At 39.1% G+C, this 72,089-nt stretch overlaps 1 protein-coding gene across 1 annotated transcript; it reads right to left on the reverse strand.

Annotated features, from left to right (window-relative positions):
• Positions 1-22,109: 22,109 nt before the first annotated feature.
• Positions 22,110-25,475, reverse strand: SCGB3A2 (secretoglobin family 3A member 2). Its single transcript, XM_027081390.1, has 3 exons — positions 25,322-25,475; positions 22,642-22,844; positions 22,110-22,245 (listed from the first exon to the last, which is right to left on the reverse strand). The coding sequence occupies exons 1-3, from the start codon at positions 25,374-25,376 to the stop codon at positions 22,222-22,224; spliced, it is 282 nt and encodes a 93-aa protein (XP_026937191.1). The 5' UTR covers positions 25,377-25,475; the 3' UTR covers positions 22,110-22,221.
• Between the last annotated feature and the right edge of the window lie 46,614 nt (positions 25,476-72,089).

Consider the following 72,089-nt stretch of genomic DNA (forward strand, 5'->3'; position numbering starts at 1 on the left):
TTCTACTAGAGCCTCTAACAAATATATCTCACCTGGACAGGGAGGAGGGTTTCCTAAGACAGTGAGACCTGAGCTGTGATCTGGAAAAAAAAAAAAAAAAATGACAAGGAGGTAATGAGAAAAAATTCAGCAGAAGTAAATGAAGAGGAAGTACTTATGAGTGAACAGCCTTTGAAAAATCCCTGTATCAGGCATCCTCACGCCAGAAGGTCAAGTGGCTGTGAAACAAATGAGAGCAAGGGAGGAAAGCAAGTGGTAGGCCTACAGCACTCACAGGCTTAATCAGGATTTCATTCTTAACTCCAAGAACAATGGAAAGCCACCAAAGGGTTTTAGGCATTAGAATGAGAATGATCATTGTTCCATTTTGAAAAGATACTTGGCTGCTGTGAGGACCAGACTGAGGGGTCCAGAGTAGAAGAAGGAAACCTTCTAGGAAGCTCTTACAAGAGAAGAGAGGGACTTGGATGAGGGAGTATCAGTGCAGATGGAGCCATGTGGGAGGATTCAAGAGAATATTAGGAGGCGAGGTTGATAGAACAAGGTGATGAGTTGGATATGATGTGTCACGGTTTCAAAAATGACTCCCAGTTGTCTGACTAATATAATTGGACCTGTGGTGGTGCCATTGATGGAGATTGGGATACTGGACACAAAACTGCCCATGACTCTCAGGATATTTGCACATTCAGGAAACACAACCCAGAATATTCTTTGGCCAAGATGGGTTCTTCACAAGCTCAAGTCCCAACTTAAGTGACATTTCCAAAGGGGGACTTCCTTAGCCACTCAAAATAAAACAGGGAACCTCTTGTCACTGTTACCATTCTTAAAATCTTATTTTTTTTTATTGTTCTGATCATAATTTGTAATGATCTACTTACCTGTGTTTACTCACACAGTTTCTATGTCTTTCTTTAGACTGTAAAATCTGTGGAGCCATGTTCATTTTGTTTATCACTGTGTGCTCAATGTTTGGCACAGATACGGTAATTAATATTCAATCACCACTTGTTGAATTAAAAACATAGAGAGAACATATTTAATAACCAACTATTAGTCATATTAGTGGTTACTATTAGTCATATTAGTCTTATTAGTGGTTACCATTATTTAATCACGAAACAAGTTCTCATTAGAAAAAGACCCACCTAGCTAGTGGCAGAGCAAAGAATGCACCTTTTAAAGACGCTCAAAATAAAGCCAGAGGTAGGGGCTTCCCTAGTGGTGCAGTGGTTAAGAATCCGCCTACCAATGCAGAGGACACAGGTTCGAGTCCTGGTCTGGGAAAATCCCACATGACGTGGAGCAACTAAGCCCACGAGCCACAACTACTGAGCCCATGTGCCACAACTACTGAAGCCCGTGTACCTAGAGCCTGTGCTCCGCAACAAGAGAAGCCACTGCAATGAGAAGCCTGCGCACCTCAACGAAGAGTAGCCCCCGCTTGCCACAACTAGAGAAAGCCCACGCACAGCAACGAAGACCCAACACAGCCAAAAATAAATAAAATAAATAAATTTTTTAAACGTTAAAAAAAATAAAAGTAAAGCCAGAGGTAGTTACTAGAAAGGAGGAACATCAGATAATTTTCATTTAGTTGTGTTTCCCAGTGAAAAATTTAATAAATAGAAGGTGCTGATATTTCTTACTATATATCTTGAATAGATATATAAATAAAATGTCTCCTTTGATGTTGTTAACGACCTATGGGTATCTCCTGCTGTCTTTAATCTGCTTCAATAGCTTACAAGCTTTTAAGCTGGTTCCTTTCCAAAATTTAAAAAAAGGCAGCAAATAAGTTTTACTTTATCTGTTTGTTTGTATTACTTGACTTAAACATGGAGGCCAGAAATAATATGATTCAGGTATTGCATCTCCAGACCTTCCAACACATCAAGCCGAAAAGGGATTTATTTCTTTCTCAGGCAGAACAATCATACCCCAAGCATTGTCTTTGGTCCCTAATCCATCTTTGGTAATGGACCTTCTCTGACCTCAATAACCTCAGATCCCAACTGCTCTTTTACATGGAACTTTGTCAGTAGCTATCAAAATTTTAAACACTAAAGAATTCTAGGCATTGCATTTCAACTTCCAAGATTTTTCTGAAGAGATAAATAGAAAACTACATGCAAATATATGGATGTTTACTGTAGAACTCTTTATAATAACAAAAATATACTAGAAATGATTTAAATATTCACATAGATGTCAGTTTAAATACAGTGTGGCTTATTCATATAGGAATGCTTTTAAATGAGCAGAAAATGTTTTGAAAAATCACATAAAACTGTGAACGGGTTTCTTCTAGTTTGTTGAACTTATGAAAGAAAGGAATTAAAGTTACATATGTAATTATACACACATATAATTATACATATATGAAAATATATAAATATATATCATATACAGAAATATAACTTATATTAATTAAATTGCATATAATATATATTTCTATATTCTGATTATCTCCACAATACTTTTAACTAAACTTCGTATTTTTTGATAATCATAGAGTCACGTGCAGTTGCAAGAACTGCATGTTCTCTACTAAGTTTCTCCAAATGGCAACATCTTGCAAAACGATGCTACAATATCAAAACCAGTATATTGACATCAACACATACATGATACAAAGCATTCCCACTGCCATAAAAATTTCTCATGGGGCTCTTATATAGCACACTCACTTCCCTCCTACTCCCATCCCCTTCTTAGCCCCTGGAACTCACAAATTTGTTTTCCTTTTCTGTAGTTTTGTCATTTTGAGAATGTTTATGTTTATATAAATGGAATCATACAGTATTTAACTCTTGGGATTTGACTTTTTTCACTTAGCATAAGTCTCTGAAGATTCATCCAGGCTATTGTGTGTATCAATAGTTTACTCTCAGGTTATTGATGATAGTATTCCAATCCTATAGTACAGCAGTTTGTTTAACCATTCATCCATTGGAGGACAACTGAGTAGTTTCTAGGTTTTGACTATTACAAATAAAACTGATATGAACATTTGTGTATTGGGTTTTGCATAAATATAAATTTTATTTCTCTGGATAAATGTCTGGGAGTACAATTGCTGGGTTGTATGGTAGTTCCATGTTTAGTTTTTTAAGAAACTGTCAAAATATTTTTCCAGAGTAGCTGTACCATTTTACATTCACACCAGCAATGTACTAGTGATCCAATTTTTCTATATCTTTGCCAGCTTTTGGTGTTGTCACTTTCATAATAAATTGTATCAACTTCTGCCAAAATCATCAGGTTCTGCCTATGTTCCTAAACATAGTCTGTCTTCTAATTCCTTCTTAACTAAGTCATTCCCTTTGATACCCACCCAGAAAAAAAACCTCCAGACCCAACAGGCTGCTATATTACATTTATTATTCAAAACTTTGTGACACAGAACTCTTTCCTCAGACTTCTCCATTTAGCACCTTGAATGAAGGCATAATCATCCTCTCAAATATGCAAAACACAGCAAGCTAAGAGAAATAGTAATGAATAGCTTAATAATATGACTGATGGGAGAGAACAAAGGGTCAACCCAACAAGATAAAACTTAACAGAAAGACATCCATCTATTCAAAAACACAAACCCAATGCTGACTACCTACGAGCTCTGTGCTATGTGCTGAGAAAACAGACATAAATAAGTTTAAGTTCCTATTTTATTTCACAGTTGAGAAAGGAGATTTTGAAATAAGTATGAAAATAAGTATGTCTAAATCTGTGTTTTGAATATGTTTGTTGGTTTAAAATAGTGTCTGACTTTTTTTCAATCAGCACTAAAAAACTTTCAATGAGTTTGAAGCTAGGGAGTGACTCGTATTTTAAGAAATCACTTTTCCTTTTGTGCAGAAGACAGATTGGAAAAGATCAGCTTTGGGAATACAGAGGCCATTTGGGAGATTAACACAGTAGTCTGGTGAGGAATGACAAGGTTTTGGGAAAAGCAGTAGCTGTAGTGATAATGAAAATATGCATATGATAGATAAGGAAAAGGCTTATAATTAACAGGGCTTTCTTACCAATTAGAAAATAAGGCTGAGAAGAGGGAATACTTAGAATGATCCCCAAGTTTCTGACCCATGCAACAAGGAAAATAGTGCTGTATATTGAGATAGGAAATTAGAACATCAGAGTGTGTTTTGAAAGACAGAAAAGAAGTTCAGATAAATGTCTGTTGAGCTGAACTTTAAAAAACAGCATCTGTTGGAAGTGATTTATGGGTAATTGAATCTCTTCTCCTCAAAGGAAAAATACAGGTTGCAGCAATAGATTTTAGAGTACTTAACATGGAGATTATATTGACAGCTACAGGGACACATGAAAACCCCCAGTGAAGGCTATATGTAAAGTGAAAAGAGAAGAGGAATCAAGTTTAGAATTTTTGGAGGCATCAACATTCAGAGGAAGTCAGGATAATGAGGGCCATTTTAAAGAAACTGAAAAATAATGGTCAAATAGTAAGAAGGATACTAGAAGTGGGAGGAAAGAAAATCCAGCAGAGCAGAAAAGTACAAGTAGAGTGGAGATATGGCAGGTGGCAGTTACTTGGAAGTAGTCAAGTAATGTGGTAAATTACATTATGTTAACCCATATTTGGCACCCTTCCATTTGTAGAAATGTATATGCCCTTCCTAAATAAGTCAGGCATCGTCTTGTGACTTGCTTTGGTCAATGAAACAAGACAGGATCACTTCCAAGAAGAAGCTTTAAAAATTAGCCCATGGTTCACTAAGTTCTCTTTCCTCATGAGCCATGATGATCAGAAATGCTCCAGACAAAGACTGTTCCATCAGTTCTGGGTCACAGAATTCAGGCAACATGGGGAGAGCTATAGTCAACCCAAGATGGCCATAGTATGAGAAAAAAATTTAAATGTTGTGGATGTAAGCCCCTGAGATTTGGAGTTATATATTAATACAGCTGGGCAACCCAGTCTGTTCTTAGTAGACGCAGGCAAAGTGAGAAAGGAAACAGGAAGTTTCACAAGGTTCAACAATTTTAGCTGTAAAAAACACGGGGGTTAAGAAATGGCGGGAGGAGACAAGGTGGAGGGATAGGAGGTTGCAGAATTTGTCTCTCCTCACAAGTACATCAAGAATCCATCTACAGGGCTTCCCTGGTGGCGCAGTGGTTGAGAGTCCACCTGCCGATACAGGGGACACGGGTTCGTACCCTGGTCCAGGAAGACCCCACGTGCTGCGGAGTGGCTGGGCCCGTGAGCCATGGCCACTGAGCCTGCACGTCTGGAGCCTGTGCTCCGCAACGGGAGAGGCTACAACAGTGAGAGGCCCACATACAGCAAAAAAAAAAAAAAAAAAAAAAGAATCCATCTACACATGGAACAATTCTCACAGAACACCTGCTGAACATTAGCAGAAGATTTTGGACACCTGAAAGGACAAGAAAAATCCCCTCGCCAAGTAGGATGAAAGAAAAAAAGAAAAGAGGAATTAGAAAAGGGACCAGCAACCATGGCAGGAAACTGAAGGTGAGGATAGATTCCTGCACTCAGAAAAACCCCTGCACCGTGGGGAAATTAGCTGAGACAGAAAGAGACCTTTGGGGGATCAAAGGGGAACACAGCAGACAGTCTGTGGAAGGCAGGAGAAAGTAAGAACTGTGCACACGGTCTGTGTTACAGCTCTGCGCACCCCAGCCTGAGTCGTGTGTCTCCTGTTGCAGAGAGGGGCTGGGTGCTTGAAGGTGAGGTTTGAAGCATGGACCCAGGGAGGGGACAGCTGCTGGCTGTGAAAAGACAGCCTGAAGAGACAGGACTAAGGAGCTCTACAACCAGGAAAGTCTGTGGAGGGAGCCCAGGACACCATAGAAGCAAGGTGTCATTGTTGAGTGGCGCTCAAGAGGCAGGGCCACCACTGCAACCCCCTTCCCCACCTGCCGGCTTCAGTCTTCATGGGCACTGGGAGGGGCAGCCATCTGAGCAGGCTCACCCACCCCTCAAGCCAAGGCCTCCTCTGCCCATGTAGGCTCTGGGGTCCTGAGTGCTACCCATGCCAGAGCCTCCTTGAGATGGTAATCTGCCAGTGCTGGCAGGGGCTGAGTGATTAAGCATGGGATTAAGAGAGCAGATCCAGGGAGAGGACTGCTGTTGGCTGCACGGATACAAGAGAGGGAATGGGAGTGACTCTGCAGCCAGGAGTGCCCTAGAGGAAGAATGGTCTGCCTAGGAAACAAGTTGCCATTGTTGCACATAAGGGGCAGGGCCACCACTACCCTCACAAGCCAGCCCCTGACTCTGCAGGCACTGGAAGGGACTCCCACCAGAGTGAGCATGCCCCAGTCTGTTGCAACTGCCTGCTGGTCTCTGCCACTTCACACACACCCCAGTTGTCATCACCGTACCCCTCCCCAGCCTGAGTAAGTGTGCCCCAATCAGCTGCTGCTTTCGCTCTCTCTCTCGCCTGGGTGGGGAACAGATGCCTGAGGGTGGTACACATGCAGAGGTGGGACCAAAACCAAAGCTGAGCCCCAGGGACAGTGTGACTAAGTAAGAGGAAGAGAAATCTCTCCATGCAGCTGCACAAGCTGTGGATTAAGTCCCCATGATTGGATTGGTAAATCCTGCATCTGTGGAATATCTGAATAGACAATGAGTGTTCCCACAACTGAGAACAGTCTAGCTTTAGCAGCAGTGGACTCTGGGGCCAAGTACACATGGGAGATGGGCCAGGTCAGAGTCTGAGCTGGCCCCATAGTGCCCACAGCAGGTCCAGAGACCTAGCTAGAAGTACTGGGGGGCCTCTTGGAGAGGCAGGGGTTGGCTGTGGCTCACTGTGGGAGCAAGAACACTGAGAAAGAGTCCCCAGGAAAATATTCTTATTACTATTATTCTTTTCTTATTTGTTACATTTTGCTCTGTTGTTGTTCTTAATATTTTTACTTTTTTTAATATATATTTTTTCTATTTTTACTTTACTTTGCTGTTGTTTTGTGTGTTTTTTCTTGGTTTTGCTCTTTGGAGTTTTTTTGATCATTTTTATGTGTTTGTTTTATGTATTCTTTGCTTTTTTTTAGTTGCTCTCATTTTGTTTTGTTTTTCATTTTTTGTTTTTGTTAGTTTAGGCTTTATTGATTGTTTTCATCTTTGAGTTCTTTGTTTCTTGTTTTCTTTTTTCTTTTTTTGTCTGTTTCTTTGTTCCTGTTTGTTTGGTTTTGTTTTATCATTTGTCTTGGGTTTAGTTTGTCTGTTTATTTGTTTTCCTTCTTTTTTATGTGTTGTTATCATTGTTGCTGTTTGTTTTTGCTCTTTGCCTTGGGTTTTGTTTTTTGGATTTCTTTCTTTTTTTGTTTTTCTTTTTTCTCTGGCTGTGCTGTGTGGCTTGGTTCCCCAGCAAGGGGTCAGGCTTGGGCCTCCGCGGTGGGAGTGCTGAATCCAGGACGCTGGACCACCAGAGAATTCCCTGGCCTAGGGAATATTAATTGGCATGTGCTCTCTGGAGGTATCCGTCTTGACACCAAGACCCACCTCCACCCAACTGCCTGCAGGCTCCAGCGCTGGACACCTCACACTAAACAATCAGCATGACAGGAACACAGTACCACCCATCAGCAGACAGGCTGCCTAAAGATGTACTAAGCTCACAGACACCCCAAAACACACCACATGATGCACCCCTGCCCATCAGAGGGAAAAGACTCAGCTCCACCCACCAGAGCACAGGCACTAGTCCCTCCCACCAGGAAGCCTACACCAGCCCCTGGACCAACCTCACTTACCAGGGGACAGAAAACAGAAGCAAGAAGAGCTACAGCCCTGCAGCCTGCAGAAAGGAGACAACAAAAAAAGTAAGTTAGACAAAATGAGATGACACAGAAATATATTGCAGATGAAAAAGCAAGGTAAAACCCACAAGACCAAATAACTGAAAAGGAACTATGCAATCTACCTGGAAAAGAACTCAGAGTACTGATAATAAAGATGATCCAAGATGTCAGAAATAGAATGGAGGCAGGATCGAGAAGATACAAGAAATGTTTAACTAGGACCTAGAAGAAGTAAAGAATAAACAATCAGTGATGAAAAACACAATAACTGAAATGAAAAATACACGAGAAGGAATCAATAGCAGAATAACTGAGGCAGAAGAATGGATAAATGAGCTGGAAGATAGAATGGTGGAAATAACTGCCATAGAGAATAAAAAAAAAGAATAAAAAGAAATGAGGACAGACTCAAACAGCTCTGGAACATTAAACACAACAATATTTGAATTATAATGGTCCCAGAAGAAGAAGAGAAAGAGAAAGGGTCTGAGAAAATATTTGAAGAGATTATAGTTGAAAACTTCCCTAATATGGGAAAAAGAATACTCAGTCAAGTCCAGGAAGGGCAGAGAGTCCCATATAGGATAAATCCAAGGAGAAACACGCCAAGATACATATTAAGCAAACTATCAAAAAGTAAATACAAAAGAAATTTTAAAAGCAGCAAGGGAAAAATAACAAAAAACATACAAGGGAATCCCCATAAGGTTATCAGCTGATTTTTCAGCAGAAATTCTGCAGGCCAGAGGGAGGATATATTTAAAGTGATGAAAGGGAAAAACCTACAACCAAGATTACTCTACCCAGCAAGGATCTCATTCAGATTCGACAGAGAAATCAAAAGTTTTACAGACAAGCAAAAGATAAGAGAATTCAGCTCTACACCAAATGCTACAGGAACTTCTCTAGGCAAGAAACACAAGAGAAGGAAAAGACCTACAATAACAAACCCAAAACAATTAAGAAAATGGGAATAGGAACATACATATCGATAATTACCTTAAATGTAAATGGATTAAATGACCCAATCAAAAGACACAGACTGGCTGAATGGATACAAAAACAAGACCCCTATATAGGCTGTCTACAAGAGACCCACTTCAGACCTAGGAACACATACAGAATGAAAGTGAGGGGATGGAAAAAGATATTCCATGCAAATGCAAATCAAAAGAAAGCTGGAGTAGCAATACTCATATCAGACAAAATAGACTTTAAAATAAAGACTATTACAAGAGACAAAGAAGGTCACTACATAATGATCAAGGGATCATTCCAAGAAGAAGATATAACATTTGTAAATATTTACGCACCCAACACACACTCCAATACATAAGGCAAATACTAACAGCCATAAAAGGGGAAACTGACAGTAACACCATAACACTGGGGGACTATAACACTCCACTTACACCAATGGATAGATCATTTAGACAGAAAATTAATAAGAAAACACAAGCTTTAAATGACACATTAGACAAGATACACTTAATTGATATTTATAGGACAGTCCATCTGAAAACAGCAGAATATACTTTCTTTTCAAGTGTACACAGAACATTCTCCAGGATAGATCACATCTTGGGTCACAAAAAAAGCCTCAGTAAATTTAAGGAAATTGAAATTGTATCAAGCATCTTTTCTGACTATAACGTATGAGATTAGAAATCAATTACAGGAAAAAAAACCCATAAAAACACAAGCACTTGGAGGCTAAACAATATGCTACTAAATAACCAAGAAATCAAAGACAATATCAAAAAATAACTAGGAACAAATGATAAGGAAAACACAAGGACCCAAAACCTATGGGATGCAGCAAAAGCAGCTCTAAGAGGGAAGTTTACAGCAATATAATCTTACCTCAAGAAACAAGAAAAAACTCAAATAAGCAACCTAATCTTACACCTAAAGCAACTAGAGAAATAAGCACAACAACAACAACAAAAACCCCAAAGTTAGTAGAAGGAAAGAAATCATGAAGATCAGAGGAGAAATAAGTAAAATAGAAAAGAAGAAGACAATAGCAAAGATCAATGAAACTAAAAGCTGGTTCTCTGAGAAGATAAACAAAATTGATAAACTTTTAGCCAGACTCATCAAGAAAATAAGGGAGAGGACTGAAATCAATAAAATTAGAAATGAAAAAGGAGAAGTAACAACTGACACTGAAGAAATACAAAGGATCATAAGAGATTACTACAAGCAACAATATGCCAAAATAATGACAACTTGGAAGAAATGGACAGATTCTTAGAAAAGTACAACCTTCCAATACTGAATCAGGAAGAAATAGAAAATATGAACAGACCAATCACAAGTAATGAAATTGAAACTGCAATTAAAAATCTTCCAACAAATAAAAGTCCAGACCCAGATGGCTTCACTGGTGAACTCTATTAAACATTTAGGGAAGAGCTAACACCTATCCTTCTCAAACTCTTCCAAAAATTACAGAAGGAGGAACCTCCCAAGTTTATTCTACAAGGCCAATATCACTCTGATACCAAAACCAGACAAAGATATCACAAAAAAAGAAAATTACAGGCCAATATCACTGATGAACATAGATGCAAAAATCCTCAGCAAAATACTAGCCAACCAAATCCAACAACACATTAATGGGATCATACACCTTGATAAAGTGGGATTTATCCCAGGAATGCAAGGATTCTTCAATATATGCAAATCAATCAATGTGATATGCTGTATTAACACATTGAAGAATAAAAGCCATGTGAACATCTCAGTAGATGCAGAAACAGCTTTTGACAAAATTCAACACCCATTTATGATAGAAACTCTCCGAAAATGGGCATAGAGGGAAACTACCTCAACATAATAAAGGCCATATATGACAAACCCACAGCAAACATAATTCTCAATGGTAAAAAACTGAAAGCACTTCCTCTAAGATCAGGAACAAGACAAGGGCGTCCACTCTTATTCAACATAGTTTTGGAAGTCCTAGCCACAGCAATCAGAGAAGAAAATGAAATAAAAGGAATCCAAATTGGAAAATAAGAAGTAAAACTGTCACTGTTTGCAGATGACATGACACTATACATAGAAAATCCTAAAGATGCCACCAGAAAACTACTAAATATCATCAATGGATTGAGTAAAGTTGCAGGATACAAAATTAATACACAGGAATCTCTTGCATTCCTATACACTAACAAAGAAAAATCAGAAAGAGAAATTAAGGAAACAATCCCATTCACCATTGCAACAAAGAGAATAAAATACCTAGGACTAAACCTATCTAAGGAAGCGAAAGAACTGTACGCAGAAAACTATAAGATACTGACGAAAGAAATCAAAGATGACACAAACAGATGGAGAGATATACCATGTTCTTGGATAGGAAGAATCAATATTGTAAAAATGACTATACTACCCAAGGCAATTACAGATTCAGTGCAATCCATATCAAATTACCAATGGCATTTTTTCACAGAATTAGAACAAAAAAATTTTACCATTTGCACAGAAACACAAAAAACCCCAAATAGCCAAAGCAATCTCAAGAAAGAAAAACAGAGTTGGAGGAATTAGACTCCCTGACTTCAAACTATACTACAAAGCTACAGTAATCAAGACAGTATGGTACTAGCACAAAAACAGAAATATAGATCAATGGAACAGGATGGAAAGCCCAGAGATAAACCCACACACTGATGGTCACCTAATCCATGACAAAGCAGGCAAGAATATACAATAGAGAAAAGACAGGCTCTTCGATAAGTGGTGCTGGGAAAACTGGACAGCTACATGTAAAAGAATGAAGTTAGAATACTCTTTAACAACATACACAAAAATAAACTCAAAATGGATTAAAGACCTAAATATAAGGACAGATGCTATAAAATTCTTAGAGGAAAACATAGGCAGAACACTCTTTGACATAAATCTCAGCAAGATCTTTTTTGATCCACCTCCTAGAGTAATGAAGATATAAACAAAAATAAAGAAATGGGACTGAATGAAACTTAAAAGATTTTGCACAGCAAAGGAAACAAGACAAAATGACAATCCTCAGAATGGGAGAAAATATTTGCAAACGAAGCAACTGACAAAGGATTAATCTCCAAAATATACAAACAGCTCATGCAGCTCAATATCAAAAAAAACCAAATAACCCAATCAAAAAATTTGCAGAAGACCTAAATAGACATTTCTGCAAAGAAGACATACAGATGGCCAACAAACAAATGAAAAGATCAACATTACTAATTATCAGAGAAATGCAACTCAGAACTACAATGAGGTATCACCTCACACCTGTCAGAATGTCCATCCTCACAAAATCTACAAACAACAAATGCTGGAGAGGGTGTGAAGAAAAGGGAGCCCTCTTACACTGTTGGTGGGAATGTAAATAGATAGTCACTATGGAGAACAGTACAGGGGTTCCTTAAAAAACTAAAAATAGAACTACCATACGACCCAGCAATCCCACTACTGGGCATATACCCTGAGAAAACCATAATTCAAAAAGACACATGCACCCCAATGTTCACTGCAGCACTATTTACAACAGCCAGGACATGGAAGCAACCTAAAAGTCCATCAACAGAGGAATGGATAAAGAAGATGTGGAATGTATATACAATGGAATATTACTCAGTCATAAAAAAGAGTGAAATTGTGTCATTTGCAGAGACATGGATGGGCCTAGAGAGTGTCATACAGAGTGAAGTAAGTCAGAAAGAGAAAAACTAATATCATATATTAATGCATACATGTGGAATCTAGAAAAATGGTATAGATGATCTTATTTGCACAGCAGAAATAGAGACACAGATGTAGAGAACAAACGTATGGATACCAAGGGGGAAAGGGGGTTCAGTGGGATGAACTAAGAGATTGGGACTGACATGTTTACACTATTATGTATAAAATAGATAACTAATGAGAACCTACTGTATAGCACTAGGAACTCTACTTGGTGCTCTGTGGTGACCTAAATGGGAAGGAAACCCAAAGTAGAGGGGATATATGTGTATGTATGGTGGATTCACTTTGCTCTACAGCAGAAACTGACACAGCAGTGTAAAGCAACTATACTCTAATAAAAATAAATAAATAAATAAAAAGAAATAGCAGCAATCAAGGTAATCTTCACAGAGGAGATGAAGTTAACAATATATTAGTCAGGAACCAACCAGGAAACAGAAACTATTTGTATGCTTAGAACAGAGGAAATGTAATGCACAGAATTGACTCAATAGATGATAGAAGACCTAAAAAAATCAAATAGGTGATGGTGAGGCAGCTTAGAAACTGATAACAGCAGGAAGCCACTATGAACTTCAGCTGGAGAGAAAAAGAAGAGATGGTGTAACAAGAGTCCAGGGACTGGAGCCACCAGCCAAAAGCTGAAACAAATATAAACTTATCCAGCAGGACCTGGTGGCTCAGACATAGTGCAGGCACTTCCAGAGACTTCTCCTAAATAGAGAGAGAGAGAGAGAGGGGAGGCCACACTCTGGGCTTTCCCCTTTTCCCACCTCCCATCTCCTGCCTGGGCCTCCTGGGGCAGAACGCAGCCCAAATGTCAACTGACATGGGAACCTGAGAAACTGACCTGGGAACCACCTGCAGGGGTCAGCATCATGTCCCCTCCCTCCCCCTAATATGGAGCAGAGCATGGAAAGCACGGGGAATGGATCTAAGAGCAAATAGCCCCAAGACTGGCACAAGCCCAAGTCTGGAGGCAGACCACAGCAGACATCGTAGGTGGGAAGAAGCTTGAGTTTTTTCATTAAGGCATAAAAGTGTTAGCAGCAGGGTTTCCCTGGTGGCGCAGTGGTTGAGAGTCCGCCTGCTGATGCAGGGGACATGGGTTCGTGCCCCAGTCCAGGAAAATCCCACATGCCGTGGAGTGGCTGGGCCCATGAGCCATGGCTGCTGAGCCTGCGCGTCCGGAGCCTGTGCTCCACAACGGGAGAGGCCACAACAACGCAGGAGAGGCCTGCGTACCGCAAAAACAAAACAAAACATACAAACAAACAAAAAAGTGTTAGCAGCAAAGAGATTTAGTTATCTCTTCAGCATGGCTGGGGCTGGAGCACATGTGAAGAAAGGAATATTGATGAGACTAGACATGTAAAGTAAGGCCAGATCATGAAAGACCTTGTATGCCATGCTAAGGAGCTTGGAATCTATTTTATAGGTGGTCGTATAGAGCCAGAATTATGTCTTGGAAAAGATGATTCTGTAATCATAGTACACGGTAGCATTGGGGAAAGGAAAGGATAGTTCAGAACCATTTGCCAGAGAATGACGTAGTAGAGGCCTAACTTGGTGGAAGGGTCTGTGAAGCTATGGAGTGGCACTAATGTAATTGCTAACTTAATCAAACCTCACATTCTGGTGACGTAAACTCCAAACAAATGAAGCTTGTAAAACTTCCCTTTTCTTCACACCCTCTCCAGCATTTATTGTTTGTAGATTGTGTGATCATGGTCATTCTGACCAGTGTGAGGTGATATGTCATTGCAGCTGTGATTTGCATTTCTCTAATAATTGGTAATGGTTGAGCATCTTTTCATTTTTTGGAGCATCTACTCCATCTAAACTATCAGAGTGTCACCAGGTAACACCAGTGGAAAAGCTATCCAGGTGAACCCAAGGCAAATTGCAGAATTATAATCAAATAAAGTGCTTTTATTTTAAGGTTTTTTTTAAAAAAAAAATTCTGGACGAGGGGGAAGATGGCGGAAGAGTAAGACACGGAGATCACCTTCCCCCCCACAGATACATCAGAAATACATCTACACGTGGAACAACTCCTACAGAACACCCACTGAATGCTGGCAGAAGACCTCAGACCTCCCAAAAGGCAAGAAACTCCCCACATACCTGGTTAGGGCAAAAGAAAAAAGAATAAACACAGACAAAACAATAGTGACTGGACCTGCACCAGTGGGAGGGAGCTGTGAGGGAGGAAAGGTTTCCACACACTAGGAAGCCCCTTTGTGGGCGGAGACTGCGGGTGGTGGAGGGGGGGAGCTTCGGAGCCATGGAGGAGAGCACAGCAAGAGGGGTGCGGAGGGCAAAGCGGAGAGATTCCCGCACAGAGGATCGGTGCCGACCAGCACTCACCAGCCCGAGAGGCTTGTCTGCTCACCCGTCAGGACGGGTGGGGCTGGGAGCTGAGGCTCAGGCTTAGGTCAGAGACTAAGGGAGAGGACTGGGGTTGGCAGCGAGAACACAGCCTGCAGGGGGTTAGTGCACCACGGCTAGTCGGGAGTGAGTCTGGGGAAAAGTCTGGACCTGCCAAAGAGGCAAGAGACTTTTTCTTCCCTCTTTGTTTCCTGGTGCACGAGGAGAGGGGATTAAGAGTGCTGCTTAAAGGAGCTCAAGAGGCGTGCGAGCTGCAGCTAACAGCGCGGACCCCAGAGACGGGCATGAGACGTTAAGGCTGCTGCTTCCAACACCAAGAGGCCTGTGTGCGAGCACAGGTCACTATCCACACCCCCTTTCCGGGGAGACTGTGCAGCCCGCCACTGCCAGGGTCCCGTGATCCAGGGACAACTTCCCCGGCATGGCGGCCTCAGGTTGGTGCAACGTCCTGCCGGCCTCTGCCGCCGCAGGCTCACCTCGCATCCGCACCCCTCCCTCCCCTCGGCCTGAGTGAGCCAGAGCCCCAGAAGCAGCTGCTCCTTTAACCCCATCCTGTCAGCGCAGAACAGACGCCCTCAGGCGACCTACACGCAGAGGCGGGGCCAAATCCAAAGCTGAGCCCCAGGAGCTGTGAGAACAAAGAAGAGAAAGGGAAACGTTTCCATGCAGCCTGAGGAGCAGCGGATTAAAGCTCCACAATCAACATGACGTACCCTGCATAGGCGAAATACTTTAAAAGACAGCGGATCATCCCAAATTGAGGAGGTGGACTTTGAGAGCAAGATATATTATTTTTTCCCCTTTTCCTCTTTTTGTGAGTCTGTATGTGTATGCTCCTGTGTGAGATTTTGTCTGTACAGCTTTGCTTTCACCATTTGTCCTAGGGTTCTGTCCATACTTTTTTTTTTTGTATGTTTGTTTCTTAATTTCTTTAAAAAAATTTTTCTTAATAATTATTTTTTATTATTTATTTTAATAACATTATTTTATTTTATCATACTTTATTTTATTTTATCCTCTTTCTTTCACCCAACTTTTTCTCCCTTTTATTCTGAGCCGTGTGGATGAAAGGCTCTTGGTGCTCCAGCCAGGAGTCAGTGCTGTGCCGCTGACGTGGGAGAGCCAACTTCAGGACACTGGTCCACAAGAGACCTCCCAGCTCCATGTAATATCAAATGGCAAAAATCTCCCAGAGATCTCCATCTCAACACCAAGACCCAGCTTCACTCAATGACCAGCAAGCTACAGTGCTGGACAACCTATGCCAAACAACTAGCAAGACAGGAACACAACCCCACCCATTAGCAGAGAGGCTGCCTAAAATAATAATAAGTCCACAGACACCCCAAAACACACCACCAGATGTGGACCTGCCCACCAGAAAGACAAGATCCAGCCTCATCCACCAGAACACAGGCACTAGTCCCCTCCACCAGGAAGCCTACACAACCCACTGAACCAACTTTAGCCACTGGGGACAGACACCGAAAACAACGGGAACTACGAACCTGCAGCCTGCGAAAAGGAGACCCCAAACACAGTAAGATAAGAAAATGAGAAGACAGAAGAACACACAGCAGATGAAGGAGCAAGATAAAAACCCACCAGACGTAACAAATGAAGAGGAAATAGGCAGTCTACCTGAAAAAGAATTCAGAATGATAGTAAAGATGATCCAAAATCTTGGAAATAGAAAAGAGAAAATGCAAGAAATATTTAACAAGGACCTAGAAGAACTAAAGATGAAACAAGAAATGATGAACAACACAATGAGTGAAATTAAAAATACTCTAGAAGGGATTAATAGCAGAATAACTGAGGCAGAAGAACGGATAAGTGACCTGGAAGATAAAATAGTGGAAATAACTACTGCAGAGCAGAATAAAGAAAAAAGAATGAAGAGAGCTGAGGACAGTCTCAGAGACCTCTGGGACAACATTAAACACACCAACATTCGAATTATAGGGGTCCCAGAAGAAGAAGAGAAAAAGAAAGGGACTGATAAAATATCTGAAGAGATTATAGTTGAAAACTTCCCTAATATGGGAAAGGAAATAGTTAATCAAGTCCAGGAAGCACAGAGAGTCTCATACAGGATAAATCCAAGGATAAACACACCAAGACACATATTAATAAAACTATCAAAAATTAAATACAAAGAATACATATTAAAAGCAGCAAGAGAAAAACAACAAATAACACACAAGGGAATCCCCATAAGGTTAACAGCTGATCTTTCAGCAGAAACTATGCAAGCCAGAAGGGAGTGGCAGGACATATTTAAAGTGATGAAGGAGAAAAACCTACAACCAAGATTGCTCTACCCAGCAAGGATCTCATTCAGATTTGATGGAGAAATTAAAACCTTTACAGACAAGCAAAAGCTGAGAGAGTTCAGCACCACCAAACCAGCTTCACAACAAATGCTAAAGGAACTTCTCTAGGCAAGAAACACAAGAGAAGGAAAAGACCTACAATAACAAACCCAAAACAATTAAGAAAATGGGAATAGGAACATACATATCGATAATTACCTTAAATGTAAATGGATTAAATGCTCCCACCAAAAGACGCAGACTGGCTGAATGGATACAAAAACAAGACCCATAAATATGCTGTCTACAAGAGACCCACTTCAGACCTAGGGACACATACAGACTGAAAGTGAGGGGATGGAAAAAGATATTCCATGAAAATGGAAACCAAAAGAAAGCTGGAGTGGCAATTCTCATATCAGACAAAATAGACTTTAAAATAAAGACTAAAACAAGAGACAAAGAAGGACACTACATAATGATCAAGGGATCGATCCAAGAAGAAGATATAACAATGGTAAATATTTATGCACCCAACATAGGAGCACCTCAATACATAAGGCAAATACTAACAGCCATAAAAGCGGAAATCGATAGTAACACATTCATAGAAGGGGAGTTTAACACCCCACTTTCACCAATGGACAGATCATCCAAAATGAAAATAAATAAGGAAACACAAGCTTTAAATGATACATTAAACAAGATGGACTTAATTGATATTCATAGGACATTCCATCCCAAAACAACAGAACACACATTTTTCTCAAGTGCTCATGGAACATTCTCCAGGATAGATCATATCTTGGGTCACAAATCAAGCCTTGGTAAATTTAAGAAAATTGAAATTGTATCAAGTACCTTTTCAGACCACAACGTTATGAGACTAGATATCAATTACAGGAAAAGATCTATAAAAAATACAAACACATGGAGGCTAAACAATACACTACTTAATAACGAAGTGCTCACTGAAGAAATCAAAGAGGAAATCAAAAAATACCTAAAAACAAATGACAACGGAGACACGACGACCCAAAACCTATGGGATGCAGCAAAAGCAGTTCTAAGAAGGAAGTTTAGAGTAATACAATCCTACCTTAAGAAACAGGCAACATCTCGAATAAACAACCTAATCTTGCACCCAAAGCAATTAGAGAAAGAAGAACAAAAACACCCCAAAGTTAGCAGAAGGAAAGAAATCATAAAGATCAGATCAGAAATAAATGAAAAAGAAATGAAGGGAACAATACCAAAGATCAATAAAACTAAAAGCTGGTTCTTTGAGAAGATAAACAAAATTGATAAACCATTAGCCAGACTCACCAAGAAAAAAAGGGAGAAGACTCAAATCAATAGAATTAGAAATGAAAAACAAGAAGTAACAACTGACACTGCAGAAATACAAAAGATCCTGAGAGATTACTACAAGCAACTCTATGCCAATAAAATGGATAACCTGGAAGAAATGAACAAATTCTAAGAAACGCACAACTGCCAAGCCTGAATCAGGACGAAATAGAAAATATGAACAGACCAATCACAAGCACTGAAGTTGAAATTGTGATTAAAAATCTTCCAACAGAGGCTTCCCTGATGGCGCAGTGGTTGAGAGTCCACCTGCCAATGCAGGGGACATGGGTTCGTGCCCAGGTCCGGGAGGATCCCACGTGCCATGGAGCAGCTGGGCCCATGGGCCATGGCCGCTGAACCTGCGCGTCCAGAGCCTGTGCGTCCGGAGCTTGTGCTCCTCAACGGGAGAGGCCACAACAGTGAAAGGCCCGTGTACAGGAAAAAAAAAAAAAAAAAAAAAAAACTTCCAACAAACAAAAGCCCAGGACCAGATGTCGTCATAGGCAAATTCTATAAAGCATTTAGAGAAGAGCTAACACCTATCCTTCTCAAACTCTTCCAAAATATAGCAGAGGGAGGAACACTCCTAAACTCATTCTATGAGGCCACCATCACCCTGATACCAAAACCAGACAAGGATGTCACAAAGAAAGAAAACTACAGGCCAATATCACTGATGAACATAGATGCAAAAATCCTCAACAAAATACTAGCAAACAGAATCCAACAGCACATTAGAAGGATCATACACTATGATCAAGTGGGGTTTATTCCAGGAATGCAAGGATTCTTCAATATATGCAAACCAATCAATGTGATATACCATATTAACAAATTGAAGGAGAAAAACCATATGATCATCTCAATAGATGCAGAGAAAGCTTTCGACAAAATTCAACACCCATTTATGATAAAAACCCTGCAGAAAGTAGGCATAGAGGGAACTTTCCTCAACATAATAAAGGCCATATATGACAAACCCACAGCCAACATTGTCCTCAATGGTGAAAAACTGAAAACATTTCCACTAAGGTCAGGAAGAAGACAAGGTAGCCCACTCTCACCACTCTTATTCAACATAGTTTTGGAAGTTTTAGCCACAGCAATCATAGAAGAAAAGGAAATAAAAGGAATCCAAATCGGAAAAGAAGAAGTAAAGCTGTCACTGTTTGCAGATGACATGATCCTATATATAGAGAATCCTAAAGATGCTACCAGAAAACTACTAGAGCTAATCAGTGAATTTGGTAAAGTAGCAGGATACAAAATTAATGCATAGAAATCTCTGGCATTCCTATACACTAATGATGAAAAATCTGCAAGTGAAATCAAGAAAACACTCCCATTTACCACTGCAACAAAAAGAATAAAATATCTAGGAATAAACCTACCTAAGGAGACAAAAGACCTGTATGCAGAAAATTATAAGGCACTGATGAAAGAAATTAAAGATGATACAAATAGATGGAGAGATATACCATGTTTGTGGATTGGAAGAATCAACATTGTGAAAATGACTCTACTACCCAAAGCAATCTACAGATTCAATGCAATCCCTATCAAACTACCACTGGCATTTTTCACAGAACTAGAACAAAAAGTTTCACAATTTGTATGGAAACACAAAAGACCCAAAATAGCCAAAGCAATCTTGAGAACGAAAAACGGAGCTGGAGGAATCAGGCTCCCTGACTTCAGACTATACTGCAAAGCTACAGTAACCAAGACAGTATGGTAGCGGCACAAAAACAGAAAGATAGATCAATGGATCAGGATAGAAAGCCCAGAGATAAACCCACGCACATATGGACACCTTATCTTTGATAAAGGTGGCAGCAATGTACAGTGGAGAAAAGACAGCCTCTTCAATAATTGGTGCTGGGAAAACTGGACAGGTACATGTAAAAGTATGAGATTAGATCACTCCCTAACACCATATACAAAAATAAGCTCAAAATGGATTAAAGACCTAAATGTAAGGCTAGAAACTATCAAACTCTTAGAGGAAAACATAGGCAGAACACTCTATGACATAAATCACAGCAAGATCCTTTTTGACCCACCTCCTGGAGAAATGGAAATAAAAACAAAAATAAACAAATGGGACCTAATGAAACTTCAAAGCTTTTGCACAGCAAAGGAAACCATAAACAAGACCAAAAGACAACCCTCAGAATGGGAGAAAATATTTGCAAATGAAGCAACTGACAAAGGATTAATCTCCAAAATTTACAAGCAGCTCATGCAGCTCAATAACAAAAAAACAAACAACCCAATCCAAAAATGGGCAGAAGACCTAAATAGACATTTCGCCAAAGAAGATATACAGACTGCCAACAAACACATGAAAGAATGCTCAACATCATTAATCATTAGAGAAATGCAAATCAAAACTACAATGAGATATCATCTCACACCAGTCAGAATGGCCATCATCAAAAAATCTAGAAACAATAAATGCTGGAGAGGGTGTGGAGAAAAGGGAACACTCTTGCACTGCTGGTGGGAATGTGAATTGGTTCAGCCACTATGGAGAACAGTATGGAGGTTCCTTAAAAAACTACAAATAGAACTACCATATGACCCAGCAATCCCACTACTGGGCATATACCCTGAGAAAACCATAATTCACAAAGAGTCATGTACCAAAATCTTCATTGCAGCTCTATTTACAATAGCCCAGAGATGGAAACAACCTAAGTGCCCATCATCGGATGAATGGATAAAGAAGATGTGGCACATATATACAATGGAATATTACTCAGCCATAAAAAGAACCGAAATTGAGCTATTTGTAATGAGGTGGATAGACCCAGAGTTTGTCATACAGAGTGAAGTAAGTCACAAAGAGAAAGACAAATACCATATGCTAACACATATATATGGAATTTAAGAAAAAAAATGTCATGAAGAACCTAGGGGTAAGACAGGAATAAAGACACAGACCTACTGGAGAACGGACTTGAGGATATGGGGAGGGGGAAGGGTGAGCTGTGACAGGGCGAGAGAGAGGCATGGACATATATACACTACCAAATGTAAGGTAGATAGCTAGTGGGAAGCAGCCGCATAGCACAGGGAGATCAGCTCCGTGCTTTGTGACCGCCTGGAGGGGTGGGATAGGGAGGGTGGGAGGGAGGGAGACGCAAGAGGGAAGAGATATGGGAACATATGTATATGTATAACTGATTCACTTTGTTATAAAGCAGAAACTAACACACCATTGTAAAGCAATTATACTCCAATAAAGATGAAAAAAAAATCTTTAGAAGTAGGGAAATAGGAACATAAGGCATCTGGAAACATTGTCAGATAAACAACAGTTGAAGAAAATGGAGACATTCAAGTTAGAGATAAGGAGATGGAAAAAATCATTACTCCTTACTGAAAATGCAAGCTGTCTTTATAACAACAGGCTCTCTAGAGTTTATAACACAAGGGAAAAATTATCTAGTTAGGCCCTTCTGAATAGAGCTTCCCAAATAAAAATAGGACAAACTGAAGTCTGTTCATTGTTTTATTCATTCTTTTCAGGGGTCACTGAATTTTAGGATGGAAGGAGTTTCAGCCAGGGTGGAGGAGAGCATCATCTCCCTCCCTCCTCCACTCTTGCTTTTTTCTGCTGTCACACCAAATATGAGAGTGCCCCCTGAAAGTCAAAAAGGCAATATTAAAAATAAGAGCAGCTTACATATCATTAGCACATCTCCAAAAATAGTCACTATCCTATTTCGCTACCATTTTACTTACAAAGAAACAAAAGCTCAGAGTGGTTAAGTCCCATCCAGAATCACAAAGCTGGGAAGTGGCACACATTTCACGACTAGCATACGTCTGCCTCATTCAAAAATTCCTTCTAGAACTGTGGATATTGCACTTTCCTTGAGATTCCAGGACATGTGAAATGTGTATGAGTACAGTAAGCAAGGGGGAAATACAGGTTCACAAATGAGAACAAGGTGGGGTGGGAGTGGGTGGAGAGGGTGGGCACTCACGGTGACTAAGCCCTGCCCTTTGATGAGTCAGCCCCACAAGCTGTAGTTACCAGCAGTTTCTTCACGGCCTCAGAGGTCTCTGGTCCCAGCTCACTCACACACTTCCTTAGCCCTTCCACAAGGTGCTCAACAGAAATGCCCAGAGTTTTCAGAAGAAGCTTAAGTGGGTCCATGACTGGGAGAACATTGTCCAGAGGTAAAGATAAAGCCTTGTTGACAAGAAGTGGCAAACTGTTGATGAGGAAGGTGGTAGCTGCGGAGCAAAAGAGATCCCGGGTAAAACAAGGCAATTCCAGTTCCTATGACCTCACCACCTTCCACTCTCTCCATTAATGGCTCCATTCCACCCCTACTCATCTTGATTTCTCAAGAAAACATCTGCTTCCGGACCTTTGCCCCTCCCATTCCACCTCTCTAGAACTTTCTTTCCCCAGATAACTACATGCCTTTCTTCCTTCCTAATTTGGTCTCTCCTCAGATGTTACATTCTCAGAGATGTATCTAAAATGGTATCACCTGTCACCCTCTATCTTTATTTTTTCTTACCACTACTTAAAGTATTAAATCTTTATTCATTCCTTTACTTTGCCTTCATCCTGTCACTAGTATGTAGGATTCAAGAGAATAAGAAATTTGAGTTTTATTCACTACCATCACCCACGCCTAGGACAGACCCGGGCATTTAGTAAGCACTCAAAAGATACTGGTGATTGACTAGATGGGAGTATAGTTTGCATGTGGCTGTCTCCATAGCCCACAAGCTTGAAACCAAAGGGAAGATGCCATAATGAACCTCCACTTGGAGATGTGAATGGACCCAACCACAGCCCAGGAAACTGCTCCCAACCAGTCCAACTCAATGCTACAAACATAAGTGAACACAGACTCTATGCCAGTTGGTGCAGATACACAGATGAATAAAACAAGATATTCCACTCAGAGAACTCACACAGTCTGGTGGAAAATAAAGATTTGTGTATGCCACAGTGCAGCATGTGCTATGCTAATATTATGGACAAAGCTCTATGGAAACACAAAAGAAGTGATGATTAATTCTAACCTAGGAGAATGCTACAGGAATCTTCCAAGAACAGATGTTGCAGGAGATGTGTCTTGAGGCAAATGCCAGGATCACAGGTAAATAAGGGGAGCAGCATTTTAAAGAGGAACAAAATTAACCAAGGCATTGAGATATTAAGGTGAAAGTGCATACACAGGATGGTGAGTCTTCTTCAGAATTCCAGTGTGGTGTGCTAAGGAGGGATAAAGAAGGTTAGGCTGCAACTTGGGTGGGGCGGATTTTCAAAGCCTTGAATGTCATACAGATGAGTTTGAGATTTTTTTCCCGAAGGGTAATGGGGAGCTATCAAGCCTCTTATATGGAATAATTGCATTTTTATACCTTCAGCTTTAGAAAGATAACTTTCACACAGAAGAGGTTAGAGAATGAGGATAATGCTTATGATACATATATTTACAAAACACATTTGTGTATGTATAAATACATACATGCAGAAGCGCACACATAAGACACACATCCTCCTGCTGGCTAAGACCCTGCCAGTACTTCATTCTCTTTGTAATACTTTTTATTTTCCCATTCAAATCTTAAAAATGAAGCTTGCGCACCTATTTCCCCTTCATCTTCTACCACCCATTTTTCCTCCAAAACTCTCCCCCAGAAGGGGGATATTTATTTCCCCTCCACCCATCTTTCTGCTGCCACGTCTTCCCATGTGTCCTTAGACACTAAAGGACAACAAAATAGCCAAAACTGGTGAAGTTACAAATCAGTTCAAAAATTCAAAAAAAATTCACAAGCCAAAGTTGCCAATATAGGCATGGGTATCACACAGTTTCTCACGATTAATCTCCGTACTTCTTACTTTCAACACTTTGGTGAGTGTCTTCTTTGTACGTACCTACATATTCCAGGGGGGAGACCCTCAAAACTTTTTGTTCTCCAAATGAGCAGTGGCCATGATGATGGATTTTGCAGATGCGCCCAAATATCTCTTCCTATATGACTCCCTCCAAAAAGAAAGGATCAGTTTCCATTCTCCTCCAAGAAATCAGACTCTATACCCTACCTAGAAATGGAACTGTTCACCCCTCAGCTCTCCCACAGAGCTCTATCTGTATTGTCATTGTGCATTAATGACTGGTCTAGTACGGCCGTGACTTCTGTAGAAGTCTTCTCTCCCTTGCCAGACTGTAAGAACCTTGAGAACAATATTTATGTTTGATTCAGGTCTGAATCTTCTAATGCCTATCCAGTGACCAACAGCTTATAGCCATTCAGCAAATACCCATTGATTGTCTGAACAGATAAATGTAGCTATGTCTCAAGGGAACCAATGCTGCAATCTGATTAGAGATGATAGCAAGAATGACTCCATATAGTTTCAGAAACATAAAAGAAAGAAGTCACAAAATCAGATCTTAACTCAAAATTAAGGAAAATTAATGGTGGCCAAAGTTCAATAATGAAGTGCTTTTGTTGAACCTCTGTGGTAGCTGGTTAACTTCTTTGTAGGATACACCAGGGATGGTACTTGTATTGGGTTAGAGCTTGGAGCTGGGAGCAGGGGGCATCTGAAGTCCCTTCTGACCTTACTATTCTGTGACTCTAAAACTCCCTCCACCATATTCCACTGGGAGCCTAGGCTTAATAGTTGTGTTCCTGTTAACAGAAAAATAGAGAAATATCATATGTTCCCGGCTACTTACCAGAGTAACTGCAAATGCTGATGGTCACCAGCAGGAACACAGTGACCAGCTTCATTGTACGTTATCTGTGATATTTACCTGGAGTTTAAGATTAAACTGGAAAACCTAATGAGTCCACCAAGCCAGTGGTTCCCCTTGCTGTACCAAGTGTGGCAGTGGCTTTTGCACACACCCATATTTATACACCAAACAGGGACCTGAATTTCAGTCACTACCACTTGACTCGCCCCAGGGAAGAAAAGCATGGAGGTCGTGTTTTCTCACTAAACAAATTGGAGGTTTTTTTCCGTTTTCCCTCATGTTCCCATGAGAAACAAAGCCCTATCTTAAAACACTCTCAAGGATCTCTTGCATAAGCTCTTAAACAGAGTTGCGGGTGGGAAGCAAAGAGTTCTAAAAGTCCTTCTGGAAGAACTCTGAAAAGAAGGGAAGGTTTCATATTGGGATTAAAGAGGGTGAAAATTATGTTGCTTTCCTCCAGTTTCCTAATAAAGTTTGGAGAAACATATTAACTGATGAGCTCGCCAGGTGTAGGAGTAATCCCGACCTCCCTTTAGCCCTGAAATAATACAGACTCAGCTTACTGGCATCTAGTGCCACATTTCTCTGGAATTTACCTCCACCCACCCCATCCCTGTTCACACATCTACTATGGCAAGATCTTCTACCATTTCTAGTGTCTCCCACTTATTTGGGGAACACCCAGGGTCATGCCTTCTCTGTGTTCTCATATAGCTCAGGATCGAAAATCAAAATGCCTTTTTAAAAACCTGGGATTCAATATTTACTCTTTGTGTAACCTTAGATTTGACGTATTTCATTCTATAGTATTGTTCTCCTCATCTAAAATGGGACATTTAACAGCTAACAACAGCAAGATGGTCTCAAAGGTGTGTGACCCTGAGAAAAAAATTTTTTTTACAACACCCCATCTATATGGACAACTTGGGTCACCAAAATATGCATGTCAGTACCCTTCTGGCAGTCCAGTCCCTTGTAATCACGCAAAAGAAATATTGTGCTGACCACAGGAACAATCTGCTTGCAAGGCTGCCCTCCTGCAACCAGTACTCAGCCATGGGGCCCTAGGATGACCCTATTTGTAAGCCCAAGTCCTAGCGTTCCTTGGGGTATCTGGTACCGGAAAGAGAGAAAGAACGACACTTGAAGGGGAGAAATAAGATCCAGGGTCCAGGTGGATCCCAGTCCCAGCTCGGAACTCCCTGACCAAATGACATTGCTGGCCCCAGCCTCCCCCTGCCACTGAAGGGGTACTCAGAACATTGTGAGGAAGATACGTCAAGGCATAGTCCCCTCTAGGTGCAAGGCCAGGAGTTGGGGCCCCACTTGAGGGTGTGTTATTGTTATGAGGATTTAATGTAGTTACGTAGATCCAGGATATAACTGTACCAAACCAAGATTAACACCTAACAAGTGTCACCTGCTATTCATTTGTGTACATTACCGAGTTATAACTGCCATTTCTTTAGTTTTCTGCTACATTATAAACTGCATGGAGGAGATCATGTATTACTGCCACACGTACGCAATCCTGCCCCTTCTACTGCTTTCTCTGCCAGAGACGGCTTCAGTTTTTCCTGGGGAACTATCACCTAGCCAGGGATGTTGATGTTCCAGAACTCTCACAGGGCCAAGGTTGTGTGTGGTAAAGTGGTGGCGAGTTGACGCCATCCTTTATTTTTATGTTATGACCTTTCTATAGGATACGAAAACTGTACTGCCCTCATCTCTGCTGGTTGTTTCCATTTTGCTCTCACATCCTTTCTCGCATCCTTTCTGTGCATGTCCCCCCCTCTGCCCTGCACTATAGGAAGCTCAGTTTTACAAACTGTGGTCTCCAGACTTCCCAGCCAACTGCTTTCTGGTTAGGATCGGCTAACGGGAGGCACTGGGAAAGATTGGAGGGGAGAGAAAGGGAGAAATCAGGGTGCTTCTCCCTCTCTCTGCTTCAGGAGACATCTCGGGCAGTGACGGCCACTTCTCCATGGCTCCAGCTCCTTCCAGAAAGGCCCTTTCATCTGCGGTCCCTCACACACCAGGCAGTCCCACCATCAATCCGGCTTCCACGGTGCAGCCCCAGTCGGGCCCAACCTGCTCTCCCTATCCCTCCCGGCAAAGAAGTAGTAGCAGCTTCCTGCACTTTCTAATCTCAGAGTAGACTCGCCTTTCCCCTGGTTGCTTTAACTGCCTTTCTAGCATCTTGTAAATTATCCTTCAAGTTAAATTTTTCCTGTTTGATCACCTGGCATGGTTTTGGCTTTCTGGCTATGTTCTGACTAACACAGCATACTAAAATATAGTAGAGCTTTTGGCAAAAAACAGATATTTCTGTTTGGAAACGTAGCCTCCCTCTCGCAACTGCCAAGTTATGAGTCCACAAGGAGCTGGACCAATCCAGGAGAAATAGAGCAATACACACAACGGATGCTTCTCCCTTTCTACCCCTGAAGTGTGTGGCACTGTCTCCAGCTTCTCTGCTGGTCCTGGAGGTGAGTTCTTTCCCAGGAAGTTCCTCAGACCTCAGTTCTTTCCCAGGAAGTGCTAATAGATTTCTGGTGGGCCCATCTAATAGTCAACCAGACATCATCTTGACCAAAACCTGGTAGTAAACATGGATGGCTTAGACTAAAGGCTAGAACCTCCTCCATGCAAAACACACACACACACACACACACACACACACACACACACACACACACCCTCTCTCTCTCTGTCACACTCACAAACACAAATGTCCACATGCTTACACATATATGAACAGTAATATGTGCACGTGAACAGACAGACATCACATAACCTTCAAGCACTACTGTTTTCACTTCTTTTGTTCAACAAATAGTTATTGAGCATCTGCTCTGTGCCTGACACTGTCAGGAACTAAGACTGGAGTAGTAAATGAGGCAAGCAAATTTCTTGCTTTTGTGGAGCTGACAGTGTATGGGATAAACAGACAATAAACAGATAAACAAATAAGAACTAGTAGTAAGTCCTATGAAGAAGCTAATAGGGTGCTCTGATTGTAAAGAACAAGAGGACTGGGGGTACAGTCAGACCTGAAAAGAGACTCAGAGTTGGCTACTCCCATGCTTCCTGCATTCTGAACCCATGTATTAGTCATGTCTTTTTATTCCATATTTCTGATGCTTTGACATTTTAGAGGCTTGCTGACCTTGGAGGGACTGCCCCTCCCAGGGCTAGCTAATTACTAGAGATAGCAAATGGCTCACCTGGGAGTGTACCTTTCATGTGCAAACCAACCAATCCAGAGCCCACACTGCCAACCACCTCCTTCAGGGAGTCCTTGTCCTCCACCGAGCCACTGTCCACCTGCCTCAATCACCCCCAGGCCCAGGCAGGTACCACACAACTAGGGACAGTCCCTACACCCCAGAGTCCACTGAAATTATTCAAACTAGCCTATCCTAAACCTGCTTACCCTGTCTCCCCACCCCTTCCCATGGAAAACTCCTGGGAAGTTTGAGTAAAGGCTCCTGCCCACTCACCTGCCCCACCCTCCTGACAAACTCAGCGCTTCCCATGTGCCCTTACTGCCCTGTGGTGTGGCATGACACTTTTCTTGGGAATCTGTCAGTAAAACAAGCTATCTTTTCAATGGCAGCTATCTCCTGATCTGATGACCTGAATAATAATAAAACATATTTTAAAACAGCCTTCTATGCTTTTCTTGTGCCTTTGTTATGCTACTGATACTGATATTATTTGTATTAATGTTTTCTTTCCCAGGACTAATTTGTTAACATCTCAGGCGGCTTTGTCTTGTTCACATTTGGATCCTAACACAGAATCCTACACACTTGATAATGTTATTAAGAACCACCAATCAGTGCCAGGCCCTAACTTTGCATATGGTATCCATTTCATTCTCATAAAACTCCTGAAGATAAGAGCTTTTATCCCATTTTATAAATGAGAGGTCTGAAGCTGGAAGCAATGAATTAATTGCCAAGGTCACTTAGATAATATATAATGTGGCCAGAATTTGAGTCCTTTCTTCTGATTTGTATTTCTTTACCTTTAAACACTTAATTAATATGCTTTTCCAGTAAGCATTTGTTAATAAATTAATTTATGAAAAGAAATGAAAAGGAGATGAATGCCAGTATTTCTAAATTAATTTTCAAAGTGTTTTTCGAATGAATTTTTTGTGGAGATTAAATTTATAAGCGAGAGTGGAAGTTCAGTTAGTCATTCAACAAGTATTTATGGAGCATGTTTGGTGGATCTGCCTCTGTGGTAGATTCTGCGAATACAGCAGGAAGAAAGCCGGCATGACTCTTACCTCATCTTAATTATATTAAAGGAAACTGTTAGAAGCAAGTCAGTAAGTCCAACATAATAACGGCCATATAGGACAAACCCACAGCTAACATCATACTCAATGGTGAAAAACTGAAAGCGTTTCCTCTAAGATCAGTAACGAGAAAAAGATGCCCACTGTCACCACTTTTATTCAAAATAGTTTTAGAAGTCCTAGCCATGGCAATCAGAAAGGAAAAAGAAATAAAAGGAATCCAAATTGGAAAAGAGGAAGTAAAACTGTCACTGTTTGCAGATCACATGACACTATACATAGAAAATCCTAATGACACCACCAGAAAAACTACTAGAGCTCATCTGTGAATTCGGTCAAGTTGCAGAATACAAAGTTAGGTTGCATTCCTATGCACTAACAATGAAAGATCAGAAAGAGAAACGAAGGAAACAATCCCATTTACCACTGAATGAAAAAGAATAAAATACCTAGGGATAAACCTACCTAAGGAGGCAAAAGACCTGTACTCCAAAAACAGTAAGATGCTGATGAAAGAAACTGAAGATGACACAAACAGATGGAAAGATATAAAGTGTCCTTTTTGTCTCTGTGAGGAGAATGACAGTTTTAAAGAAGCCAGCTGAATGTAGATTCAAGACACAAATCAGAAAAAGAAAAGAATCAGCCTGAGATTTCATCTCACACTCTTTCTTCTAGCTGAAAAGAGACAGTTATTGGGAAGTCACACTGGAGACATCCAAGTAGAGCTCATTATCTTCTCTTCTACTTTCTGTAAACTGGATGGTCAAAGTGACTTAAAGTGAAACCTAACTAAAACAGGATATAGCCTCAAAATTTGTCTTGAAAACACAAGCATGTAACAATCAAATGTCACAGCTTTGAATACCAACCTTATAGAGTTTGGAGAAAAGCAAAAATAATAATAACCTGTTCCTGGCTCTCTTCCCTATTGATTGAATCCTATTTAGTGAAAAATCAGTCAACTGTTGTTTCAGGCTAACTTTTAGCCCCTTTAGAGGCACTGCAAGGAAATCCAAATGGAACATGAGCCCATGAGGGTGAAACACAGGAAATGACATGTAAATCAAGACCAAATCAAAGTAAAAATCTAGGAAGCCTCAAAAAAGGAGAAAAGTGATTTGCCCAGGCTGGATGTTTCAAAGATGACTTCAAGTGGTTCTTGAATTCAAAAATTTGGATAAGAAGAGAAGATGAGAACTAAAAGTAGAATTTGTAATGTTTTATTTTAAGAAACTAACTGAGACAAGTAAGTAAGCTAAAAAGGAAGATGTGTGGAAAAAGTCTCTTTCTTCTTTCTCTCTCCAGCACTGTTCATCCACATGACTGACCATGGCAAATTTCAAACAAATGTTTAGTTTACAATCAAACAATCGATGAATTGCATCAGATGAGTTAGTGAGAAGGTACAGCTATAAAAAACTAAACTCTGACGGCCTGAATGAGACTACCACTTGGTCTGGCAAGACTTGATCCATAGTGAGAAATATAGGTTCTTGAGCAGGGGCAAACCTGGTCATAGGGGTTTATAAAGCAGATTAGTGTAAGGGAAGCAGAAAGGCCATTCAGTGAGGAGTCTGGGCCCAGATGACCCCGTACTCCCAATCCATGTTGCAGTCCCACATTCACAGCTAATGTCACTATCTTGTTAGGGGGCCAGAATTGCATCTGCTATAACTTCCTTCCAGCAAGGATGTCAACCCTCCCAGAGGGCAGCTCTTCAGTGCCTAGCAGACGTTCTCCATGACATGAAAGTCCTACCTTTCAACTATCCTTTATAGGGGAATGACTTTACCATATTACCTGGTAACCTTGCAGGGATCCACATATGTGAAGGGTCGAACCATTGCTTATCTGAGTCTTGGGGGAACACCTTGCGATCCTCCTGGAACCTGAGAAGATGGGAGGACTACAGTAGCTGCTATGAGCCATCTCCCACGTGCCTTCACATCTCTCCAGGGAAGCTGTTGTAAGACATTGCCGCCCAGGTCCTATGAGGTGTGGGACTTTCTGCCCTAACGCCCCTTGGAACAGAACTGCAGAATATTAAAACCTAAGCCTCTCAGCTGCAGTGTAGAATTAGCTCCCCACAACCGGCCTTGGAGTCATCCAACCCCTTCTGTTTCGTTGTCATCCTTTTTAATGTATGGGACAAAGATGATAGGGAGCTGACACTTTTGGTCTATTCTTCTCTTTGCTGTCTATGTAAAGTGATAAATTGTCTAAGTCTAAAAGTGGCTCATTGTATCTTTAGCAACTAAATAAGTCAAGGCCTCGGCCTTGCCTGCTTTTGAATATGTGAGGTTAACACCCTTCCAAGAAACAACCAAACTGCACATTCACCCTGAGGGTGTGACTCAAAGAAGAACATGAAAAGTTCATGGTGTACTTTTCCAAGTTACAGGTCCTCACTCAGTGCCTCTGCTATAAATCATTTCCCCCTTTCCAAATGTTTACACTATGACTCTTGACCAAAAGTACAGGGAGGGATAGGCCTTTTTACTAAGATGAGTGGGCTCCTGGCAAGCCTCAGGATGAGCATTCTATTTATGTTAGATATGATAATGATGATGATGATTACCATTATTTCCCTCTCTACGTTTTGTTTTCCAGCTTCCTAATTGTAACCTCACAGCAGCCACCATTACCAACAAGTTCATCAACACCATTTCTCCATTACTTAATTTTGAATGATATTTGGGGATTTTTATTTACAATTTTCTCTTTAAAGAATTCTGTATTTCTTTTGGCTTGCTTTATAGAATAGAAGGAGGGGAATGGATAATCACTGTATCCAGTAAAGAAATAATGGAGGTTTTTCTGGTATAAAGTTTTTAATTTGAGACAACTTCACCCTTACAGAAAAGATCTGAGTACAGTACGAAGAATTTTTTTTGGAACCATTTGAAACTGAATTGCTGACCCAATGCTCCGTCGCTCAAGGAATACTGGTGGGTACTATGTGCAACGACACCCTCCTACGTGACCATAATCAGGAACTTAACATTGATACTTTACTACCACCTACTGAATTATACCTAATTCAAGTTTCACCAACTATCTGAATACTGTCCTTTGTAGCAAAAGGATGCAGTTCAGAATCATGTATTATACTTTGCCATTATGTCTTTTTAGTCTTCTTCAATCTGGAAGAGTTGCTCAGCCTTGCCTTGACTTTCATGAAATTTTTGAAGACCACAGGCCAGTTTTTTTGTAGAATGTTGCTCAGTTTGGCTTCATCTGATGTTTCCTCATTGGCAGGTTCTGGTTATGCAAGAAGCCAGGCTGTGTTCTCAGTGTATCCTATCAGTTGGTACATGATTCTTCCCCTTACCGATTTGAACTACTCATCTTGATCTCATGACTAAGGTGAAGTCTGCCAGACTTCTCCATTTTGCTCATTTTCCTGTTTAATTAACAATTGTTTTGTGGGAAGTTACTTTGAAACTATGTAAATATCCCATTCCTAATCAAACGTTCAATTTCTGCTTAAATACCAGAAGGGACTCAGGGTTTCCTACTTTATTAAATGGAGTATCATCCATTACTGTAATATTATATTTGATAACCAAAATGTCTCCAATATTGCCAGTGAAAGCCCCTGCAAGCTGGCCTGCCTGCCTTTTGGTGTGTCCTTGTCATTCTTTGTGCTTGCTTTCTGGTATTACAAGATGATCCAGGCTCATCTTCAATATTCTCTGCCCCAGCCCAAATAAACTCTTTTTCCAAGAAGTGACCCTTAGTTCTTTTTAGAAGAAAAGTAATATTGTGGAGTCATCCAGGTATTAGGTTACTCATTTCAATCAGGATGTCCTGCTTCAAGGCCCTCCCAGTGGACAGAGCTAGAAAGGATATGTATACATATGTAGGTATATGTAAATGCCCTCTTCTCACTGCAAGGGCTTTGACTCTCTTGCTATTCCGTGTTCCCTCAGTAAATGCCCTTCTTACTCTACTTGGGCCCTGACTCCCTATGCCAGGCCAAACCCCAGGGATGCCCTCACCTCTCTTAGTTAAATCAGTTCTCCAGAGAAAAAAAGTTGTTCTCTTCTTATCCTGTGTTCATGCCTCAGTTTGCCAGTTTTATTCATTTACATTAATGATGAAACAGAAAGAATATTTGACTAGGGTCAGAGAAGTTTTAATCAATCTCTTTCATTTAATTCCCATAGCAAATCATTCACCTTTCTGAATCTCAGCTCATTAACCTATAAAGGAAGATCATATATTAAGCATATATGGTTGTATGGATTAATTGAGATGGTGCATGTTCAGATCCTTGGTTTACACGTAGATATTACAATAATAAAATAATAGTTATTGTTCCATCAAATCTAGAAAAAAATTCAGGACTCATTCTTTGATTGGCAAAAGAGGGAACTGAGAAATAAGACAGAACTAATTTCAATGATCTTTTTTTTTTTTAACATCAATATGAGCAAAACGTGTTCTGATCTCAGAAATCATTTCAAACCCCACAGGCTCTGAAGATACAGCTATAAAAATCTACCAGAACTGTAAAACTGTGGTGTCAAAATCAAAGAAGAAAAAAACTTTATTTTGTTACTGGCTGTTAGTCACAGTCAACATATTTAGATCTGAGTCTAATACTCTGAAGCCATTTGCAACCTGGACCTATTAGTTATTTAAAGCTGCATAACAAATTACTCCAAAGCTTAGTGGCTTAAAACAACCACAGTTTATTATTTTCATAATTCTTTGAAATTACTGCATTCTTCTGCAACGTTCTGTTTACTAGTGCACTGGGATGGCTGGATATACAAAATACTGGCATTTGTAGTTGGCTTTGGCCAGGAGCTCAGCAGCAGGCTGTCTGCAAGAGGCCTTTGTGGTCCATGAGTTCATATTGAAAGATATGAAAATTAAAACTGTAGATGTTCTAATGATTAGCCTCAAAAGATACACAGCATCGGGCTTCCCTGGTGGCACAGTGGTTGAGAGTCCGCCTGCTGATGCAGAGGACACTGGTTCGTGCCCCGGTCCGGGAGGATCCCACATGCCGCAGAGCAACTAGGCCCGTGAGCCATGGCCGCTGAGCCTGCGCAACCGGAGCCTGTGCTCCGCAACGGGAGAGGCCACAACAGTGAGAAAAGATACACAGCATCTTTTACACTACATTCTGTTATTCCAATCAAGCCATAGGACCAGTCCAGATCTGAGCGGAGAGGAAACACACTCTACTTCTCGGTAGGAAGAATTGCAAAGAACACGTACCCATATTTAATCCACAACAAACCCATATTAAGAGGGTGTCCAGACTTTTGAAAGATCATATGAGAGACAGTTAATGAATGTGGGAACATCAGCCTGGAGATAAGACGAATCAAGGAGACCTTAAAATATTGTTCAAATACTTGGGGACCTATCACGATGAAGGAAGAATAGACTTGGATGTAAAATAGAATTTGAGAGTTCTCTTGAAATGCGATTAGAAAATACAGGAATGTACAGTTTAGTGTATCAGTATTGAAACCCCAAAATAGAGGTTAGCTAATGTCACATTTACTGTAGAAAAGGTTCTTATAATAGATAAAAGGATAGATTATATCCTCTTTATTACCCTTTCCAAGTCTATGATCATAGATTCCAACAGCTTCCTTAACCTGAAGCTTAATTCAAGAAGAAAGTGCTCAAGATTGCAATAAACCACTTTAAAATTAGTGAAGCTTCTCACCACCATTTCTCAGACTGTATCACAAGCAGAAGTCTCCAACTCAGTGAATGCTGATGCACAAATATTTTTCCCTATGGGTCTCAAATTTTTTAAGGTGTGGACTATCAAATGAGTAAAGTTATAATAATTCTTTTTTTTTTTTTGCTGCACCACGTGGCATGTGGGATCTTAGTTCCCTGACCAGGGATCGAACCCACACACCCTGCATTGGAAGCACATAGTCTTAACCACTGGATTGCCAGGGAAGTCCCAGTAAAGTTATAATAATTTAAAGTCAAAAGGAAAACTACTTGGTGCCCAACACCAATTTAAATGCTTAAAATATTTCTTTTTTAAAAATATTTAAAATAACTCACAGTGCCTCACCAATATTTAAAAGAGTAATGCTATCACAGGTCCTGCCATCTGGGGCTTTCAGGATGAGAAGCTGAATTAGATTATGTCTGATATGCCTCCCTGCTCTAGAAGCTCCACAAATGTACGTTTTATTTCTTCCACGGAGGAGTAAGTCCAAACCACGGGAAGCCGTGAGGGTTTGTGAAATTTGATGTTGAACCCAAATCAATTTTCAAAACAGTTCACAAGTGCCCTCTTGTGGCCAGTTCAGAGATTGTGTTACAGTTTGCTACAAAACAAAACAAAACAACAGACAATGGGTTAGTGAATACCTTCCTTATGCCAGGGCTTGTGCTACAGAGCAGTAATGAATTGCAAAGTTAAAAGGGAGGGTGGGGGAATTATTGTTTTTGCTTCTTGTTTTATTTCTCAAATGATAAGCTAAAAGAAATACTGTCTCAACTGTAGCAGAAGGTTTGGAAACTATATTACACTGGATTTGGAGATATGTGTGGGTGTTTACGGTTGGGGAGAGGGGGATGGCGTGCAGAGTGATGGCAGAGTAAGCAAAGTGACTAATGTCCCTGGAAGCCCTGAGAGCCTCTAATCCTCAGAGGTTTTTACAGCATCCTAAATATTTAGCAGTGTAGGGGGACACCTTCAGGATCTTTCTGTCATTCCAGAACCTGGATAAATAAGAAGGCATTCTGGTGAACACAGGCTGCGTTAATATTCAATCCTCTCTGCATTCCCTAGTCTATGGGTGCCAAATACAGGACTTCCAAGATATTGTCATCAGTAATAGTAGAAAGCATTTAGAAAGGCTAGACCTGTTTTCTGGTTCCACGTATAAGGAGCTTCAAAGTCACTGCTCTGTTCTAACAACAAGTAAAAATCTCAAAAGACTAAAAAAATCAACAACTCGTCTTGGATCCATAAGACCCATGAGGACACCAGGTAAACTGCCCCAAGACTGGAGAGAAAGCCAGGTGATTACAAGGAGTCACCGGCTTAGCGGCGCAGACTCAGGAGTGGAAACCACCTGGGGACCTAGTGCTGGGGTAGGAAAGCCTGAAGTATAATTGAAGAAATGCTGGAAGCTCAGCATGGACAACTCTGGGAGTTAAAAACTCCAGAGGGACTCAGTCATGGGTGGGGAGAGGCACAATATTATGAGATCTATCTCCAAGAGCTCAACAAGATTTCCAGAGTAAATATCAGAGAAAAATCTCTTGGGCTTCAGGCAGAGCAAGGAGGAAAAGGAATCAATTTGAAATATACCAGAGCACTTTGTTCTTAACAAGGCCTGCCATCAGGGAAAGCTAGTTAACCAGAGCCTAACCAGCTGGAGTATCATCAGAGCCTAACTGATCTGGGGAAGGGAAACACCCAACTCCAGCCCACAATCCAGAGGCACAGGCTCACTAAGACTGAGACCTGATCGTAGGACGAAATGTTACTTTCCCTCCCCCAAAACCTCACCACCTCATTACTAAAGGCCTATTTACACCAGTTCCTTTTACCCAGTTCATCATATCCAGCTGTAAGAAAAAAAAAAAATTACAAGGCAGGCCAAAAACTACAATTTGAAGAAACTGAGAGAGCAAGTATCAGAATTCAACATGGCAGAGATGTTGGAATTATGAGACTAGGAATTTTAAACAAATATGATTAATATACTCACGATGCTAATGGATAAACTAGGCAGCATGCAAGAACAGATGGGCAATGTAAGCAGAGAGATCAAAATCCTAAGAAAGAACCAAAAAGAAATGCTAGAGATAAAAATGAACAAACACTGTCACAGACAGAAGAATGCCTTTGATGGTCTTAGTAGTAGACTGGGCTTAACTGAGGAAAGAGTCTTTGAGCTAATTGATATATCAATACCATCCCTGAAAACTGAACATCAAAGAGAACAAAGACTGAAAGCAATAACACAGAATATCCAAGGACTCTAGGACAGCTACAAAAGGTGTAACATACATGTAATGGGAATACCAGAAAGAGAAGAAAGAGAAAGGAACAGAAGAGATACTCGAAACAATAATGACTGAGAATGTCCCCAAATTATTGTCAGACACCAAACCACAGATCTGGAAACCTCAGAGAACACCAATCAGGGTGAATGCCCAAAAACGATACCCAGGCATATCATTTTCAAATTACAGAAAACTAAAGACAAAGAAAAAATTCTGAAAGAAGTCAGAGGAAAAAAAAAACACCTTACTTAGAGAAGAACAAAGACAGAATTACATCTGACTTCTCAGAAACCATATAAGCCAGAAGAGTCGACCAAAACATTTAAAGTGTTGAGAGAAAAAAAACATCAACCTAGAATTCTATACTCTGTGTAATTATCCTTCATGAGTGCTTTTATCCTTCATAAAGACTTTCTCAGACAAACAAAAATTGAGAGAATTTGTGGTCAGTGGACATGCCTTGAAACAAATGTTTTTTAAAGAGTCCTTCAGAGGGAAAGAAAATAATATAGGTCAGAAACCTGGATCTACATAAAGTAAGGAAGAGCATCAAAAAAGGAATAGATAAAGGTAAAATTAAAATTTTATTGTTCTTATTCTTAATTATCTAACAAACAACAGTTTGTCCAAAATAATAATGGCAACAATGTATTTGCTTATATATGTTATATATATATATATATTTAGTATTCTTACATACTTATTTATGCATATATATGAAAGTGAAATGAATGACAGCAATGATACAAGAGATAGGAGGGGGGAATTAAGATTACTTTGTTATTATAAGTTATTTGCACTACCCATGAAGTAGTATGATGCTATGTAAAAGTGGACTTAGATTAGTCATAAATGTATACTGCAAACTCTAGGGCAACCACTAGAAAAAGTTTAAAAAAAAAAAAGCATAACTAATATGCTAAGAAATGAGAGAAAACAGAATCATATAAAATGCTCAATTAAAACCCCAAAAGGCAGAGACACAGTGGAAGACCAAACAGAAATAAATAAAAAATAGTAATGAACATGGTAGATATTAATCCAACTATATCAATTATCACTTTGAATATCAGTGGCCTAAATGCATCAATTAAAAGACATAAATTTTCACAGTAGAGCAAAAAACATGACCTAATTATATGTTGTTTACATATAAAAACAAACCTCTTTAAATATAAAGACACTTATAGATTAAAAGTAACTGGTGCGGGGGGGAGCATCCCATGCTAACACTTATCAAAAGAAAGCAGGAGTACAAATTTTAAAACTCTTTGTTCTAGTTCTGTGAAAAATACCATTGGTAATTTGATAGGGATTGTATTGAATCCGTAGATTGCCTTGGGTAGTATAGTCATTTTAACAATATTGATTCTTCCTCTCCAAGAACATGTATATCTTTCCATCTGTTTGTGTCATCTTCAATTTCTTTCATCAGCATCTTATTGTTTTTGGAGAACAAGTCTTGCCTCCTTACATCTGTTTATTCCTAGGTACTTTATTCTTCTTTCATGCAATGGTAAATGGGATTGTTTCCTTAATTTCTCTTTCTAATCTTTCATTGTTAGCATGTAGAAAAGCAACAGATTTCTGTGTATTAATTTTGTATCCTGTAACTTGACCAAATTCATTGATTAGTTCTAGTAGTTTTCTGGTAGCACCTTTAGGATTTTCTGTGTATAGTATCATGTCATCTGCAAAGTGACAGTTTTACTTCTTTTCCAATTTATATCTCTTTTATTTCTTTTTCTTCTTTGATTGCTGTACTATGTTGAATAAAAGTGGCAAGAGTGGGTATCCTTGTCTTGTTCCTGATCTTAGAGGAAATGCTTTCAGCTTTTGACTGTTGAGTATGATGTCAGTTGTGGCTTTGTCATGTATAGCCTTTGTTATGTTGAGCTTTGTTCCCTCTATGCCCACTTTCTGGAGAGTGTTTATCATAAATCGGTGTTTAATTTTATCAAACGCTTTTTCTGCATCTATTGAGATGATCATATGGCTTTTATTCTTGTTTGTTAATGTGGTGTATCACATGATTGATTTGCAGATATTGAAGAATCCTTGCATCTCTGGGATAAATGTAACTTGATCATGGTGTTTGATCCATTTAATATATTGTTGGATTTGGTTTGCTAGTGTTTTGTTGAGTATTTTTGCATCTATGTTCATCAGTAACGTTGGCCTGTAATTTTCTTGTTCTGTGGTATCTTTGTCTGGTTTTGGTATCAGGGTGATGGTGGCCTCATAGAATGAGTTCAGAAGTGTTCTTTTCTCTGCATTTTTTGGAGTATTTCAGAAGGATAGGTGTTAACTCTTTTCTAAATGTTTGGTAGAATTCACTTGTGAAGGCATCTGGTCCTGGACTTTTGTTTGTTGGGAGTTTTTAAATCACAGATTGAATTTCAGAACTTGTAATTGGTCTTTTTATGTTTTCTATTTCTTCCTGGTCCAGTTTTGGGAGATTGTACCTTTCTAATAATTTGTCCATTTTTTCTAGGTTGTCCATTTTATTGGCATATAGTAGTCTCCTGTAATAGTCTCTTATGGTCTTTTGTATTTCTGTGGTGTCAGTTGTGACTTCTCTTTTTTCATTTCTGATTTTACTGATTTGGGCCCTCCCCTTTCTTTTCTTGATGAGTCTGGCTAAAGGTTTATCAATTTTGTTTATCTTTTCAAAGAACTCGTTTTTAGTTTCTTTGATCTTTTCTATTGTTTCCTTAGTCTCTATTTCATGTGGTATCTCAGAGTGCTATTATTGCATGCTTCTGACACCAAAGTACAGGACAACAGAGAGGTTAAAGGTGCCCTCTACCTTGTATTCCATAAACATGAGGTATTACTGTTATAATTAATATCAAACTCAACTATGCTTATGCACTCTTTTATTGGTGTTTTAAAAAATATTTGTTTAAAAATATTAGACAGAAATTCCATCAAGGATAAGGTTACATTTCCTAAAAGTTTCAATTATCTGGACACATAGCCACCAAACTTCAAGTTCCTGGTAAGTAAAAAGTGTTCTTATCCTGGGTTCTTACCCTAAAAGAATTCTAGGATTTTAGAAAGACAAACCCTATTACATGTCCTCAAGTTGCTCTCTTCAAATGCTTAGGGAATGGCTAGTATAAACCAAATGAAAAATAATAAGAACAACCAAAATAACATCAACATAAATAATAATAACAAACATCATCAAGTATTTTTGATGTATCAGATATATTTCCAAGTATTTCACAGGATTATCCCTTTAGAGCTTAGCAACAATGCTATAAGGTATTAATACTACATATCCATGATAAAGAGAAGGAATATAACACTCAGAGAGATTAAATCTTTTGCCTAAGATATTAGATGGTAAAAGTAAAATAAGATGTGATTTCTAAGACATATATTGAGACAGTGATTTGATACATAGGCATTGTTGCTGAAATTAAGCATATACCACGTACTATGAACAATCAGAGGAAGAAGCAACTCAGTCCACTAGAATATGAGTGTGCAGGAATTCACCAATAGAAAAGGGTGTGGGGGAGTCATTCTAGGCAGCAAGAACAGCATAAGCAAGAGCCTGGAGGCATTAATAGTGAAGTCTGCTCTTGCCATCTTTTCCATGATAGTGACTTTCCTCCTAGGCTTGTCTGGCAATGGCCTTGTCATCTGGGTGGCTGGTTTCTACACGCCCTGCACAGTCAACACAGCGTGGTACCTCAACCTGGCCGTGGCTGACCTCACCATCATCCTCTCGCTGTGTCTCCAGTTCGCCCTGTGGCTCTGCACGACCACTAGCCCTTTGGCTGATGCTCTGTACGCTAAATAGCACCATGTCTATCCTTAACTTTCCGTCCAGTGTCTTCCTTCTGATCCTCATCTCCATGGACTATTGTGTTGTGATCTTCTGGCCAATCTAGTCCCCAAAACCATCTCATACCAGCTAAAGCAGTTTGGGGGCTTTGAGAGGTTGACTTTTGGCAGTCTCCTTCTGTATCCCCTACTTGGTCTTCAAGAAAACAGTTTGGGTAGAAGGGGTCACCTATTACTTCAACCACTATGACCCGTGGAATGAAATTCAGGGGCGTTACCAGCTGTGGAGGGAGATCATCATTCCGCAGTACCAAATGCTGATCTCTGGCCATTTTGTCCTTGGCTTCATTCTCCCCCTGGCCATAATCATCTGCTGCTCATCCTTGCGGCCTTGAATTAAGACAAAGCCAGATGACCAGGTCCAGCCTACCCTTCTGGGTCCTTGCAGTCATAGTGATTGCCCTCTTCCTCTGCTGGTTATCCTTGCAAGTGTCCCTGTGGCTGGACTTTGCCTCCCCCCAAGAGAACAGAGGGGACCTGTACCAGGTGACCTTACTCATAAGCCCCCTCGCCTGGTCTATGGCCTTTACAACAGCTGCTTCATCCCACGTTTCTATGTCTTCATCAGGCATGATTTTGGGAGTACCTAATAGTCTACCAAGGCCAGAAGAAAACAAGAGCCCTTCCCTGCTTAACACTTATGATATACATAATGTAACAAATTCCCTTTGGGTTATAAATAATAAATCTTCTCCTTAAGTGCTAAGTGGTTCAGATGTTCATTTTTTCTTTGGTTCAACCCATACAGAGGAAAGACCTAGAGGGGAAAAAATAGATCAAATACGAAAAAGAGGACCTAATTCCTTAAGAGGCAGGCAGGAGGTAAGATGGAAGATATTTGCCATTTCAATGAGAACATTGTCTTGTCAGGGATGATGCACATGCATGAATAATAATCCCAAGGTTAGAGCCTATGCCAGGAATTATAAAATCTTAAAGGATAAAGATTTGCAATACATGATTTCAGAGACTAAGGAGATGAGTTCCTGGTCAAAATTAAATGAACTAAAAAAAAAAAATTATGTCAAAATTAAACTACTGAACAAAAAATGCATTCTGTGAATAAATAAAATAATCAATGTGAACCCTAATAAACTATGCTAAAACAAAGAAAAAAAAATTAAATGAACTAACCAGCAAATCATGATAGCTGTTCCCAGTTCATACCCAATTCACAGTTAATTTATTGCTAAGAAAAAATCAGAAGAGAATATCAGAGCTGTTGATCAGAGCAAAAAAGGACAATAGCAGGACAATAGGAGATCTGCTACAGGTAACACCACTAACAACTAAAAAGGAGGTGGAACTTGGAATGATGTTCCTACAAAAGAGAGAAAAGCAAAATTATGCTTATAGGTTTTCCCACAGAAAATTGCTTTCAAGGAAATCAATGATAACCAACTGCATAGTCAATCTTGAGCATAATTCAAACACAAGTTACAATCTAGATAAACATTTTGAACATTTGTAATTCAAAGTTGCAGAGATAGAACTAAATCCTGAGTGCTGGGATGAGAATTAGCATAAGTGTCCCCAGGGGTGGGAAGATGAGGAACACTGGTAATGTCTGAGAAAGTCTTCATGGCGAGTGGGAATTTAGGCCAGAGGTAGAGGAATGGCCAAAACCTAGGAACATACAAGTGGGTGAGGGCAGATGGTATGACAGGAAGAAACAAGCAAGGCAGAGAAAATTCCAGCTACACTATCTCAATAAGCTTCCATGAAAATACCATCAGAAACTCAAGTACTAATGGGACCCTACATTCAGTCAGATTTGTGCCAGAAACCTCTGAACAACTAAAATAATGGTATCTGGTAATCACAACATTAGCAGTGTTGGTACTAGGGTGAAACTAGTAAGATACTCACCTCAGGTGCAAAATTTAGGGGAACACTGAAAAATTCAGCTTCAAGATAAATAATACCCTGATGCAATAATTTTTTACAAATCAAAATTAATGCAAAAATGTCCATGATGAACAAAATATAAAATTTTAAATGAAGACAAGGTCAAACTTTGCACTTGATGATTTGATGATGACCTCACTCCCCTCACCCTGGTCCTGGTTCTAAACAACAGGCTAGTGTTTCATCATCAAAGAAAGAGAAAAATAAACTCATACAACTCTGTATAGTAAATAAGAGCAAAGACTAATTAATTTTTTTAACATCTTTATTGGAGTATAATTGTTTTACAATGGTGTGTTAGTTTCTGCTGTATAACAAAGTGAATCAGCTATACATAAACATATATCCCCATTATCTCCTCCCTCTTGCGTCTCCCTCCCACCCTCCCTAAATATTTTTTCAACAAAGGTTGAAAACTTAAAATATTAAAAGAGATAACCAGCATTGAAAGGCCACGTGTATTTCAATGAATTTTAGGAAACAGAATTTTAATGGTGACAAATACATGCTTAATAACAAATATCTTTTGCAAAAGAGTCATCAGATAAAGCCAGTGCTATGAGCCATGACACTGTGCACCGTGGCAAGCACTGTGGCAGGGGCTGGAGGTGGGGGGTCCTTGCCTTCAGTAACTCCCTGTCTGGTATGTAGATGTTCAATTTCTTGAATGCAGAGGGAGAATGATAGTGGACGTACCAAAGGGCTGAAGGACCCAGGGAAGGGAGGACTAAATTCCATCTGGGGAGGCAAGAAAGGCTTCACAAAAGAGGTGTATCTAAGCAAGATATAAAAAATGCCATAGGGGGCTTCCCTGGTGGCGCCGTGGTTGAGAGTCCGCCTGCCGATGCAGGGGACAAGGGTTCGTGCCCCGGTCCGGGAAGATCCCACGCTGGGCCCGTGAGCCATGGCCGCTGAGCCTGCGTGTCCGGAGCCTGTGCTCTGCAACGTGAGAGGCCACAGCAGTGAGAGGCCCGCGTACCACACACACACACACACACACACACACAAAGATGGCAACCCTGTGACCCACAAGAGGGGAAAGAGGAGCTGATCCCTAAAGCAATCGCAGCTTCTGATGGCTTTCTAGCACCACTTTGAATCCCTTCTAATGAATGACATTTTCTCTTGAGTGGGTCCCTGTTCCTTTAAAGCCAAAATCCTCAATTCAATACCTTTTCATTATTACCACATTTAGACTGTAGAAAAGAAGATCCAGCCTGGCAAGGAGGTGGGATAGTGGGTCGTTGCCTTCAGTTACATGGTGGGCTATGATAAGGAAAAGACAGAGGGCTTAGACCATGCGTCTCCAAAAGCCTGAATCAGAACAAATACATAGAAGTTATATGATCCATGAGGGCTTAGAAGGGAGGTCTTTTCTAACAAGAAAATTTCCTTTTTATACAGCTTTTCTTTTACCAAATTTTATCATGAGCATGCTTTACAGTTTAAAATTAAAAACTGTTTTTTAAAATGTTTTCAAATATTGGATCTTTCCTGTAAACTTTAGAAAAAAATATTTCCTTTGGTATAAACATTGTATTAGCAGTCAGTGTTTGTTAAATTCTTAATGTAAAGTTCAGCAGATGACTTATGGGATTTTAAGACTCTTAATTGGCCACAGTCTGTAACCTGAACTGTGTGGACAATGTAGGGTTTCACCAAGGGACTTCCTTGAGTGCTCAAATTCCAACCTAAGAGTCAACATACTGTTCTTTAGCGATTTCCTCCTTAATCCTTTCTAATATAAAAAAGGAACAACTTGCTCACATGTTTAAGGCATAACCTACTTTCCAGAGACACACACAAATATTTCATTTCCACCAGTTTTAATGGAGCATGTAGGTGTAGAAGATGGCTTCTAGTGTGTGTAATAATGTGACTGTGTATTTACTAGGATCTGCTTCTAACTGCCAGTTCTAACAGTGTGGCCTCAAGTATGGCAGGTAGGATTCATAACACACGTAACCTTAGTTTTCTTATCTGTTAAATGAGGATAATAATAGTCCCTAATGTGTTTTGTAGCATCAAATGAGTTCTATGGAATACGGCACAGTTGTTGGTGAACATGAGTTCTTTTCATTATTTATTTTTATTATTTATCATAGATTTTTACTGCTACTGGTGCTTTTATTAATAATTATTTTTGGTTTTGCCATTATTATTGACTGAAGAAGAATTACTTTTGGCTTCTAAAGAATTACCAGTAATGCAAGCTGCCTTTTCAGTCCTTCTACCTAGTAACCACATACCTACAGAGGTAGACATTTTCCTAAACTAACTATATGTGATGATTTAATTTTGATAATGTCTGAATCAGGCACTTTACCAGCTTCAGGGACCACCAGTGCCTGAGGACCATTCTCCCCTCAACTCTGATAAGGCCCAAATTTAAGGGAGAAGCCAAATGAGAATGGAAGTTGAATACATATAAAGAAACTCCAAAACCTTTCAAATTTTACATTTCAACAAGGACCTACTGTAGAGCACAGGGAACTCTACTCAATACTCTATAATAACCTATATAGGAAAAGAATCTGGAAAAGAGTAGATAAATGTTTATGTATAAATAAGTCACTTTGCTCTACACCTGAAACTAACCCAACATTGTACATAAACTATACTGCAATATAAAATTTTTTTTAAATGCCAAAAAATTTTTTTTACATTTCTAAGTACATCCCTTTCTCTTCATGTTTCCATCAGCTTAAGGGGATGTATCCTGTTGAAAAGAACGTTAAGACCTTAATTCAATGTCCCATCCCTCTGTAAAATTACTTCTGTCCTGTGGCCACCCATGTCCTCCCAAATAACTCAGGTAATTCATTACATATTTGGACAGTACTGACCATTGACAAGTACTTTAAAATATTTGCCTAATAATCTGTCTTCTTTTACTTATTGTTCCCACTTCTACCTTCTGGTGCCACAAAGGAAAACGGTTTCCCATTTTACTCAATAACCCTTCAGATATATCTTATATCCCTTCATATCATTCTTGTATGTTTTAAATTATTACTTATTTACTCAATTCATTCAGAAAAGAAATTTTACCTACCACCCTATCAGATGCTGTACTTGGCATTAGGGGAGTACAACAGGAGGGAAAGTGATGCAGTCCTTAACCTCTTGAAGTTTATGTTACCGTTAAGTCTGTTTTCCAGGTTAAAATTTCTCAAGACATTCTTTTTTCAACTCAATAGCAAAAAAACTAAAAATCCAATTTAAAAATGGGCAAAGGATCTGAATAGACATTTTTCCAAAGAAGACATCCAAATGGCCAACATGTGCATGAAAAGGTGTTCAACATTAATAATCATCAGGGAAATGCAAACAAAACCACGATGAGATATGACCTCACACCTGCTAGAATGGCTATGATCAAAAGGACAAGAGATAGCAAGTGTTGGCAAGGATGTGGAAATAAGGGAAGTCTGGTGAACTGCTGATGAGAATGTAAATTGGTGCAGCCACTATGGAAAACAGTATGGAGGTTTTTCAAAAGTTTAAAAATAGAGCCACCATATGATCAGCAATCCCACTTCTGGATATATATCCAAGGAAATGAAAACTAGAATCTTGAAGAGATATCTATACCCCCATGTTCATTGCCATGTCATTCACAATAGCTAAGACATGGAAACAACCTAAATATCCATCAATAATAAATGAATGGATATTACCCATGGATAAATAATAGATAGATATTATTCAGCCGTGAGAAAGAAGGAAATCCTGCCATTTGTGACAACGTAGATAGAAATGATGGAAGGTTATTGAATATCTAGATTATTCCCAAATAAAATAAGATACTGAAACATTACTGAACATAGGCTTCCTTTTACAGAAAAACTAAACATTTTTAGGACTATTAATAAATATGTTTGGTGCCACATTGAGACATTTTCTGTAAGAAAGCACAGTTTTAGAAATTATAAATAGCATTTATAAGATTGTCATGCTACAGAATGCCAATGTAAAGCACAGTTTATAATTTCTTATTTCTTAGTTTTTACTAGAAATTAAGGTTTTTAAAGGTTAAGGATTCTAATTAAAATATGAAATTAAAACTAGTAAAAATTAATAGGGAAAACATCATTGCATGCAAAAGAAAGAAGGTATAAGGAATGGAAGTGCATTTTGTTATGGGAAAAGTAGGTGATTTTGTCCTAAAAAGAAGTTAAAAAAAAGAGAAAAAGAGAAAAGGCTGGAATCTGAAGGTGAAGAGAGAATCTGTAGAAGTTTTGTGGAAAAGAAACCCTGAGAAAGGAGTTTTATATGTGATCAGAACTGGCTAAGATTGGAATGAATTTTAATATTAACAGTAAGGTGGTACAAAGTTAGAACTGGTTTTTCTCCCTGTTAAGAGGACAAAGTTTTCTTGGACTCTTGATCTGATTTTTTTTCCTTTTTATTGAAGTATAGTTGATTTACAATGTTGTATTAGTGATCTGCTTTTGATAACAGACTATAAAATTTCTTTACCTTTTAAGTAATTTGTTGCAACACTCTGTATTTGCCTTTGAAATCTTTTATTGTCACTAAGCTCAATGAATAAGTATTGTTTCACAGTGACCTATGATCTTATTTGATCAAGTGTTTTAAAACCTTTTGGTATCTTTGATAAACTTCCTTAAGTCAAATTCTAATTGAAGTTCTTTTGACCTCTAGCTAAGTTCGACATGATTCAGAGAGCCCCTGGAACATATCAGAGAGACATTAAACTAATTAGGCTTATTTAGTATGTTAAATTACATGGAAATTATTGTCAAATGAGTGGTGATAAAACTTCTTAGGTTATATTGTATGAGTAAATGTCAACAATATAAATGTTCTAGGAATTATATGGAATTTCTAACAATTGAATGCGTCATGGTATAATGTTATCAGTCATAATTCTAGTTAATATTTTAATATTGTATGTCATAAAACTAACCAAATTTCTTTGACAATTACATTGTAATCAGGCCTTTAACTGTGACTTTTTGAGTCTTTTTTCATTTACAGACACATTGTTTTACTATGATGCTTTTGCAAAAATCCTTCATCTTCAAGAACCATAGAAAGGACTTTTTGACAAGCACAGGTTTCTGATAACTTTCAGATCATACCACTGAACTGGGTAATAAATTAACGAATTCTAATGGAAAACCCGATGGCTTCATAAAACTGTTAACAAAAGTCAAGATCAACAAGAATTAGTTACATAGGGCTGAATGATAATTTTTATGACTTTTTTTCTGAAATATTACTGGCTTTAATCTTTGTTTTCCAGATACAAGGAAACCTTTCCCCTTCAGCTAATTATGGCTTACAGCAATTTTGTAAGTTACACCTCTGTGAGCAGAATTGAAAGTTATCTTTTCTCTCTAACTGATCCCTCCTCAATCTAGAAACTCAATAAGATTCTTATTTTCATGACAATATAATTATTTGCATAAGTTTAATGAGAATCTGTTTTTCCTATAATAGGACATAATTGGAAACACTGGTCGTATCACCATGGCTTTGACTGGAATGTCATATTTGAGAATGTGCATAGAATCAGGTTAAGACCAGACAGCTTTAAATAACTAAGGTGAACTTTATGGAGCCAGAAAGCTCCTTGGAAAAACAACCTGGTACCTTGCTTACAGGGTTCCCAGAAACCTTACCAGGTAAATTAAAAAGGTCACTTTCTGACAGGTACAGGAACCTCAAAATATTTTGAGAACCTTGAGAAGAGAGGAGCCAACACAAATCTGTAGACATTGTAGGTGAAATCTGATGACAAGTCCTTCGCAAGGCTCTCCAGGTCTTGAGAGATCTTTTAAAAGTTCAATCTGAGATTCCTTATGAAAAGTTCCAGCAAAGCCAATTTAAAAGGGCCTATATCAGGACTTCTCTGGCAGTCCAGTGGTTAAGACTCCGCCAAAACAAAACAAAACAAAAAACAAACAAAAAAGAAAAAGAGCCCATATGATCAATTACACTTATGTAAATAATCAGACAAAGTTTATTAAAAGCCAGAATTATTGTGCAAACAAATTAGTCTTAAGTTGACCATATTTGGTAGAAATGAAGGTAATGAGGTAAATTTAAAGAGAAAATTATGCTTCAGTGGATATTAAGTTCTAGTTTTTTTTGTTTTTTTTTTTTTTTTTTTTTTTTTAAGTTCTAGTTTTAACTGTCTTTGTATTTAGCCTAAGTCTCACTTCCTAGATGGCTCCTTGTTACTGTGTTGCATTATTGTAAAGTTTAATTGAATTATTAAAAGGACATTCTAAGCTTGTTCCTGAAGCTTATCACTTTAATCTATCTTTGGATGAAGATCAGATGCTCTGTGACCTGCAACCAGGAGATTATGTGCACTGGAAAAAGCATCACCTAAAGGACTGTCTTCCAACTAGTTAAAAGGACCCTTTATCAGGTACTCTTAACTAGCTCATGAGCAACAAAACTGAAGGGAATTAACTCATGGATTCATATTTTTCACTTAAAAAGGACTCCTGCACTGGATTGGTCTATAGAGAGGACTGCTGATCTTGAACTCATCTTAAAACAACACTCAAACAGAGGAGAAATGACACCCATATCAGGATGAGGAGAAGATGACATTAGAAGTAGATGGCTATCCCAAGATGCCAGACATGACCTGTATAATTATTCAGAGTGTTTTCTTGATTTCTTGGACTTTTGCATATGAATCAAATGTTTTTCTATCATGGGTTCAATTCTATGAAAATTTTAGAAATCAATCCAATGGTGGGGTTTGTAGTCAATTACCTACATCCAGTACTTCTGATTTACCTTGGTGGATTTCTTCTCTCTCCGGCTCTGATTGGATGATCTTTATAAAATTTATTTTAGAAGAAAGAAGTTGTAGTTCTGTTAAGACAGCTATTGATATTGCTAAATGGATCCCCTCATTTGGTCAATCAATCATACTTGCTCTGACCATGGCCATAAATAATAATTTTCTTCTAAGTTACTCAAGTTCAATCAGAACAACAAGCTTTCAGTCAAAGAATATAACTAATCAATTATTAGGAGGGACCCACCCTCAGTTATGGGATGGATCTATATGGCTAACACCAAGCTATGGTCAGTTAAGTTTAAGGCTCCCCTGTGTTGGGAACAATTAAATCATATGAAGATTATCAGCCTAATAATGCTAGAAAGTTAGGCTGGGTGCCTTAGGAAAAATGCCAACATATAATTTCCCCTAAAGAGAGAGATTGGTATGGAACAGACTGGGTCAGGCAACCAGGAATATACGAGGTCACACCTAATGGAACTCAATGGTTTTCAGCATCAATTTGTGGTCTTGGCTTCCTCCACGATGAAAAGGAAGATGTACCCTAGGATTCCCTTGGTCTCAAGGCCACATGCATACCAATTTAGATATGGCTCCAGCAAATTTACCATTGTACTAGCCAGATGGACCAAGAGATCTGTACCCCATTGGTATGACCAGTTAGCACCTATTTTTGTGCCTTCAGTAAAACTGGAAGATGTAATTGCCCACGTCGAAGGCTTAACAAAATTCACCCAATAGGCCTTAAAACAATAGTGATCAGGCTATCAGCCTACTGAATTCTGAGGTCACTTTGATGAGAAAAGTGGTGTTACAAAATCACACAGCCCTCAATATCCTTCCAGCATCTCAAGGAGACCCCTGCACCATAATTCAAACTGAATGCTGTGTTTTTATACCAGATGAATCCTCTAACATAAAACATTTAATGACCCACATGAAAAATCAGATTTCTGCCTTAAGTGATCCACTTCCTAATATTGGTCATCTTCTAAAGAGTTTAATTCTGGAAGCTCATGGCTTAAATCCCTACTTATGACCTTATTAGTGCTATTAGCTATATTACTCATATCCTATCTATTTTATAAAATTGTTGTTTTTTGCATGTGTAACCAAGTCTCTGACAAACTTAATGTTGGCTAAACATCTTGAGGCAATTGATCACATATATAGCTCTACATAAAATTAATTGTATAGGGGACTTCCCTGGGCAGTCCAGTGGTTAGGACTCTGTGCTTCCACTGCAGGGGGCACGGGTTTGATCCCTGGTCAGGGAACTAAGATCCCACATGCCGTGTGGTATGGCCACAAAGAAAAAGAAAAAATAATTAATTGTATAGTGTAACTCTAGTTACAGAAAGAAGCAACAAGGGAAAACATTTCCTGGATCATGGTAGACAAGTAAGACATATGATCCAGAGAATTTATAGATTATTAACAGAGCCTAATCTAGATAGAGCACATGAATGGCCTATCAACAAAATCCTTACCTGAACTAGGAATGAGCCTTCAATAGCACTGTGGGACAAATCAGTCACAAAATGCCTCCCAAACCTGGGTCAAATTTATGACCAAAAGAGAGCAAGCTCCAAACAAAAGGAACAAAGATGGTCCTCATTATCTCCTGTGACAAAGTCACAGCCCATTGCAGTTGCATACAAACATTGCACTCTGAGGGGAATTCAGGATGGAAAAAACAGGAAGCATTCTGTGCTTTGGATACAGGGGCCCCTAGATAGTAAAGATGCATATCTAAGAAAGAAGTTCAATGACCTCAGACTCTTGCATCTTACCATACATAGAAAAGCACTAAAATGATTAACTCGAGATGTCTGTTTTAATGATTAGCAGTAATCTTTTAATGCTCAACTACATTTGTTTTTCAGCAAAAACTCCTATATATCCTAGCTCCTCCCTTACCTCTTTAGAACAGTTCCTCAGAGCTATCTGAGAAGCTGTCTCCCAGGCTATATTTCTCAGTAAGATCCCTGAATAAAACTGAAACTCACAGTTCTCATGCTGTGCATTTTTATTTCAGTCGACACTATCCCAGTTAAATACCTTCAATATATCCCCTTCAAAGTAAAGTACAAACTTTTGACCAGTCATCCAGGCAACATCCATTCCAATCTGGTCTCTAGGATTTTGTTTTACTCCTTTATTCCTTACTCTTTGTATATGTTTCATTTAGGCACCAAAATTTGGGGAAAGGTATGTTTCATTCATTTTCACATTCTCTCCATACTCAGTAGATGCTCAAATGATGGAAAAGCAAATGTTTGGTAAACAAATATTTGCTGGGCCCTACAGAGACAAAGGGACACAAAGAAATTTTAACAAAGACTTTGCTAGGTTCCTCCGTCTTTACACACATAGTTCCTACTACAGATATCTATGTTATAGCTCCCTCCCTGGAACAGATCCTCCATCTACATTCTTTAGGCAGTTCAGGGGAAGCTCAAATAGTATTCCTGAGTCTTTTGAGCCTTAAAAATAATCAGCCTAAATTAATCCTCAGGTCAAAGAGACACAATTTGGGGTGGCAAATTTTGCTCCCCTACATGTTATTAAATTTTGTTCTATTTTCTCCTTTCAATCTGTAGCATGTCAATTTAATTCTCAGACAGACAGAAGGACTTAGAAGGGTAGAGGAAAATTTCTTTCCTCCCCAACAAAAAGGCTTTCATATAAGGTTAAGGACTTCACAGTTTCTATCTACCCACATCACACTCTGAATGCTGATGTGCAATTTTCACAACAGTAAAAGAAGCTGGTAATCAAGTTTCCTTGTGTAACAGGAGCCTGATAATTCAAGGCATTAGTAATAAAAGTTTGAAAAAGGGTAGGTGCAATATCTGTCATATTTTGTCAACCAATGTACTCACATGTTCGTATCCCAGGGAGTCTTAATAAGATTGAAGTGATGTTTCCTCCTTTCTCTGTTAATCCAAATCTTAAGTATCTTTCAAGGCTTATCTCAAGAACTCTTTTAATGATGTTTCCAAGAAAAACTCTGGCAAGTATTAATTTCTACACTGTTCTGACCATTCATACAAGCTAAGAACTCTTATTCAATACAGTTCTTCATTTTCTTTTAACACATCATTCTCTGTGTCATGTGTCCAAGTCTTATATGACTTTATCCACACTGAGGACCCATGAATATGCTTTCATAGCAAGTGATTTTTATGCTTTCCAAAACAACCCCTCAGCCCACCTTTGATTTCATTATGAACAGCTGCGATGACCAGTTTTGTGCACACTGACAGTGGCTCACTTTAGAACTCTGTTGTGCCTCTCAATCTTTCTGCCTCAGAATCTTTTCCCTCCTCTAAGGAGCTTAAAAGCAAATGCAGGGAAGTTCACCTCCTGGAGCCAACCCTAAGCAATGGGAGCCAGAATTCCATAGATAAATACTCTGGCTTCCAATTTTATACATGTCCTCAGAGACCATCCAGTGGGGATTGAGCCCCAATTGCCCACAACAGTAATCAGGTCAATAATGCATCACTTTTCTTTTCTTTTTGGTCTTACACATCTAATTCCTTTCCTCCTGCTTCCTGCCAGTAAATTTCTTGCCTTAGAATCTGTATTGTCAAGAGGAGGGGAGTGTTTGTGGGGAGAGGGTTCATGGGGGTTCATTATTTCATTCCTCAACTCTATTTTCTAGCATAATTTGTATCTGTCAGTTGATTAAAATTCACATAGAATTTTCACAAACCTACTCCATTACATTCAAACTAAAAATCTGTAAGAAGCCACCATGCCCATTTTTCAAATGAGGACACTGTGGTTAGTTGCCATAGTAAAGATTACGATATTATTCATTCAACACAGTTTATTCACAGCCTAATACCATGCAGTCAGAGCACTAAGGAAACACACAGAAAGGCTTTCTAAACCCATGTTTGGGGAGTGGGGCATTGGTGAAAAATGACTTCCCAGAAGAAGTGAAATCTAAACTGAGATGTGGGCGAATTGGTTCATAAAAAGGGGACAAATCATAAAGGATCGATTATGCCATGTTAAGGAATTTTTATTTTATCGTAACTGTATTCCATTATCATTCCGCTTCCAAGTGAAGAACAGATTAGAGGATTAAAAAACTGGCAGGAGAAAAATGGCTGATTCTAGGGCTGAGGGAGGGAAAATGCAAGATGAGTTCATGCATCTTGTAGTGACTGAAATTAAGGAAATGTTCCAAAAAACCCCCTAAAAAACAAAAGAAAAAGAGCACGCCATAGGGCTACAGGAGCTGAGTGGAAATCACTCCCAATGGCAAAGCTGGAATGATTTGACCAACAAAAGAAACAGCCTAGTATTAGATTATTTTAAAAATATAAAATAAATATTCATGAGGTTTTGCACTTACTTATATCACTATCTAGACTGTTGGGGCTCAGGGCAAGTCATCATATTGATTATTTTGAATTAAGGTGACTTAAGAAATGGCCAATGCAGGAAGGACACTCTAACCCTCCTCTCTGTCTCCCTGAAAGCAGGAAATAAATCTCATGTGAAAAGTGCACTCCCTGCATCTGCAGGTAGGACACCCTTATCGCCAGAGGCAGAGAATTAGGGCCAAGATGCCTGTATAAACAAACCTTGTTACTTCTTTACTTTGCTACCCCAAGTCCAAACTCTGTTTAGATTCTTCACTAATTGTGCACCCAAAACCTAAGTTTCTTTGTCCTGTCAATTACTCATAAATTTATTGTTTCTTTATCTAAAGAGTATAAAAGCTTCCTACTTTGGCCACTTCTTAGGTTCCAAGTCTATGAACTTCGTGTACACAAATTAAAATTTGTTTCTTTTTCTTCTATTAATCTATCTGTGTCAATTTTATTACTGGTCCAGCCAAAGAACTCAAGAGGGGTAGAGGGGGAAATTTCTCCCTCCCTGAAAATACTGATAATTATTGGATACATGAACAAACAAATAAGGGAGAAGAGACAAATATTCCGTATAGAGGAATTCAAAATAATTTATATAGATTCTCCCTCTTCAAGAAGATTGAACTTAACTTCTTTTCTCCCTGATGTAGGCCACACTTAATGATTTTGTTCCAATAATAAACTATGAAAAGAGGGAAGAGGTAACTTTGTAGTTGAGGAAATTGGCCAACACTACCTGAACAAGGTGACCAAGTTTAACGTCATCAGTGGCAAGTCATGTTAATTGACTTGCCGAGATGTATGCCAAGAAAGGGTATTGCATCATCTCTGTGATGTTTTTCCCAAAATCTACAACCCCAGTCTGACCATGAGAAAAACACAAACAAACCCAAATTGAAAGACACTCTAAAAATACATGGCTAGTACTTCACAAAACTTGGGCAAGAATAGGCAAGGGGATTAACAAGGGATAACTGAGGAACTGTCTCAGATCAGAGGAGACTATGGAATCATGACTATTAAATGTGATATTGTACCCTGGATGAGATCCTGGGACAAGAAAAGGACAGCTGTGGAAAAAGTAGTAAAATCTGAATAAAGTCTGAAGTTCAGTTAATAGAAATGTTCCAGTGTCGGTTCCTTAGTTTTGACAAAGCTACCAAGATAATGTAACAATACAGAAAACTAGATGAGGGGTATACACAGTTTCACAAACTGAAATTTGTGAAAATTTCAGTTTCACAATCTGAAACTATCCTAAAATGAAAGGTTTCCTTTAAAAAAATAGTAGGATGTATTGAGAACAGTTCAGAGACTGTTTCAATGAGTTGATAATGGTCTGAATTAGAGAGACACTGTCCCAGCAGAGAACAGAGTGAAGATTTTGAAAGTAGGTTCAACATGACTTGGTGACTGTGTTAGGGGACAAAGGAAACTGGTGATACAGAGATAGAGAACAGAGTACATTGCTGGTGAGTGGATTTACCAAGTCGTAAATCCAGGTCCTATGCCCCTTTAGAACTATTAGGTGCATAGCGTATAGCATATAGGACAGCCCACCTGAAAGAACACAGGGAACTAAACCAGGCATGGTACAGAGTGATAGAATCGGAATAGAAAGAAGGATGTGGATCAGAGATGAACTAGGAAAACTGTAGTTGATTAGATCGAGTGCCATGGAAAAGTAGGGACAAAAGATGGCTTTAAGCCTAAGATTTGAAATGCTGATGGCTCTCTAGAGCTTAGAAGAAGTTTGGAAAAGGAGGATTGATGGAAAAGATGATCAGATTTATTTGGTAAAGTGTTTGAAAATGATGTCAGGACATCAGTGGAAATGCTCCAGGGTAGAATGAAGCCAGGTAGAGAGTCTGGAGACATAAACCATAAATCTAGAGATGTGAGAAAGACTAACAAAAGATCATTTGAATTGGCAAGAATGAATTCATTAATAAAATGTGAGAGGTTAGTTTAAGAATAGTAGGACCAAAAGCCAGAATCTACTCCAATTGTTTTCATTTGCTTCACATTCTCTCCCTCTGGCTGTGCTTGTTCCATACCAACCTGCATTTTCTTGTTCGAAATGTGGTTAGTTATATATTGATCTTTTGTCCCTAAATATATGTTTCTACCTTTAGCCATAGAACTTTTCTTGGTTTCCATATATCCCCAAAACCTTTCGTTTTCTTCCAGTAAACATTTACATATCTCAACTAGACTGTTTCCTTCTCCCCTATTTGAGCATTTAGTTAATCATTGCTGGAGAGGAATCAGTGCCAGACTGGGAAGAGAGCAAAGCTGCTGGAAAGTGAGACTCAGGGCTGTGTCAACAAGGAAACATGGGTGGGAGGTGGTCACAACCACTCTGGGTTCAATGGAGGTGGTCTTCAACACTGAAGGCTTGCCCCTTTTTTAAAAAGTTAATGCAAGAGTAGTTCAGAAGTTCCCTATAAATTAAATATACATTAGAGAAAAGATTTTACCAATCAGAGAAAAGAGAAAGGGCAAGAAGTTGATGCCAAATCTATCATAAGCTCTACTGTGGCAGCAGTAGTAATAGTAACCATTTATTAAGCCTTTAGTGTCATGGTCTGAGCCATGAGCTTTATATACATTATCCTCTTTATTTCTAATGCCAACTCCATGAAGTAGGTATAGGTCCACAGTTCTTAATTCATAATCCCAAACCATACAGAGTTCTGAAATACAGAAGTTTTGTTTTATTTCGTAACTCATTTGACAGCAAAATCTGTCAAGAGATAATTTAAGGTTATTTATTTTCTTTATATTATGTGTTTTGCTGCAGAATTATTAGTGTGCTTTTCTAGAGAGTGCTGCCCTAGACACCACTGAGCTCTCTATAATGAATAGTATATACATCATATGACTTTTCTAAAATTAAAAAAAAACCCTCTGAATTCCTAAACTCATCTGGCAACCGGGGGTTTTGGAGAAAAGATTGTGAAAACTGAGGGTGATAAATGTGAAGTTTAGCTCAAAGCCACACAGGCAGAGATTTTTTTTTTTTTGGCTGTGTTGGGTCTTTGTTGCTGTGCACGGGCTTTCTCTAGTGGCGAACGAGGGCTACTTTTTGTTGTGGTGCATGGGCTTATTGTCATGGCTTCTCTTGTTGCGGAGCATGGGCTCTAGGCACACGGGCTTCAGTAGTTGTGGCATGCAGGCTCAACAGTTGTGGCTTGTGGGCTCTAGAGCACAGGCTCAGTAGTTGTGGCACACAGGCTTAGTTGCTCCACGGCATGTGGGATCTTACTGGACCAGGGATTGAACCCTTGTCTTCTGCATTGGCAGGTGGATTCTTAACCACTGTGCCACCAGGGAAGCCCCAGGCAGAGATTTGAAATAAGGTCTGTCATTCTCCAAAGACGGGGATTTGGGTCATTATATAACATGCTGAAAATGTTATTATTTTAAGAGCTGTCACCAGAATTTATCTTGGGGGAAGAACTGTCTTCATTGGGAAAGGAATTTGTTGGGTATGATATCTTAAGGATCTAGGTGTCATCCGGTCCTGCTTTAGAAGCTTGTTGTTTTGTTCTTGAGTAGACGGGGTAAAAAGAGAAGGAACAACCAAACATTTGTGGGTTTCGCTTCTGTTTGGGGGGAAATAGCCAAGAAAGATTCCCAAGACCTAAAGACCTATGTGTTACTTTATAGTATTTTGTTGTCCGGTGTGTGATATGATTTCCTCCATCATTATTTGCAAACTTATTAAAGTCTACTATGCCCACAAAGGCTTAGAGTGAATCATTTTCCCCATCTTATCAGGTGCCTCTAGACTAAACAGCATGTTTATCTCTGGAGAGGAAAAAAACAAGTCATGACCTCAAAGGGTTTAGTCTAGTAGAAGAGATAAGAAAAATAAAAAATTAGAATTTGTAGTTTAATGTTCTATAATTGAAGCATGCCTAAGTGCACGGTTTGCACAAATAAGTGAGCAATTCTTTCTGTCTAGCAGAGCACCATTATTCTAGCTGGGTACCCACAGGGGCAGCCAAAGCAGGGAAGACCGTATTCACATGACACTGAAAGCTATGTCTTTAAAAACTGTTATTTGGAAATATACTACTAGGATTCCCAATGCAGGAAGAAATTTCCTTATTGAGTTCCAGAGTGCCTTTTGATCTCTGTAAGAAGTCCTTTTATTCAAAAATATGATTGCCTGGAAAGTTGCTGAGTGTAAATCTTAAAAGTTCTATTACAAGGAAAAATATGTGCAACTTTGTGTGGTGACACATGGTGACCAGACTTACTGTGGTGATCATTTTACAATATATAAAAATGTGAAATCATTATGTTGTACACCTGAAACTAATATAGCATTGTATATCAATTATACTTCACAATATAAAAAAGATTGTCTCAATCGATTTTTTTCCTTTCCAACGGTAAACACTTATCACTTGCCTTTCATGTGTTGAATACAGGAAGGCTCTGTTGAGGGTTTATGACATTATTTTCTTCCTACTCTGGTAAATGATTAAAGGAACTAGCAATTTTCAGTTTGCAGAAAAGAGTGTTTAAGAGATAGACTCACAGCCGTTGAAAACAAACTTATAGCTACCAAAGGGGATAGCAGGTGAGGAGGGGAGAGATAAATTAGGAGTTTGGGATTAACATATATACACTACTGTATATAAAATAAAGAAGGACCTACTGTATAGCACAGGGAACTATACTCAGTATCTTATATTGATGTAACAGAAAAGAATCTGAAAGAGAATAGATATATAACTGAATCACTTTGCTGTATACCTGAAACTAACACAACATTGTAAATTAACTATCCTTCAATAAAAAAAAGAAAAGAGTGTTTAGAATGGGCCTGATAGTTGTCTTCAGAAGTCTATATTTGAAGTACATTGTTTTGAATCTTAAGACCATTTTTGACCCCATGGCCACCTTCAGGAACAGCCTCTATTTCCTACTGTCTTTAGAGCAAAATTTCTTGAAATAGATGTCATTCTCTTTGTCTCCATTTTCTCACATTCTGTTCACTTTCTAACTTTATTTTTTTTTTGTAGATCTTTATTGAAGTCACAATACTGTGTTAGTTTCTGTTGTACAGCGAAGTGAATCAGCCATATGCATATATATATCCCTATATTCCCTCCCTCTTGCTTCACCCTCCCACCCTACCTATCCCACCACTCTAGGTCTTCGCAAAGCACCAAGCTGATCTCCCTGTACTATGCTGCAGCTTCCCACTAGCTAACTATTTTACATTCAGTAGTGTGTATATGTCCATGCCACTCTCTCACTTTGTCCCAGCTTACCTTTCCCCCTCCCCGTGTCCTCAAGTCCATTCTCTATGTCTGCGTCTTTATTCCTGTCCTGCCCCTAGGTTCATCAGAACTTTTTTTTTTAATTCCATATATATATATATATATATATATATATATATATATTAGCACACGGTATTCGTTTTTCTCTTTCTGACTTACTTCATTCTGTATGACAGACTCTAGGTCTATCCACCTCACTACAAATAACTCAGTCCCGTTTTTTTTTATGGCTGAGTAATATTCCATTGTATATATGTGCCACATCTTCTTTATCCATTCATCTGTCGATGGACACTTAGGTTGCTTCCATGTCCTGGCTAATGTAAATAGTGCTGCAATGAACATTGTGGTACATGTCTTTTTTGAATTATGGTTTTCTCAGGGTATATGCCCAGTAGTGGGATTGCTGGGTCATATGGTAGTTCTATTTTTAGTTTTGTAAGGAACCTCCATACTGTTCTCCGTAGTGGTTGTATCAATTTACATTCCCACCAACAGTGCAGGAGAATTCCCTTTTCACCACACCCTTTCCAGCATTTATCATTTCTAGATTTTTTGATAATGGCCTTTTTTTTTTTCTGGGCTTTCTATCCTGTTCCATTGATCTATATTTCCATTTTTGTGCCAGTACCATATTGTCTTGATTACTATAGCTCTGTAGTATAGTCTGAAGTCAGGGAGTCTGACTCCTCCAACTCCATTTTTTTCCCTCAAGACTGCTTTGGCTATTTGGGGTCTTTTGTGTCTCCATACAAATTTTAGGATTCTTTGTTCTAGTTTTGTAAAAACTGCCATTGGTAGTTTGATAGGGATTGCATTGAATCTGTAGATTGCTTTGGGTAGTACAGTCATTTTCACAATATTGATTCTTCCAATCCAAGAACATGGTATATCTCTCCATCTGTTTGTATCATCTTTAATTTCTTTCATCAATGTCTTATAGTTTTCTGCATACAGGTCTTTTGTCTCCCTAGGTAGGTTTATTCCTAGGTACTTTTGTTGTTGTTGTTGCAATGGTAAATGGGAGTGTTTACTTAATTTCTCTTTCAGATTTTTCATCATTAGTGTATAGGAATGAAAGAGATTTCTGTGCATTAATTTTGGATCCTGCAACTTTACCAAATTCATTGATTAGCTCTAGTAGTTTTCTGGTGGCATCTTTAGTATTCTCTATGTATAGTATCATGTCATCTGCAAACAGTGACAATTTTACTTCTTTTCCAATTTGTATCCCTTTTATTTCCTTTTCTTCTCTGATTGCCGTGGCTAGGACTTCCAAAATTATGTTGAATAATAGTGGTGAGAGTGGACATCCTTGTCTTGTTCCTGATCTTAGAGGAAATTTTTTCAGTTTTTCACTGTTGAGAATGATGTTTGCTGTGGGTTTGTCATATATGGCCTTTATTATGTTGAGGTAGGTTCCCTCTATGCCCACTTTCTGGAGACATTTTATCATAAATCGGTGTTGAATTTTGTCAAAAGCTTTTTCTGCATCTATTTAGATGATCATATGGTTTTTATTCTTCAGTTTGTTAATATGGTATATCACATTTATTGATTTGTGTATATTGAAGAATCCTTGCATTCCTGGGATAAATCCCACTTGATAATAGTGTATGATCCTTTTAATGTGTTGTTGGATTCTGTTTGCTAGTATTTTGTTGAGGATTTTTGCATCTATATTCATCAGTGATATTGGTCTGTAATTTTCTTATTTTGTAGAATCTTGGTCTGGTTTTGGTATCAGGGTGATGGTCACCTCATAGAATGCGTTTGGGAGTGTTCCTTCCTCTACAATTTTTTGGAAGAGTATGAGAAGGATGGGTGTTAGCTTGTCTCTAAATGTTTGATAGAATTCACATGTGAAGCCATCTGGTCCTGGACTTTTGTTTGTTGGAAGATTTTTAATCAGTTTCAATTTCATTACTTGTGATTGGTCTGTTCATATTTTCTGTTTCTTCCTGGTTCAGTCTTGGAAGGTTATACCTTTCTAAGAATTTGTTCATTTCTTCCAGGTTGTCCATTTTATTGGCATAGAGTTGCTTGTAGTAGTCTCTTAGGATGCTTTGTATTTCTGCAGTGTCTCTTGTAACTTCTCCATTTTCATTTCTAATTTTATTGATTTGAGTCCTCTCCCTCTCTTTCTTGATGAGTTTAGCTAATGGTTTATCAATTTTGTTTATCTTCTCAAAGAACCGCTTTTAGTTTTATTGATCTTTGCTATTGTTTTCTTTGTTTCTATTTCATTTACTTCTGCTCTGATCTTTATGATTTCTTTCCTTCTGCTAACTTTGGGTTTTGTTTGTTCTTCTTTCTCTAGTTCCTTTAGGTGTAAGGTTACATTGTTTACTTGAGATTTTTCTTGTTTCTTGAGGTAGGCTTGTATAGCTATAAACTTCCCTCTTAGAACGGCTTTTGCTGCATCTCATAGCTTTTGGATCATCGTGTTTTCATTGTCATTTGTCTCTAGATTTTTTTTTTTTTTTTTTTTTTTTTTGCAGTACGCAGGCCTCTCACTGTTGTGGCCTCTCCCATTGCGGAGCACAGGCTCCGGATGCGCAGGCTCAGCGGCCATGGCTCACGGGCCCAGCCGCTCCGCGGCATGTGGGATCCTCCCGGACCAGGGCACGAACCCGTGTCCCCTGCATCGGCAGGTGGACTCTCAACCACTGCGCCATCAGGGAAGCCCTTGTCTCTAGATATTTTTTGATTTCCTCTTTGATTTCTTCAGTGATTTTGTTTATTTAGTAACGTATTGTTTAGCCTCCATGTGTTTGTGTTTTTTACATTTTTCCCCCTGCAGTTGATTTCTAATCTCAAAGCATTGTGGTCAGAAAAGATGCTTGATATGATTTCAATTTTCTTAAATTTAATGACGCTTGATTTATGACCCAAGATGTGATCTATCCTGGAGAATGTCCCATGTGCACTTGAGAAGAAAATATAATCTGCTGTTTTTGGATGGAATGTCCTATAAATATAAATTAAATCTATCTGGTCTATTGTGTCATTTAAAGCTTCTGTTTTCTTATTAATTTTCTGCTTGGATGATCTGTTCATTGGTGTAAGTGAGGTGTTAAAGTCCCCCACTATTACTGTGTTACTGCTGATTTCCTCTTTTATAGCTGTTAGCAGTTGCCTTATGTATTGAGGTGATCCTATGCTGGGTGCATATATATTTATAATTGTTATATCTTCTTCTTGGATTGATCCCTTGATCATTATGTAGTGTCCTTCCTTGTCTCTTGTAACAATCTGTTTTAAAGTCTATTTTATCTGATATGAGTATTGCTACTCCAGCTTTCTTTTGATTTCCATTTGCATGGAATATCTTTATCCATCCCCTCACTTTCAGTCTGTATGTGTCCCTAGGTCTGACGTGGGTCTCTTGTAGACAGCATATATACGGGTCTTGGTTTTGTATCCATTCAGCAAGCCTGTGTCTTTTGGTGGGAGCATTTAATCCATTCACGTTTAAGGTAATTATTGATATGTATGTTCCTATGACCATTTTCTTAATTGTTTTGGGTTTGTTTTTGTAGGTCCTTTTCTTCTCTTGTGTTTCCCACTTAGAGAAGTTCCTTTAGCATTTGTTGTAGAGCTGGTTTGGTGGTGCTGAATTCTCTTAGCTTTTGCTTGTCTGTAAAGCTTTTGATTTCTCCATCGAATCTGAATGAGATCCTTGCCAGTTACAGTAATCTTGGTTGTAGGTTCTTCCCTTTCATCACTTTAAGTATATCACGCCACTCCCTTCTGGCTTGTAGAGTTTCTGCTGAGAAATCAGCTGTTAACCTTATGGGAGTTCCCTTGTATGGTATTTGCCGTTTTCCCCTTGCTGCTTCCAATAATTCTTTGTCTGTAATTTTTGCCAATTTGATTACTATGTGTCTTGGAGTGTTTCTCCTTGGGTTTATCCTGTATGGGACTCTCTGTGCTTCCTGGACTTGGGTGGCTATTTCCTTTCCCATGTTAGGGAAGTTTTCGACTATAATCTCTTCAAATATATTCTCAGGTCTTTTCTCTCCCTCTTCTCCTTCTGGGACCCCTATAACGTGAATGTTGTTGCATTTAATGTTGTCCCAGAGGTCTCTTAGGCTGTCTTCATTTCTTTTCATGTGCAGATATACATTTTATATACATATATACGTGCACACACATATACATAAATGTATATACAGATATCTTTGTGGATATATGTATCTATATATAGAGACACAAATATATGTATGTAATTGATCTCTGTGACCAGAAACATGAAAACTGAAATCTCTGTGCTTCAGTTTCCTTACTTGTAAATGGGAATAATAATGCCATAGGGTTTCTAAATGATGAAAATAAAGTCCCACAGTGCCCAGAATAAAAGTTTTGAAATTTTTCAGCTGCAGTGGTTATATTGTAATTATAGTAATGATGATGATCTAATTTTTTAAATTATTATTTTTTAAATTTTATTTTATTTTATTTATTTAATTCTTTTAGGCTGCATTAGGTCTTTGTTATTGCATGCAGGTTTCTCTAGATGTGGCGAGTGGAGGCTGCTCTTCATTGTGGTGCATGGGCTTCTCATTGCAGTGGCTTCTCCTGTTGCAGAGCATGGGCTATAGGCATGCAGGCTTCAGTAGTTTCAGCACGTGGGTTCACTAGTTGTGTCATGTGGGCCCTAGAGTGAGCGGGCTTCAGTAGTTGCAGCGTGCAGGCTCAGTAGCTGTGGCGCATGGGCTTAGTTGCTCTGCGGCATGTGGGATCTTCCCAGACCAGGGATCAAACCATGTCCCCTGCATTGCATGCAGATTCTTAACCACTGTGCCACCAGGGAAGTCCTAAAATTATTATTATGTGATAGGTTTATGAACTGCCATGAGAGATTAAAGAGTAGGGGGAATCATTACTAATTGAATCAAGCACCACCACAGATATTTTAGCCAAGCTTTAGAGGATGGGTACAATTAAAATCACTGGTACTTGTTTGGAAAGTAAGCAGTAGAAGGAAAAGAAGGCATCATGTAAGAAAAGTCATGCAGGTCCATGAATAATGAAAAATAAGATTTAAGAGTTAAGATGCAGCTAAGTCAAAGAAGGTCTTCAAATTTCAGGTTAAATGTATAAGGCTCTGTCTCTCCAGTCTCCATCATTTTTCATGCTAGTCAAACCTTGGGCACAGTATGTGAAAATCAACAGGTGCTCAACCAATATCACCATTCCAGCCAATATTATCGGTACTATTAGAACAGTTCTCTTAAGGTTTGTTATCATTCTTTATTCAGGTGAATAATTTGTCCTTGAAACAAGGGAGAGTAGGTCATAATATATCTGCTTGAGTTCCTGATGATATACATACATGGATATGTACACAGAGAGGTAAAATGAAGGAGAGATTTACGCAAGGCTGGGCCATGCAAACACATTAAATATGACTAATAGTCTAGCATAGTAACAGAGTTGTTCCAGCCAGTGCCCATCCCATCCCCTAGGGCAAATAGTATTTATTCTGTCAAGATATTAATCATATGAAGCTTAAATGCATTATCCATTATTCCAGTCCAGAGCAGGAAGTTATATTATTACCAGCTGGCAATTATTATTTCAGGGGAGATGGAAGACAATATTTTTGTACAATATTTATTTACTTTTCTAGGTTTATTCTCACTCCAAACAAATATATTATGATGTGCATTTTTATAGTTGAAGAAAATGATTTTCCCTGAGTCCTATCACAGTTGAAATGGCAGGCTTGTAATTGGAGCCAGGTTTGTCTCTTCATGTCCTCTTCAACTTGCTGCCTCCAAAGAGTCATTTTCCATCATAATTTTAGGGTGAGTTTCTAATTAGAATTTTATCTAAATTTTACAGCAATTAAGAAAACAAGAGTGGGGGACTACCGTGGTGGTCCAGTGGTTAAGACTCCGTGCTCCCATTGCAGGGGGCCTGGGTTTGATCCCTGGTCAGGGAACTAGATCCTACATGCCACAACTAAAGATCCCACATGCCGCAACTAAGACCCGGCACAGCCCAATAAATGAATGAATGAATGACTAAATTAATAAATAATAAAAGACAGTCTTCACCCAAAAGAAGCTTACGTATTAAAAGAAAAGAAAAGGAAACAAGAGTGCATGGAGTCCATGGGATATCACTGTAGTGAACAGGTTTTCAAACTGCAGGTCAGGATTGGTGAACTGTGAGACAGGACAGAATAAAAAGTACCAAAAATCATCACATATAAAAAGGTTATGCTTGGGCTTCCCTGGTGGTGCAGTGGTTGAGAGTCCGCCTGCCGATGCAGGGGACACGGGTTCGTGCCCCGGTCCGGGAGGGTCCCGCATGCCGCGGAGCGGCTGGGCCTGTGAGCCGTGGCCACTGAGCCTGCGCGTCCGGAGCCTGTGCTCCGCGGCGGGAGGGGCCACAGCGGTGAGAGGCCCGCGTACCGCAAAAAAAAAAAAAAAAAAAAACAGAAATAAAAACAAAAGGTTATGTTTTATTTCTTAACAGTCTTACTTGTCTATACATATGTATGTATATACTAGGCCATAACACAAAATTTACTTTTTACTTTGGGTCCACAGTCCAAATGTTTAGTAATCATTGTTTTCGGAAGAGCCCGGGCTTTGGCATCAGATGGGTCTAAATCTGAATATTTCACTGCTGCTATTATTATCTAAAGAGTTCCTGCCTCAAGATCCAATTCCCTCTCCTCAGACTACTTGTGAAACCAAAGAAAAATCCCTTTTCTCAAATATTAACTGCTCCCCACCCTTTACAGTGGTTACTGGAACCTTCCTATTGGCAACAAAACTACTATTTAAATTATGATTTGAGATAAAATTATGATTTGAAATGAGTAAAGAATAAAACTCTACTCATTCAAACTACATCCATAAATGCTTAGCCTAAACTCCATGAGGGCAGAAATGATATGCATTTCCCTAGCACTCAGGCACCAGAGCTTTCAAATAGTAGGGCTCTATGAATATTTGATTATAACAATAGTTGAATAAATAAAAGACTGAAGAAACCAATGAATGACTACTTTATATCAGGCACTGAAGACACAGAAATGAACAAGGCATAAATCTGGGTCTTCAAGAAAATCTGTATATACAGGTACTACTTAATTCATGTTTTCAGTAAATATTTATTTAGAACCTACTATTTTCCAGGTACTTTGCTGCTACTACAGTAAACAAAAGACCAACTCTGCTCCCTAAAGGTGAAGAGATATTTCAGAATAATCATACAAACAGCTATAGAATAAAAGTTAAGTGCTATACAGGGTATCATGAAATGATAAAATAGCAAAGCTTAATCTAGATGCAGAAGAGAATTAGGGAAGACTCAGAAAAGCAGCTCCATGAGAAAATTTAGCCTGAATCTTGAGCATTAAAAGCTAGATGCTTTTTCTCCCCCTCTATTATGAGGGAACAGAGAAAAGTCCAATGTAGCTTGACAGATTGAACAAGGAAGAAAATGGTGGGGGATAAAGTGAGAGAGGTAGAAAGGAGCCATATCATTCAAATCAATCCTTCCTGAGGATTTTGAACAATGGGAAACTGGAGAGCAGCATGATCACATTTACACTCTATAAAGATCATTGAACTGTTCTATGGTGAGTAGCTTTGAGGATGAAATAATGGTAGATGTTGTTGGGAAACTACCTGAAGGTAATTTCAGAAAGTCAAAGTGGAAATGATGGCATCATCTTAGATATGACAGTGTAAGGTAATGAGAAGTGTCCAGAATTGAGGTTATTTTGGACACAGAGTCAAGAAGAGAACTTGGTAACGAATTAAGAGTGGAAGATGGTCCATGGTAAGGGCAGAGGGAGGCATCAAGGAGAACACTTAGGTTTTGACTTGCCCAACCAGCTGGAAGGAAAAGAAGCCAGGAGGAGACTGAAGAGACAAATATTTGTGGTAAATGATTAAAACAGTAGTATAGAACATTAAATTTGAAGTGCCTATAGGATGTCCAAAATTGTCAAGAAGGCACTTAATATTTGGTATGAAGATCAAAGGAGAGATATAGGAAAGAGATACATATTTGAGAAATATATATATAATTATATATGTAATTTAAATAATGTGGATAAATGAGCTCACCTACAGAAATTGAAAAGTGAGGAAGGACTAGGACCCAGGACCAATACTTGAGAAACACCAAGTCTTCACTCATTTGAGGAGGAAGTGTCAACAGAGAGAATGGAGATGACGTGAGGATGAAGAAGGTATGAGGAAATGTAGGAGACTGTGGAATCATGAAACCCAAGAAAACAGATTATACTGCATTTGATCAAGTTTGAAGAATTAGAGGTCATGTGCTCTGGAAAAATGTTTACGGAATTAATCAACCTGAATTGGTGACCTAAACAAGGTGGAGGAAGCTAGGATGGTAAAGGTTGAAGCATCAGTGGAAGATGAGGAAGCTAGTTATATACACAAACAGTTTCAACAGTGTATTATGTATTATATTCAAGCATGTTCGAGATACCATGGAAACTCAGAATGAGCTGAGGAAGCTTTCCAGTAAGAAACAGCATTCAAAGTGAATTTTAAAGACTTAGGAAAAATTCATTGCTGTGTAAGTTTAAAGAAGAACCTTCTGGTTAGATGGAACAACATTTTAAATACTGAAAAAATAACACCAATAAAAATAATAGTGATGGATAATATTTCTAAATGTTTACCACGTGCCAGAAACTGTTCTAAAAGCTTTATATGTATTAATTCACCTCAACTATAAAATCAACCTCTTTCTTCCACTTTCAACATCGTCTCTTGGTTGGACTATTATAATAGCCTAACATTAGGATTTTTGCTGCTGTCGTTGCCTTATAGTTTATTCTCATAGAGCACAAAACCCTTTTAGAAGGAATGTCATATCATGTCATTCTTCTGCCATAACTCTCCAATGGCTTTCCGTTGGTTAAAAACCAAAGTCCTTACTATGGCCTACATGGCTCTTCATTATCCAGGCCCCCACTATTTCCTTTATCTTACTGCCTATGTTTCTCTCTATCACTTTGCTCCAGCCAGACGGTCATCTTGGATGTTTCTCAAACACATCAGCAAGTTTCTGCCTCAGAGACTTTGCACTTTCTATTCCCTCTGTCTGGAGTGCATGTTCTTGGATATTTGCACGATTCAATTCCTCACTTCCTCCATGTTTCTGTTCAAATGTCAATCAGCAAGGCATTCTCTGACCAATTTGTGATAACTACCTCCCCAAATCTCTAGGTTTATCTTCTCTATTCTTTTTCTCCATAATATTTATTATAACCTTTATAATTATTTGATTACTTTTTTATTGCCTGTCTCCCCCAACTTAAATGCAATGGAAGCTCCATGAGGACCGGGGCTGTCATTTTCACTCACTGATCCATCCACATATATGAGTGCAGTTCTTAACATACATCAAGACCTGGGAGGGTCTATGATTATACCCTATACTTGGAAGCTGACATGTTAGCCTGCCACAGTTAAAGAGATGCTGGCAGAAGACACAGACTCCTGACTCAGACAAAAGAGATATAATCATTCAATAGCAATAGCCAGACTGCCAGCATTTGCTCTGGTTCCCCAGGCCCAGCCTCCATAGGGTGACACAAAGAGGGCCAAGGGTACCTGCACAGGAAGCACAGTGTGTTACAAGGGAAGGATGCCAAGGTTTTAAAAATCCCTAATCTTGTAAATAGAGCTGCAGTGAACATTGTGGTACATGACTCTTTGAATTATGGTTTTCTCAGGGTATATGCCCAGTAGTGGGATTACTGGTAGTTCTATTTTTAGTTTTTTAAGGAACCTCCATACTGTTCTCCATAGTGGCTGTATCAATTTATATTCCCACCAACAGGGCAAGAGGGTTCCCTTTTCTCCACACCCTCTCCAGCATTTATTGTTTGCAGATTTTTTGATGATGGCCATTCTGACTGGTGTGAGGTGATACCTCATTGTGGTTTTGATTTGCATTTCTCTAATGATTAATGATGTTGAGCATTCTTTCATGTGTTTGTTGGCAATCTGTATATCTTCTTTGGAGAAATGTCTGTTTAGGCATTCTGCCCGTTTTTGGATTGGGCTGTTTGTTTTTTTTATATTGAGCTGCATGAGCTGCTTGTAAATTTTGGAGATTAATCCTTTGTCAGTTGCTTCATTTGCAAATGTTTTCTCCCATTCTGAGGGTTGTTTTTTCGTCCTGTTTATGGTTTCCTTTGCTGTGCAACAGCTTTTAAGTTTATTTAGGTCCTATTTGTTTATTTTTGTTTTTATTTCCATTTCTCTAGGAGGTGGGTCAAAAAGTATCTTGCTGTGATTTATGTCATAGAGTGTTATGCCTATGTTTTCCTCTAGAGTTTGAGAGTGTCTGGCCTTACATTTAGGTCTTTAATCCATTTTGAGCTTATTTTTGGGTATGGTGTTAGGGAGTGTTCTAATTTCATTCTTTTACATGTAGCTGTCCAGTTTTCCCAGCACCACTTATTGAAGAGGCTGTCTTTTCTCCATTGTATATTCTTGCCTCCTTTATCAAAGATAAGGTGACCATATGTGCATGGGTTTATCTCTGGGCTTTCTATCCTGTTCCATTGATATATATTTCTGTTTTTGTGCCAGTACCATACTGTCTTGATTACTGTAGCTTTGTAGTATAGTCTGAAGACAGGGAGCCTGATTCCTCCAGCTCCATTTTTCTTTCTCAAGATTGCTTTGGCTATTTGGGGTCTTTTGTGTTTCCATACAAATTGTGAAATTTTTTGTTCTAGTTCTGTGAAAAATGCCAGTGGTAATTTGATAGGGATTGCATTGAATCTGTAGATTGCTTTGGGTAGTATAGTCATTTCCACAATGTTGATTCTTCCAATATACACTACCAAATGTAAAACAGATAGCTAGTGGGAAGCAGCCACATAGCACAGGGAGATCAGCTTGGTGCTTTGTGACCACCTAGAGGGGTGGGATAGGGAGGGTGGGAGGGAGGGAGACGCAAGAGGAAAGAGATATGGGGATATATGCATATGTATAACTGATTCACTTTGTTATAAAGCAGAAACTAACACACCATTATAAAGCAATTATACTCCAATAAAGATGTTAAAAAAATCCCTTTTTATTTTTTAAAAATATTACTTTTATTATTATTATTTTTTTTAATTTTTGGTTGCATTGGGTCTTCATTGCTGTGTGCGGGCTTTCTCTAGTTGCAGCAAGTGGGGGCTACTCTTCATTGCGGTGCGCGGGCTTCTCATCACGGTGGCTTCTCTTGTTGCAGAGCATGGGCTCTAGACACACTGGCTTCAGTAGTTGTGGCTCGCGGGCTCTAGAGTGCAGGCTCAGTTCTTGGGGTGCCTGGGCTTAGTTGCTCCGCGGCATGTGGGATCTTCCCGGACCGGGGCACGAACCCGTGTTCCCTGCATCAGCAGGCGGACTCTGAACCACTGCGCCACGAGGGAAGCCCCCTAATCTTTTAAAAAGAGCACTATGCCTGCCTAAACTTCACCCTGGTGAAAGATACTATCTTATTACACCCAACGGTAAACAAGCCTCCCCTTTACTCCAGAGAGAGACAGTATTCCACCTCCCAAGGCTGTTTGTTATACAAAGCCTCTTGAAAAAGTTGTTTGAAACACAGGCAGTCAGTGTCTCTACCCATGAGACATGCAGAAACATGAGAGATAATTGAGAATTGTCTCCCCAAACCACACATGACAGACACAATGCATATTTTAGAATGAAAGACCAACACTTTGAGGTAGGTACTGTTATTATTTCTGTTCTCAGATGAATATACTGAAGCTCAGTGAAAGTGAACTACTTGTCCAAGGACAAAAAGCTGGTAAGCATCTCTGGTCAGCCCACTCTACCTCGGAGCACACACACACCTTAGGGAACTGAGTCCTCCCTACCTCTACCCTGTCCCTCTCTCAGCTACTTTAGGCTTTGTGAATGGGTGATAGAAAAAGAGAGAAAAGAGAGAGAATAAAAAATGGAAAAGCTGAAGAAAAGGAAGAAAGAATGAAGGGAGTTTTTTAGATATTCACACCTATTCATGCACCCAGAACTACAGAGTACAAGGACCTTGGAGTTCACCTTACAGATGAGAAAACCAGGGCTTGAGAAAGGAAGGGCCTCTCCATAGTCACAGAGGAAGTTAGGGCAAGAACCAACTAACTAACCACTAG

The sequence above is a fragment of the Aethalodelphis obliquidens genome, unplaced genomic scaffold (genome assembly GCF_003676395.1).
Source record: "Aethalodelphis obliquidens isolate GAN/ISIS:26980383/991018 unplaced genomic scaffold, ASM367639v1 scaffold45, whole genome shotgun sequence".
NCBI lineage: Eukaryota > Metazoa > Chordata > Mammalia > Artiodactyla > Delphinidae > Aethalodelphis > Aethalodelphis obliquidens.

Coding starts and splice junctions, on each gene's coding strand:
- SCGB3A2 (XM_027081390.1), bottom strand. CDS start 25,376: ATGAAGCTGGTCACTGTGTTCCTGCTGGTGACCATCAGCATTTGCAGT. Junction 22,845..25,321: donor CAGCATTTGCAGTTACTCTG/GTAAGTAGCCGG, acceptor TTTGCTCCGCAG/CTACCACCTTCCTCATCAAC. Junction 22,246..22,641: donor AGGCCGTGAAGAAACTGCTG/GTAACTACAGCT, acceptor TTTGACTTTCAG/GGGGCACTCTCATATTTGGT.